The sequence below is a fragment of the Uranotaenia lowii genome, chromosome 3, assembly GCF_029784155.1.
Source record: "Uranotaenia lowii strain MFRU-FL chromosome 3, ASM2978415v1, whole genome shotgun sequence".
Classification (NCBI taxonomy): Eukaryota; Metazoa; Arthropoda; class Insecta; order Diptera; family Culicidae; genus Uranotaenia; species Uranotaenia lowii.
In genome coordinates, this window is record NC_073693.1 from 130,228,454 (window position 1) to 130,289,401 (window position 60,948).

The 60,948-nt window shown below is 38.8% G+C and overlaps 4 protein-coding genes and 5 long non-coding RNA genes across 12 annotated transcripts; 4 read left to right on the top strand and 5 right to left on the bottom strand.

Moving 5' to 3' along the window:
- The first annotated feature begins 14,123 nt into the window (after positions 1-14,123).
- On the top strand, positions 14,124-15,035 carry LOC129757257 (uncharacterized). The gene is made up of 3 exons (XR_008739660.1): positions 14,124-14,424; positions 14,490-14,600; positions 14,683-15,035. It is a non-coding gene; the product is annotated as an uncharacterized LOC129757257 (long non-coding RNA).
- Positions 15,036-17,555: 2,520 nt separating this feature from the next.
- Positions 17,556-18,490, top strand: LOC129757848 (uncharacterized). Its single transcript, XR_008739830.1, has 3 exons — positions 17,556-17,651; positions 17,728-17,904; positions 18,060-18,490. It is a non-coding gene; the product is annotated as an uncharacterized LOC129757848 (long non-coding RNA).
- A 2,042-nt stretch (positions 18,491-20,532) lies between these two features.
- LOC129756536 (uncharacterized) lies at positions 20,533-22,080 on the bottom strand. The gene is made up of 4 exons (XR_008739479.1): positions 21,930-22,080; positions 21,785-21,860; positions 21,649-21,727; positions 20,533-21,580 (listed from the first exon to the last, which is right to left on the bottom strand). It is a non-coding gene; the product is annotated as an uncharacterized LOC129756536 (long non-coding RNA).
- A 576-nt stretch (positions 22,081-22,656) lies between these two features.
- On the bottom strand, positions 22,657-23,355 carry LOC129757843 (uncharacterized). The gene is made up of 2 exons (XR_008739827.1): positions 23,037-23,355; positions 22,657-22,904 (listed from the first exon to the last, which is right to left on the bottom strand). It is a non-coding gene; the product is annotated as an uncharacterized LOC129757843 (long non-coding RNA).
- Positions 23,356-24,803: 1,448 nt separating this feature from the next.
- Positions 24,804-35,840, top strand: LOC129757079 (zinc finger protein 62-like). Its single transcript, XM_055754199.1, has 9 exons — positions 24,804-25,146; positions 30,505-30,573; positions 30,652-30,793; positions 31,337-31,990; positions 32,046-32,102; positions 32,160-32,573; positions 33,675-34,137; positions 34,214-34,638; positions 34,806-35,840. The coding sequence occupies exons 3-9, from the start codon at positions 30,665-30,667 to the stop codon at positions 35,754-35,756; spliced, it is 3,093 nt and encodes a 1,030-aa protein (XP_055610174.1). The 5' UTR covers positions 24,804-25,146; positions 30,505-30,573; positions 30,652-30,664; the 3' UTR covers positions 35,757-35,840.
- A 1,917-nt stretch (positions 35,841-37,757) lies between these two features.
- Positions 37,758-41,778, bottom strand: LOC129757032 (chromobox protein homolog 3-like). 4 transcript variants are annotated; one of them, XM_055754130.1, is made up of 4 exons: positions 41,578-41,778; positions 41,396-41,455; positions 39,206-39,294; positions 37,758-39,028 (listed from the first exon to the last, which is right to left on the bottom strand). In XM_055754130.1, the coding sequence occupies exons 3-4, from the start codon at positions 39,217-39,219 to the stop codon at positions 38,386-38,388; spliced, it is 657 nt and encodes a 218-aa protein (XP_055610105.1). In that variant the 5' UTR covers positions 39,220-39,294; positions 41,396-41,455; positions 41,578-41,778; the 3' UTR covers positions 37,758-38,385. The 4 variants fall into 4 exon arrangements, with proteins under 4 accessions (XP_055610105.1, XP_055610106.1, XP_055610107.1 ...); XM_055754131.1 differs by having other exon boundaries at positions 41,396-41,458; XM_055754132.1 differs by lacking the exon at positions 39,206-39,294.
- A 4,828-nt stretch (positions 41,779-46,606) lies between these two features.
- Positions 46,607-47,144, bottom strand: LOC129758598 (uncharacterized). The gene is made up of 2 exons (XR_008740023.1): positions 47,014-47,144; positions 46,607-46,922 (listed from the first exon to the last, which is right to left on the bottom strand). It is a non-coding gene; the product is annotated as an uncharacterized LOC129758598 (long non-coding RNA).
- A 2,420-nt stretch (positions 47,145-49,564) lies between these two features.
- Positions 49,565-51,665, top strand: LOC129754508 (transmembrane protein 115). The gene is made up of 4 exons (XM_055750621.1): positions 49,565-50,215; positions 50,283-50,358; positions 50,421-50,780; positions 50,844-51,665. Exons 1-4 carry the CDS (start codon positions 49,774-49,776, stop codon positions 51,235-51,237), a joined length of 1,272 nt encoding a protein of 423 aa, XP_055606596.1. The 5' UTR covers positions 49,565-49,773; the 3' UTR covers positions 51,238-51,665.
- Positions 51,666-53,075: 1,410 nt separating this feature from the next.
- LOC129751800 (sodium/hydrogen exchanger 8) lies at positions 53,076-56,215 on the bottom strand. Its single transcript, XM_055747526.1, has 3 exons — positions 54,845-56,215; positions 54,071-54,774; positions 53,076-53,961 (listed from the first exon to the last, which is right to left on the bottom strand). The coding sequence occupies exons 1-3, from the start codon at positions 55,956-55,958 to the stop codon at positions 53,707-53,709; spliced, it is 2,073 nt and encodes a 690-aa protein (XP_055603501.1). The 5' UTR covers positions 55,959-56,215; the 3' UTR covers positions 53,076-53,706.
- Positions 56,216-60,948: the final 4,733 nt, after the last annotated feature.

A 60,948-nucleotide genomic window follows, 5' to 3' on the forward strand; every position in this document is an offset into this window, starting at 1 on the left:
CTTCAGCCTCGATTCGGGTTACATTTGCAGGAACAGCCCTCCCTCATTACGTCTTGATTGACGGAATTTTAAGGCTTCCAGTACGCCTTTATGTGCCTCGCCCAATGCAATGCAAGAATTGCATCAAGTTGGGGCATACTGCTTCGCATTGCTGCAACAAGAAGCGATGCTTGCATTGTGGGGAGAATCATGGGGAAGGAGCATGCTCAGCAGTTGAGCAAAAATGCGTCTATTGCGGGGGCTCACCCCATGATATCTCCTCCTGCGAGGCATTTCAGGCAAGCTGGGATAAACAGAGGCGCTCTTTAAAAGAACGCTCCAAGCGTTCTTATGCCGCCATATTAAAGAGCGCCTCTCCACCGGTCCAACCTCAGACCTGTAACATTTTTTCTGTGCTGTCAGTTGACAATGAAGACACAGATACGGCTGATGAAGTTCAGCCAGTCTTCGTTGCAGGAGGCTCTCGGAAGCGAACAAAGGCGCCTTCTCCGAAAATACCAGCTAAAATAGCTACGGTTGTCTCTTCAAATAGAAACGAGAAAAAGTCGACTGCTGCTGAAAAGGAAAAACAAGTTCCTCCAGGTTTCCGCGGAAATGTACCACTGCAGAATAAACCAACAGCTGCGGGAGCTTCGCAAACCCAAACCCCAAACGTGATGCCAGAATCAACGACTCAGTCTGGGCTCTTTAAGTTGACTGACATTTTGAACGGATTTTTTTCGTGTTTTAATGTATCAGAACCCGTGAAAGACATTGTATTTGCAATGCTTCCTGTATTAAAGACATTTTTAAAGCAATTGATGCAAACTTGGCCCCTCCTTTCAGTGTTTGTATCTCTCGATGGCTAATTTACGCCGAGAGGTCGGAGATATCACTGTACTACAGTGGAATTGTCGTAGTCTTATTCCAAAATTGGATTCATTGAATTATTTACTTCATAAAACAAACTGTGATATCTTTGCATTGTCCGAAACTTGGCTATCTTCTCAATCTAACATCTCATTCCACAATTTTAATATTATCCGTCTGGATCGTGACGATTCTTATGGAGGGGTGCTTTTGGGGATCAATAAGTGCCACTCTTTTTATAGAATTCACCTTCCTTTATCAGGCGGAATTGAAGCTGTTGCATGTCATACAACAATAAGAGGTAAGGACTTATGTGTTGTCAGTTTGTACTGGCCTCAGAGAGTTGCAGTGGATCGAAATCACCTAGAGGACCTGTGCTCAGTGCTCCCTGAGCCAAGGTTGATCCTGGGTGACTTCAATTCACATGGAACTGTCTGGGGAGAACAAATTGACGATAGTCGTTCTACTCTTATCTATGACATTTGCGACAGTTTCAATTTAACAGTATTGAACACGGGTGAAAAAACACGGGTACCTAAACCTCCTGCAAGACAAAGTGCAATTGACCTCTCACTCTGCTCAAATTCACTATCATTTGATTGCCAGTGGAAGGTAGTCCATGATCCGAATGGTAGTGATCACTTACCTATCGAAATTACTATCACCAATGGGGTCAGCTCTTCGAACACAATAAATATGACATATGACCTTACAAGACACATCGACTGGAAAAAGTACTCGGACACAATTAAAACCGCCATCGACTCTATGCACGTTTTACCTCCTTTGGAGGAGTACCACTTTCTTTCTTGTCTGATACACGATAGTGCAGTTGACGCTCAAACAAAACCCATCCCAGAATCATCTATTCATCGAAGGCCTCCTAATCCATGGTGGGACCCTCAGTGTTCTAAGCTTTATAAGGACAAATCAACAGCATTTAAAGAATTTCGAAAACATGGAACTCTTGTCCATTTTGAAGCTTACGTTTCCCTTGAAAATCAGTTTAAAAAGTTAACCAAGGGGAAGAAAAAGGCGTATTGGAGGAATTTTGTTAGTGGGTTATCGCGTGAAACATCCTTAAGTACTTTGTGGAAAGTGGCACGAAGCATGCGTAATCGATCATCTACAAATGAAAGTGAGGAATATTCACATAGGTGGATATTTAAATTCGCACGGAAAGTCTGTCCAGATTCTACACCTGTGCAAAAAATAATCCGGAATGTGCCTCCTGATAGGTCTGATAGTGGTCTAGACTCAAGCTTTTCGATGGTCGAATTCTCACTTGCCCTCCTCTCTTGCAACAATTCAGCTCCGGGAATTGATGAAATCAAATTTAACTTGTTGAAAAACCTTCCGGATGCTGCAAAATTTCGCTTGTTAAATTTATTTAACCAATTCTTGGAGCATAACATTGTTCCCCAAGATTGGAGACAAGTGAGAGTCATTGCTATCCAAAAGCCCGGAAAACCAGCGTCTGATCCCAACTCTTACCGTCCAATAGCGATGTTGTCTTGTATACGCAAATTGATGGAGAAAATGATATTGTTTCGTTTGGACAAATGGGTAGAAACAAATGGTCTCCTTTCAGATACTCAATTTGGGTTTCGAAGGGGCAAAGGGACAAACGATTGCCTTGCTTTGCTGTCTTCAGAGATACAAATGGCGTACGCAAAACGTGAGCAAATGGCTTCAGTGTTTCTAGACATAAAGGGAGCTTTTGATGCAGTCTCAATAGAGGTTTTGTCAGACAAGTTGCACTCCCGGGGTCTGCCTCCTCTATTGAACAACATCTTATACAGCTTACTTTGTGAGAAACATTTGAACTTTGCTCACGGAGATTTTGCAGTTAGAAGAACATCTTACATGGGCCTCCCACAGGGTTCATGTTTGAGTCCACTTTTGTACAACTTTTATGTGAGTGACATCGACAGCTGCCTCTCTGAAGGCTGCACTCTAAGACAACTTGCAGATGACGGAGTAGTGTCTGTCACAGGATCTACTGAGTCTCATCTGCACAGGCCTTTACAAGATACTTTAGACAGATTGTATTCCTGGGCTTTGGGGCTTGGGATTGAGTTTTCCCCTCAGAAAACGGAAATGGTTGTTTTCTCTAAGAAACGTAGACCTGCTCAACCTAAGCTTCAACTTCTAGGCAGAACGATCACTCAATCGAGGAGTTTCAAGTATCTTGGGGTTTGGTTTGATTCCAAGTGTACCTGGAGAGCCCACATTGAGTATCTGAAAGGAAAATGCCAACAAAGAATCAATTTTCTCCGATCAATTACTGGCACCTGGTGGGGAGCCCATCCAGAAGATCTTATCAAATTGTATCGAACAACTATTCTATCCGTTATGGAATATGGTAGCTTCTGTTTCCAGTCAGCTGCCAAAACTCACCTCATCAAACTAGAGCGTATCCAATACCGTTGTCTCCGTATCGCTTTGGGCTGTATGCCCTCAACACACAACATGAGTCTTGAAGTTTTGGCAGGAATACTCCCTTTGAAAGATCGATTCAATTTACTATCACTTCGGTTCCTCATCAGGTGTGAGGTCATGAACCCATTGGTGATTGTAAATTTCGAAAGGTTACTTGAGCAAAATGTTCAAACCAGATTTATGTCTATATACCATATCCTCATGTCAATGCAGGTAAACCCTTCTTCGTATTCTCCAACTCGTGTTTGTAGCCCAGACTACGATCATTCTTCTGTCCAGTTTGATTTGTCTATGCAGCAGGAAATTCGTGGAATCCCGGATCCGCATCGTCCTCTTCTGATTCCAAGAATTTTCGAAGCTAAATATAGACACGTCGATGCTGATAAAATGTACTTTACCGATGGATCACTTATAGAGGAAACAACAGGATTTGGAGTGTTCAACGAAATATCCAGCGCATCTCACAGTCTCCAGTCACCATGCTCTGTATATGTTGCAGAGTTAGCAGCTATTCACTGGGCTTTGAATAGTATCGCCACACGTCCTATTGAACACTACTATATTATAACTGATAGTCTCAGCTCTGTTGAAGCAATCCGCTCTATAAAACCAGGAAAATTCACGCCGTACTTCCTCGAAATGATACGAGATATATTGACCACTCTATCAAGACGTTGCTTTTCTATCACCTTTATCTGGGTCCCCTCACATTGCTCAATAGCAGGCAATGAGAGGGCAGATTCCCTTGCAAAAGTGGGTGCGATGGAAGGCAACATTTACCAGCGTGAAATCGTATTCAACGAATTTTACTTCTTGGCTCGAAGAAACTCTCTTGTCAACTGGCAGCGTAGATGGGACGAGGATGAGTTGGGTCGGTGGTTCCACTCGATTATCCCAAAGGTAAGCCTTAAACCCTGGTTTAATAGATTGAACCTGACTCGGGATTTTATTCGTATATTTTCCCGTCTCATGTCCAATCATTATTCCATGAATGCGGTACTCTATCGTTTAAATATTGCTGGCAGCAATTTATGCGGATGTGGTCTAGGTTACCATGACATCGAGCATATTGTTTGGTCGTGTGAGGACCACCTATTCGCCAGAGCGAACTTTATAGATTCCCTTCGGGCCCGAGGAAAACCACCCGACGTTCCAGTGAGGGATGTATTAGGTATGATGGACTTGGACTATATGTTCGAGATATACCTTTTCCTAAAAGCTATCGATCTTCAACTATAATTCTCTTTATTTTCATATTTCCCTTTCTATCTTTCTTTTTCTTCAAAAAAAAAAAAAAGTGAACTAGATCTAAGTACACAATTGTAATCAAACAAAACGAGTTTGGCTCCTTAAAGCCTAAAGGTATGAGCCGTTTCAAATAAATAATTTACAAAAAAAAAAAAAAATCTAGCGTTATCATGATTATTCCACTCCTGTTTGTTGCGATTAAATTCATAGCTGTTTCGCTCCCTACTGTTATCACGTTCTCGACTCCTGCTTCGAACCCGATATCCGGAATTAGAATCACGACCACGACCCTCAAGACGACGATCATAGCCATCTCTTCGACCCAAACGATGTCTTATGGAAAGAATATTCGCAGACGCTAAACCGCTATTCTCGCTAATGATTTTAGCTCGCTGTCCAGCAAGTTCGCTGTTCACAATCATTCGTTCTACTGTTTCTAAGCTAATATCATCTTCCATCAAAATTTTATATTGTAATTCCTTTTCTCTCATCCCGAAAACTAACCGGTCACGAATAGCTTCGTCTTTAAATTCTTTAAAGTTGCAATTTTCAGCTAAGAGCTTTACTGCTGTAGGGTCTAGATAGGTGCTATACCTTTAATAGAACTTATGTCTTATCCCTTGCTTGTGAAGTGTCCTACCCCTGTACTGGAGGCGAGGAGGGGAGAGGTTTAGCGGATGGAAGAGAGCGCAGTTGATGCAAGTTTCTAGGTCGGAAGAATAAAGTTAATTCTGTGCTGTAAGTAAGTGTAAAATCCATTCTGTTGGTTCCGAAACATCCCCCACAATTTTGGCGACGAGGATTAACAATGGTAAGTGTGAATTCAGGCAAAATTATGGGTAATTGCTTGGAAAATTTAATTCACGATGCAAGGATGATTTGGACAAAATGGCGGAGACATGCATGGGTTTTCTGGAATGAGAGCATGTAGTGATAGAGACTGCACGACGAACTTGACGAAAGGGGGAGAGCAAGAAAAGAACAGTGCTCAATCGATGCTGCCGCTGAGGTGTCAATGGGAATGTATCCATTCGGAGAGCTATGTTGTGCGAGCTGTTAAATTGATAAACAAAGACGGATATGTTGTGTTTATTTTGAGATTGAGGTGCGTAAACCGGGAAGTGCTGATTTATTGAAACAAGGATAAATTGTTGTCGATTGCGTTTAACCAGTGAAGAAAATAGGAAAGTGGGTAAGCGATGGAATAAATTTTGCTGCTAAATAGAAAAAAAAAGAAAAAAATATGTGGGCATGTGCCTATAGCAGTTGTTATAGGAGCTGATCAGTGTGTTGATCAGGGGTCAACTGATGAGATGTACCTGTGGCTGTTTGCTACAGGAGGTGGTTAATTTTTTAGACCACGGGAGAAGTACACACCTTACACATAATGCCTGGAGGTTTAGTGAAGTTGAGTAGTTTGTGTCTATGGCAGTCGTTATAGACGGATTGCAGCCGTGTAGCGGAGTAGCAATCTGAGCAAATATCGTTGTTATGTGTTGAGCATTAGTTTGACCAGGGCAAGTGCCTATAGTAGTTGCTATAGGAGGTGATCAGTGCTATGATCACGGGATCGGTTACCGAGTTCTGGGTCGGAATATCAATAATTTGAGAAGGCTATTTTCTTTTATGTTGTGAAATAAATAATGACGAAAACTATATTGGATATTTTGTGTATTTATTCACAAATTGATTATTGTTACTATGAGTGGAAAATAAACACAAAATATTATGAAGTAAGTAACTGACAGAAATTTATGTAAACGTTCATTACAGGTAGATGATAGCCGGCCAGTGCAGCAATTTCGTTGCGATGATATTGAAAAACATCGTTTGTATAATGAATGGAGGATCTGGAAGGGCGCTTTAGAGTGCTATTTCGAAGCCTACGATATCGAGGATCAGAAGAAGAAACGAGCCAAGCTTCTTCACTTGGGAGGGCCTCAACTCCAACGTGTTTTTTATAACCTTCCGGGTCGTGAGAATTTTCCTCTGGTTTCGGTGGAAAAGCAATGGTATGACGTCGCTATCAATGCACTTGATGGATTTTTTCAACCGTGCCGGCAGGATTGTCTTGAACGTCACAAGTTAAGGCAAATGAAGCAAAAAGACGGGGAAAGATTCTCTGACTTTACGTTGCGATTACGGCAGCAAGCTTCAGATTGTGGCTTTGATAAGTATTCGATCGAGGTCAGAGATGTTTTAACAGAGATATTTCTTACGGATGCGATAATTGAGGGTTGTTCGTCTGTGGAATTACGCCGTCGCATCTTACAGCAAGATCGTTCACTTACAGAGATAGAATCTCTAGGTGTAGCTTTGGAGAGTATCGAAGTACAAGTGAGGGACTTAAACGGAAAGCCAAAGGAGAACTCTGTTGGACATCATGCGTACAAAATTACCGCTGCATCTGGCAAAGAACGCAATCCTAAGCCACGAGAAGTACAACACGATTTGAAGAAGTTTAACGAATTCTCCTACCCTCGGATCTACCGGTGCTATAACTGCGGCCGGCGCGACCACATCTCTACTGACAGGAGATGCCCAGCACGAAACATCGAGTGTCGTAGGTGTAAACTTTCTGGACATTATGAGTCTTGTTGCCGTTTGCGTAATTCGAAGAAGCCAATTCCGACAGAGAAAAATCTAATTCGTGCTGTAGAAGAGGAAACAAGCGTACACACTCAGTTAAATAAAGGACACTCAGAGCAGCCAGAGTCGAATAAAACTTACTATACATTCTATTCGGGGAGCAACACCAATGTTATCACGTGTGAAATTGGTGGTGTCGATGTGGATCTACTTGTTGATTCGGGATCGGATGCCAACCTTATTCCGGATTCAGAATGGGAACGGTTGAAACAAGCCAAGGTCGTCGTACGCAAATGTATCAAAGGTAGCTCCCGAATCCTCAAAGGCTATGCAAACGACTCGCCTTTGCCTATCATCGGAACATTTGTAGCAAATGTTAAAGCTGGAAATAGTTCGGTCGAGGCAGAGTTTTATGTCATCAAAGGAGGACAGCGGTCTTTACTCGGCGACAGTACTTCCAAACAGTTGGGACTCCTCAAGGTTGGATTGGATGCGTACCAGGTTTCGAGTGATACAAAACCATTCTCTAAGATCAAAGATATCCAAGTGCAAATCCATATGGATCCGACTGTAAAGCCAGTTTTCCAACCCATTCGGCGAATCCCAATACCGCTTGAAGAGGCCGTCAACCGGAAGTTGGAGCAGCTACTCGTTAAAGATATAATCGAGGTAAAGCAAGGGCCAGCATCTTGGGTGTCTCCTCTCGTTGTCGTCGGTAAGTCCAATGGAGAACCTAGGATTTGCCTGGACCTCCGTCGCGTCAATGAAGCGGTTCTTCGGGAGAGACACCCGATGCCCGTCGTCGACGAGTACCTTGCAAGGCTAGGAAGGGGAAAGTACTGGAGTAAGTTGGACATCAAGGAAGCATTTCTACAAGTCGAGCTAGCGGAAGAGTCACGTGACGTCACTGTTTTCATCACCAACAAAGGGCTATTTCGTTTCAAACGACTTCCCTTTGGCCTTGTCACCGCGCCGGAGCTGTTCCAGAAAGTGATGGACCAGATCTTAGCGGGTTGCGAAGGAACGTACTGGTACCTGGACGATGTTATCGTTGAAGGCAACGGGCGAGAGGAGCACGATACACGACTGAACGTGGTATGTTGAGCGATTAGAGATTTAGAAATAAATGATGTTTGTTTCTCTTGCACTATTTCATAATTTGTTTCAAAATAAAATTCTTGTTTATCGTATTACATTATTAATAGGTCCTAAAACGATTTGATGAGTTCAGAGTGGAATTAAATTGGGAGAAATGCGTATTTCGGGCTACCGAAATAGTATTCTTGGGTCATAAAATTACCGTTGAAGGCATTGCTCCTGCTGACAGCAAGGTGGACACCATTCGATCATTTCGGCGACCGGAAAATGAAGCAGAGGTTCGTAGCTTTTTAGGGCTAGCCAATTACCTCAACAAATTTATTCCAAATTTGGCAACATTGGATGAGCCACTTCGTCTATTGACTAAGAAAGACTCGAAGTTTGAATGGTCTGCGCATCATCAGAGCTCATTCGACAGTATCAAAGCTGCAATGACTGAGGTTCTATGTTTAGGGTTTTTCAATCAAAATCACAGAACGACAGTGATGGCGGACGCCAGTCCGACGGGTCTTGGGGCATTATTGCTTCAAACTGATGCGGAAGGGAACAGCCGAGTGGTTACTTGTGCTTCGAAGTCTCTTACTGACACGGAAAGACGGTATTGCCAAACAGAGAAGGAGGCCTTAGCAATAGTTTGGAGCGTAGAACGGTTTCAAGTATACTTATATGGCCGTCAATTTGATATTTTAACCGATTGTAAAGCGTTGGTTTACTTATTTACTGTGAGATCCCGACCATGCTCCAGAATAGAGCGTTGGGTTCTTCGACTCCAAGCCTTCGACTATTGGGTGACTCATATTTCGGGAGAGAAAAATCTAGCCGATGTCCTTTCACGGCTGAGTACCTTAACACTAGTTCCTTTTGATCCAAGGGAAGAACTTTTTATTAAACAAGTTGCCTTATCGGCTGCAACTTCCGCTGCTCTTCGATGGGAGGAAATTGTAGAAGCAACCAAGGAAGATCTGGAGCTCCAAGAAGTCCTAAAAGCTATTGACAACGGGTGTATTGACCAACTACCTCTATCGTTCCGGGTAATTTCCAATGAGCTGTGTCGGTTCGGAGATGTTCTACTGCGCACAGATAGAATTGTCATACCTAGTTCGTTGCGTGAGAGGGTTATCAAGATTGCTCATGAAGGACATTTGGGAGTCCGGACGATGAAGTCTCATCTTCGAGGTGCAGTTTGGTGGCCCAAAATGGATGTCGCGGTGGAGGCGTTTGTTAAGAAATGTCGCGGTTGTCTTTTAGTTTCAACTCCTGATCCTCCACAACCTATGGTTAGAAAGGAGATACCAAACGGGCCATGGGAAGATGTCGCGATAGATTTTCTTGGACCACTACCCAATGGGGAGACGTTGCTTGTAGTTGTAGATTACTACAGCCGATATGTAGAAGTCTGTGAAATGCAACAAATCACCACGAAGCATACAATCGAAGAGTTGATTAAAATCTTTAGTCGTTTTGGAGTGCCCCTTACCATTCGAGCTGACAATGGTCCACAGCTCAGCGGAAATTGTGAGGAATTTAAATCCTTCTGTGAGGAGTTTGGCATCAGGCTAGTTAATACCATTCCGTACTGGCCTCAACAAAATGGGGAAGTCGAGAGGCAGAATCGTTCTATCCTGAAAAGGATGAGAATTGCGCAAGAGCTGGGCCAAAACTGGAGGCAAGTTCTTTGTCAATATATGCTATCATATCACGCCGCATCCAACAACAGGTCGATCACCATCAGAATTACTGTTCGGTCGAAGAATACGCTCCAAGCTACCACAAATTCCGCTTATTTCTAACATGGATGAAGATATACGAGATCACGATAAATTACAAAAGGAAAAGGGAAGAGTCGCAGCTGATGCGAAGCGTCGAGCACGTGCAAGTGAGATAAAGGTTGGAGATCGTGTTTTGGTGAAGCGTATGCGCAAAGAGAATAAACTGAGTTCTACTTTCGCTCCCGAAGAATTTGTTGTGATCAGGAGGACAGGTGCAGATACAACAGTGCGTTCAATGGATGATGGAAAGGAATACCGACGGAATGTGGCTGACCTCAAGCGGATTGACCCGGAAGACGATCTCCAGCCTACACAACATGAACAATTAGCAGCAGAATCGCTACAGTCGGAGGAACCAAACAGTCAACAGCTACAAACATCAGCTGGTTCATCATCACCAGAAGAACAGCGCACGCGTACAAAGCGTGCACGAACAGAACCTGCTAAATTTATGGATTACGTTCCACATTAACAATAAATTCAAATAAAACTAAGGGGGGATTGTAGGGTCTAGATAGGTGCTATACCTTTAATAGAACTTATGTCTTATCCCTTGCTTGTGAAGTGTCCTACCCCTGTACTGGAGGCGAGGAGGGGAGAGGTTTAGCGGATGGAAGAGAGCGCAGTTGATGCAAGTTTCTAGGTCGGAAGAATAAAGTTAATTCTGTGCTGTAAGTAAGTGTAAAATCCATTCTGTTGGTTCCGAAACATCCCCCACAACTGCTAGAATGAAATTTTCACCCATTTCATCAACACCTTGATCTCGTTTGCTGAATTTGTATCTGTTCATAAGTGCAGGCTCTGTTTTATCGAAACGCGCTTTCAATTTTTTGATAATATCATCATAAGATAAATTTTCAACTTCCTGTTTTGGAAAGAGCAATTTAATCTCGTCGAATACTTCATCCCCACTTCTTCTTCTTCTTCTTCTTCTTCTAACACCAACATGGCCAATACTTGTATGCATCCTGGAAAATGATAAACTTGCGTTCCTCATTTTTCTTTTCAACATAGTATCTGATACATAGAACATGCATTGCAGATACTACTACGGCCAGGCCAACCATGAGATGTAAAACGCAAAAGATACAGGAACAAGGGAGGAATGAAGCGTGGAGTTCCCTACCAAACGCTTCATATGGTTATGTTAAATTTGATAATGTTCAGTTTGTAAAGTTGAAATCATAATGAAAAACAAAAAAATTAAATGGATTGATCTCACCCGAAACTTCCAGATTTCACGTCAATACCACAGGTAACCCAACCTTATTGCAGCCAACAGGATTTGTATGATGTTTTTTTCTTGCAGACATTTTGTTTATCACAATCGATATCACTGATAAAGCTTTCAGTTTGTCTCAGTTCTTCCTTTTCTATAGTTTTCACTGAACCTTTTGTTCCGTCAAACTTTAATTAAAATCCGTCGAATACTTCATCCCCACTTAGGGAAATAAACCATGATTGTTTTGTTTCAGCTGAAACCTTGTTGAGCTTACATAAAATTTCAAACCGTTCGACATAATTCGAAAACGGTCTACCAGGATGATAATGATCTAGTGATCCAATCATACCAGGTACAGACATGATTATTTGATCGGTTTCTACGAAACAAAATCAATAAAAATAATTTTAAAAAGTTTGGTTTTACTCACTGTTAACCAGCACAAACCTATCCGTTCGACGCAGCAACTAGCAGCAACAACCAGCAACTAGCAGCAACAACCAGCAAGGAATCAGCAATCAGCAGAAACGACTAGCAACAAGCAGCAGGTATCAGCAGTAGCAATCACAACCAGTAAGTCACCAGCAATCAACCGCAAAATAATTTTTTAGCACCACAGCAACCAACGGTCCAGTACTGCTCCCTACCTCCAAAAGATTCGATACAATTCAACGAATTGAAGCAGCGTCCAACTCAAGCCTTCTCGTTTCCGCCTGGTTTGCTCCAAAATACTACGAGTAAGAACCGACAGCTAACAGTTCCACACGTAAATAGTCTGCCCGATGTTGCCTTCACCGAAACTCGTAAAAAATGATGTTTTTGCTCACAACTCACCGCAGGTTGCAGAGGTGTCTCACAGCGCTCACCTAAACGATCAGTGTGATTTACGATCCACGACTAGTGTGTGTAATTGCCGAAGAAAGGAACTTATTCAATTATTCTACAAAATAGATTTCAAAAGAAAAGCTTTACTGTGGAATAAATAGAAAATGGTGATTTAAAACTATGCCAACAGCCACAAGGCAACTTTTTCACAATAGTTCCAATATTCAACAAAATTTGTAATCATCAAAACTTCTCGCAACGCAAGACATATGGAAATATTCGAATAACCAACTTTTAATCACCTTTAGGTACGTTGATCACACTATTCTCAAGCATACAAAGTACTTACTCAGGCCCACTCTGGAATTTCCACGAACCTTCCGTTTGAGCACTTAATTTTTCCTCGTCGCCACTGAAATATTCTATGAACTGGGTTATAATTATTCTAAGCACTCAACAAGTGCACAGTAGAAGGGGTTTAACAATATAATTCACTCAAGATAAAATTGAAATAAAACAGCTTTTAGTAGACTCCACATTTGCCCGTGGCTAAGATTCAACTGAACCTTTTTATTTTTAAACAGAGCGATCAACACTCTCTCTCATGCGTTAGAGTCAATCTTCGGACATTCGTATAAATCGTTTCATATAATTTCAGGATACTAAAGTCATTAGCTTTTATAAGGTTTACTTCTTCATTTATTTTTCTAAAGTTGAACCTGCTTTTTGGTTTCTTTGAGTTAATTGATTCAAACTTTATATGGATGATCAGATGATTGGAACCACCAATTGTTTGGTCCAGAACTTCCCAACTTGTCCCATTATATATTGCTGTTTTGCACAATGTTAGGTCGATAGCACTAGGTCTATGTCCCAAATTTGTGGGTCGATATGTTTTCGAGCCATCGTTTAATATTAGGTAATTCGAATTCAGAATGGTGTCATATAATAGTTTACCTTTGTTGTTGGTGTCTTCGCAGCCCCAATGCTCGTTGTGTGCATTGAAGTCTCCACCGATGATCACATTTTGCCAGTTTTTTGTTTCGTCCATTATTTTTTCGATTCCTTCGATGAGGTTAGCAATAGGTATGCGTGGATTAACATAGACCGAAATGACATAAAGGTCTAAACTTGGTATGTGTATTCCTAGTACTTCGAAAAAATTGCTCGTTGTTAATTTCAGTTGTATGAAGTTGTAGGTGTCTCTCAAATATATTCCTACGCCTCCTCCTATATCCGTATCACGAGGTTGCAGGATTTTATGGTAACCAGATATGTTTAAATTTTGTGTTCTGTTAGGTTGTACCCATATTTCCGAAAGTATGGCCACATCGTATTTGTTTTCGTGAAGTAAGTATGCTAATTTTATCTTATTTTTTGAAAGGCTTTGTACGTTATTCTGTATTATGTTGAATTTCATGAATTTCAGAAGAAGACTGATCTTCTATGCTGTATCCCAAAATTTTACCTAAAATGTTAATGGTTTTTATTAGAATTTCCATGCTATTTTCATCATTGTTCATCATCGCTGTTGTCAAGTTTTTATAGACTCCTTCAGCTGTTTTCCTTAAGTTTTCTTTTTGGTCAGTTAGTTGTTGAATTTTTTCATTCCATTTTTTGCGAAGTTCGACGTGTTTTTGTAAGGTGATCGATTCAGGTTCATTTATTTCGGAAGTAGCTTTCCGTCTCTTCCCACTGCGTATTGGTGCGTATTCTTCAGAATCAGTAGTTGGATCTGCTTCCAGTTGTTCGTCATGTTGTGTTTTATTTTGATGGCTTCCCTTGGTGGTCTGTCCTTTTCGTACTTCTTCTGTTATTTTGTCTAATTTAAATCGGGCCTCCGGATTTCTCCTAGATACATTGTTATTGTTGTTCTGTATCCCTCTTTTAGTTACATTTGAAAAACTCTCCTGTATTGTTTGGAACTCATTGGCATTTTCGAGGATACTACACTGAACCAAATCGGGCTATAAAATTCATTAAATTGTTTTAATAGCTTTTATTTTAGGAAGGTGGATTTAAAAGTACTAGAAAATCTAATGAATGCTATGATAAAATCCAATAGATTGTACAATTATTTTTTGGCTATTATGTACCTAGTATAAAGTAATGAAAAATCCAATAACTTTTATAAGTTTGTTCTGCAATACTACGCCAAATTGATTGTATATGAAAAGCTAATAAATTTCATAAATATGAATCGGTATAGTTTTTAGAAGGTGTGGTTTGCATTCAGAACAAATTATTTTCGGGTCAGGCTGTGAAATTTTAAAGAAAAACCGCTGTTCGTTAAAATTGTTCTATATTTGTTATGAGATCGGATTATATCATGATGGAAAATGGGAAAAGCACGAAATTTACGATTTTTGGATTGTGATACAGGTATGTAAGCAAAAGTTCTCATTATTTTTTCAATTATTAAAATGCTTCGTATCGCTTTCCAACAGGAACAAATGTATTTCGATGGTGTGAACGCCCCAACCTGATGAAACGAGGAAATGTTCTTCCGGAGGGAGCTTCACCTGAACTAAATGTTCAAGATTTTCGTAGAGCTTCAGGTAAGAATATTGAATATTTGTCTTTATAAATCATATTCAACCATGTTATTTAGTAGGAATATTTCTTTTATTTTTATTTAAGGTAATTAATTTCCGCTCTCGGAAGGCCCCTGAAACTCCAACCCAATTTCCCGGCTAGGGTGCATCAAGTGGCAATTTCAATCGGTAACGGTTGATTAGCAGCAGGTTCCACCATTTGAAAAAAGTAATGTCGACCACTTTCAGCTGGATGAGAAGTTTCAACCATATATATTTACAAACGTCAGCCAGTCCTACATAATTCATCAATAAAAACAATCTAAACTTTTATCACGATATATCATTTATACGAAATCCGAAGAAAAAAAACGAAAACATTTATTTCACTGCACTGAACTGTGAATGGAATCAAATTGACAAACTATTACATCCATTGGAGTTTCCAATAAATATAATCAGAACAAAAATCTATACATTTCAAGTTGTGAATACATTCGTAAAAAGTATTGGATTTTCCTTTAGTGCAAAATCACTAAAAAATCTGATAAAGCTTATAGCCAGATTTCGGTCAGTGTATAACCGTTTTGTGTAGGCGCCCGAATAGCAAAGACCGTGGTATTTAATATAACCGAACAATGATTTTCAATATAACAATAAACTTCATCGTTATTTCTCAATATTTATCAACTGCTTTTAATTTTGAAATCACCATTATTTTTGAAGTCACCGTGAAGTTTATCGTTGATTTATAATCTTTCATAGTTGTCGAAAACACCAGAAGCACAATGTCACAATAATTTTCTTGTGATTTTTATCGTTACTATCCCAAGTAACAATTTTAGTTTTATAAGAAACTGGAAGGGTACGTCAAGGCTTCGTTATAAAACAACGATAAGTTTTATAAACCCCATTAAAACATTTTTAAAACACCTATAAGAGTAAAAAGGCCCACCTACAGAAGGTTCTGAAGTTCCCGTCCTAAGTATCCTATACAACAATATAGACTCAAAAGGGTTTTGCTCAAGGCTGGTTTAAGATAATCAGATCGTTTTGCACTGAACAAAAAAATCGTGATTTTTTTTTTACCGAAAAAAGGTTTTGAAATTGCATTTTTTAAAATAAAATAATCTAATCGTTTTTTTTAACCAAGACTTAAAAATTACCTATAGTATGATTATTAGGTATAAACATTATAATCATTTCTCTCAGTTACGTTATGAATAAAGTTGTTGCGCTTTTAATTTTATCGATTACTTTTTCAAAAAACTGATGAATTAACCGCGCGCCCCTTAAATTTGAGAAATAGTAAGGTTTAAGCAATAAAATATCAAATACGAAATTATTCCAATTTATTTGAGCATCAGTATTTCCGTCCACTTTGTACGTATTTGATTTGATATTTTGTGCAAATTGCTTTGTTTCGACCAATTTATGGTTAATGACGCTGTAAACAATAATATTCAATGTTAAAATGCATTAAAATTTTCATTATTTGATCCCAAAATGGCGATTAATTTGAAAGGCCAAATGTTCTTGAAAATTGCCACTTTAGGAACAATTGATCTGTTGAACATCAATTTGGCCCGCTATAAAACCAAATGATCTTTTCACGGATCTTTCAAAGTGTCATTATTTCAGTGCAGCTGACAGTTCAAAACAAAAAACAAAAAAATCACTCGCGAGCTTTAAAGCGAAACAAAAAACTCGGTCATCGTTCCATCGGATGAATAAAATTTTCTCTCGCGCCCTGACCCGACTCGTTCTACGGTAAAAGTTCGCGGAAGTGAATTGTTGCGCCCGGGAATATAAAGTCAGGATGGGAGAACATCCTGACCCAGGAGTAGTTGAAGTTGTCCTGTGCACGGGTAGGACCCTAGCTGTATTCATCAAGATCAAGAACCGGATTTCATCAAACAGAACCATAAGCCATAACATCGACAGAAAATACCAAAACCCGGACGCCAGAGAGCAACAGAATGCATTTATATCGATTGGGACCCGAAATCAAACCGGCTGGGAGGAATTCTACTTCAGGAGTAGCTCCAGTTGGAAAAATCTACGGAAAACTGCTGAAGAATTTTTGAATATTCCGAATCAAAGAGTAGCTGCTGCAGGATGTAAATTAACGCGGAATTAAAAGTTTAACAGTAAAATAGTGATAAATAAAGAGAGATTCAAACAGTTATATAATAATTTAGTGTTTTATTTCTTCGCTAATAAAAAGAAATTTCTTCTTAAGGTAATGAAGGCTATGAAGTTTCCTGGGATTATGATACGAAGCAGAATAAAAAACATTTTTTAGTTTTTGATTATGTTTTTCGTGGAGGTTGAACAACTGATGGAGCTGTTTGAGGCGAAGTTCAACATTTCAGTAATTTTAAAGTACGGCTAGCTGGTGACTTTTTGGTGTCATTAAATCGTCTCAAATGTTTACCACCAAATGGAGTATTTAAATACTCCATTTGGTGGTAAACATTTGAGACGATGCCACACATACACATTTTGACATTTCGATGGGATTTGGACTGTCATTCTTTGTTGGTTTTCTAGAGAGGTTTTATAATTGCTTTGTAGTGCTCTACTAAACCAAAAAAATTAAAGGTTATAAAACATTCTTTGTTGTTGTTTTCTTCAAGGTTGGTTTTCTAGAGAGGTTTAATAATTGCTTTTTAGCGCTCTTCTAAACCAAAAAAATTAATGGTTATAAAACCAACACAAAATTTGACAGGAGTTCTATAAAAAGATTCTATAGTGGTTTTTAAGCTATCTTAAAGGGCAATCATATAGAGTTCCTAATAAATTACGTTACAAAGCAAACAATACTTTATAAATCCCTTATACAACAACTATTTTTTTTATAAAACCATTCAGAGTTTAAAATGTTGCTTGGGTATGTACTTTATGGTAAAATCAAAATCCAAACCAAAACGAACATTGGTAAACTTTTGCCTTTTCTACCTATTCTCAATTTATCGTGTAGAGATTTTGTTTTCGCAATGCGCGCCATTTCTGCAAAACAATTTTTCGGTGAATTCTTTATGCAGTCGAGAGGACCCTTAAATATCTGGGATGGTGAGTATCATTCAAAGTGATTATGTTTTTTCGAAACATTATTTTGCACATATGTAAATTAAATTTATTTTTCTAGGTGCTCTTCCACGGTTCCGGCAATTATCCTGAGATTACCCCCCGATCGGCGGTAGCGGCAGTGGGAAACAAGCTGCCGTCGGAAAGGTGCTTCAATATTCGAGGAGGGCTGGACTGGAAGATTTGTCCCAACTAGCGGTTGATATCGGGGACTCCGACAAGACCAGGAGCATCTGCTGTAAGTATTATTTTTCAAGTTTTTCTCATTGGAGCAAGCAAAAATGCTGCATAATTACTTAGATCCGTGCGAATTTTGCGTTATTTCGCTCGAATTCCATTTTTCTAACAGTTTCAATTTCCCCGTTTTATCCTATTCGTTTCCTATTTTCTTAGGTCTGGCGGATTTGGTATATGACGAGCGGTTTCCGATCCACCGTGTCGTCAATGAATATGGTCATCACGCACCAATGAGGTACACCACATTGATCACGCACCACTCGCAGCAGGTCGGTAGGAGCTGCTCTCGAGAAACCATCAGCTTCATCGAGGGCGCCGTCATGAGCGAGCTTAAGCCTCGGGAATTGGCAAATCTGAAAATCCGGGCTACAGCAGGTAGCCCGGATTCCAATAGTGGTTTTCTAAAATTGTGAAAAACAGTGTAAAAGTGAAAATTTGTGGAAAGAAAAACTTATGTGACAATAATAGTGTTTTAAAACATTAATAAAATGTGTTCTTTTGAATAGTTTTCTTCCTTTTTTGTTCAAGTGACTCGCAATAAAAATTAATCAGTTTGTTAAAGTTGTTCCTTGTTTTAGGGAATATTATTCTTCAATCATCGTACTTTGTGATAAACGCATGACAAGTTTATTAAAAGCACGACTAAAGATGAATAAAATTCCTTAAAACAAGAAGTAACTTTAACAAACTGATTAATTTTGATTAAATTTATTTGACTAATGAAATTAATATCATGCAAATATCGTGATTTTCATCTTTGTAGATACGATGAAAATACCATCAAAAACAGTAAATTTCAAGTTTCCCATTAGAAAAACTGGAAGCTGTAATAACCATGAACTAAATAGTTTTGTGTTTTCTAATGTATGGAAAAAAGTTGATTTTTTCATGGTTAAGTTGCTTAACAACCCCCTTTTTTCATGGTAATTTTTGCCAAAACAATGAATTTTATTGTCAAAAACGTTGAAGTTCACAGTGCATTCAAGGTTTCACAACCATTGTTCGGACGAAAAGAAAACCGGTTTTTGGAGCAATGCTCAAGCCGTAGCTCAAAAGATTTTTGTAGTGAAAACAACAATTTTTCCTCCACCTAAACTACTCGCGATACAAACAATTTGCTAATTTTAGATTAGCGCTTTTTGGGCAACAATGCACTGCGTTTGGAAAATTTCGACTAACTGAAAATTCTCTGTCCCCTCTCAACCGTCGATTCTGTCACTTTGACATATGCGGCGGAACTTCGCCGCGCTCACTGGTTCGGCGGCGTCGCTGTTCGGGCCATGGTTGCCAGCGGTGCCAACAACCATGATATATTTAGTGTCGACCATATAATACATGGTAGAGTGAAAATGAAATTCATGGTTTTTTCACCTTACTTTTCTATTCGGGCGTTCTTAGTTCTTGTTTTGCTTCGAAAAAGGTAAGGTTTTTTGTTGCCATTAATGTTTTTATTTTGAGTTGTTTGTCTATTGCTGGACATCCTTTAAAGTTGGCCTTGTGCGGACCTTTGCAATTTCCGCATTTCTCTTCGTTGTTGCATTCATCTTCGTGGGTTTCACCGCAATTAAGGCAACGCTTGCTTCCCTTGCAATGTTTTGCAAAATGTCCATATCGAAGACATTTCGCGCACATAACAGGCTTAGTGACATATGCTGTAACTCTTATATTAGCTGAAAAAACTTTTACATAATTAGGTAACTGGTTGCTTCGGAAAACGATTCCGATCCGATTAGACTTCACTTTTTTCTCATCTTTCCAACGATTCATCCGGAAAATCTCCTCTATTTCTTTTGTGGATTCTATTTCTCTTATGAGTTCTTCTTCGTCTAGATCTTCTGGTATTCCGCTGATTACTCCCTTGACTGTCACGAAGCTCTTCGGAATAAATGCCTTCAGTTGTTTTATTTTCAAGTTTTGGCAGGTTGTGAGTCGATTCGCTTCCTTCCATTCACTGAAATACACCAGCACTTTTGCTTTTCCGGTTTTTTTAATATCCAGTACGGATTTAGAAAAAGCATTTTGTTTGAGGATTTGGCCAACACTTATTTTGTTGATACCAATTTCTTCTTCTTTGTTTTGTTGTATTTTTTCCACCACTACTTTGTATGGCCCTTGGTCATTTGCGCACTAATTTGGGTTCTGCCGCCATCTTTAGAATTTTTTTCCTGTGAGTCTTTTCTCGAATGTCCCGGTGCCCCGCCACCGGATCCACCGGGGTCTTCCATTTTACTGTCACTACACTTCAATTCTCCTTTTTTTTTTGTAATATTATCACTTAACGAATATAGTAAATATCCTAAAGTTTAATTTCAATTCAGAGCTCAAAGAACGTGTCTACTCGTCACGCAAGATGGCCGAAAAGTCCATCTTGATCATTGGCAAAACTTAGTGTTTTACGAAAAATCAGAGCACCTGTCATCCCAGCCAGCCAGCCGTCAAATTTCGGCTGCGTTTCGCCCCCTTCTCCGCATCCAACCATCGCAGGGGGGTGACATCCCTATCCTTTGTCATTGATTTTGACAACCATCAAAATTACGGGCCCACGATTTTTGGGCCCATAACAAACCTGACATTTGTTACGGAAGTTGGCATACCGTAGGCAAAGCTACGAATAGTGATTCTCAAAAAATTTTAAATTTTAGTTTGCTTTATAATTTTGACAACATTTTACCCCACATTCCCCTATTACATTGCGATCAGATATTATTTGTCACTTACGGCATCCTCCATGAAAGCGCTGCAGCGCACTGTGTGGCCACGGTTCCGCTTCATCCTCTGTCCTGATGTGGGCAAACTTTCCTTCGCCGCCTTCGGTGCTAGTTTCGGATCTGCTGCCGTCTTCGTTCTGCCCAAGTGGCCGATGCCACAGATGGATAGCAGCCTGCGCTGCTGATGGATTCGCTGGCCAACGCAAATGCTGATGCTGTGGTGCAAACTGGAAAGCAGCTTGTGCTGCTGGAGCTGATGCGTCTGGGCACCACCGTCGTTGCGGCTAGCTGACCTGTTGAGTGAGCGCGGTTTACGCTTCCGTTGAATTTGTGCGGCCGACCAGGCCACGGATGCCACAGCTGACAGTGCGGCATGGAAAATCCTGCTGACGTAGTAACCGACCGGTAGCACATGAGCCACGAAATGATGGTCGAACCGAAAAGGCACAGTGGATGCTGATGTGGTGAGAAAATTCCTGCTGGAGCTGCTTTAAACCGACGACACCAATCACCTCGACCGATGCTGCTGCGGACGCAGCGGATTGCGAGCACCTCGGGGACCGATGTCCCAATTGATTCGATCGACGATGGGATCGAAAACGTGAAGCTGGCGCCGCAGGTGGCGATTTTCCTGCCGAAACCGCCTTAAATTGTGCTGCTGAAGCAGCGAAACGATCACAAATAGGACCGCTTACCGATGATGCAATTGCCGGTGCAGTGGGGACGAAACTGAAGATGATATGTGGCTGGTGGCCACCCTTGTGCTGCCACTGGTACAGCCAACTGCCTGCTGCGAAGCTGCCAATTCGCCCTGTGGACGATTCCACCGTCGTTTCTGCTGGTAGCCAGTTTTGGCCACCACCTTGGCCCTTTTGCCGTTCTTTTCCTTCGGAGGTTCTCTCCGCCGGAAGTCAATCGCCGGATGAGACGTGTGGTGATGAAACTGGGGTAGAAAGAAAAAAAGGGGCCCTGCGAATGCGGGACAATTTGGTCACTTCCTTTCCGGACCGGTATTTAACAATATTGAGGCTACTCACTTTGTAGACCCCTTTTTGCATGGGATTTTCCCCGATGGCAATCGTTCCGGGTGTGGCGGAGGGTTTCTTTTTGGATTCTCTATGAAAGGCGATTCCAATTAGTTTTTTGCTTTCCGTTTTGGAAGCAGGGACTTACCCTATCGGATCGGCGTCGGTCTTTGCTCGGCCGTTGGTGGACCTCGGAAAAGGAAAGTGATGTGTGCAGTGTGGATCTGCGGTAATAATTTTTGGTTAGGTTGGTGGTGTCTTATTGCCGCTGTTGGCACATAAATTTAACCTACCCACTCGTTACCAGTTCTGACGCTCTTTTGCGGATCGCGAGCTCTTTTTATTTTTCCACTCGAGGGTTCTTTATGCCCAATTCACGGCACACACGCGTTTTTTCCTGACAGCAAGCACGCTGTCTCACTACTTCCGTCCGATGCTAGCAAATTTTCTCCCGGAACTGGATCTGTCAGACGGGATTTTTTCTTTTTTCGTCCCTGTAGGAATTTGCCGTCTTCTGCTCGAATTCTGTCAAACCGTGCTGGTTTTTGCTCGATTTTTTTCCGATCAGGGATGAGATCGGTTTCTGTTGTACGCTTAATGTAACTTAGTTAAGGAATGGGTTTTATCAAAAATAATGTTGCCATTCGCTCATATCGTATCGAAAGTATCATGACTAACGCACGCAGAAAAATATATTTTAGAAATAATAAGATTTCGGTCGAAAATAATAAAAATTTTGGTTGGGAAAAAGCACAAATATAATTTTGGCCACAATGAATAAAAGTATCGTTTTGCTTTAAACTTATCGATTGATTCAAAATAAAATGCACCCTTTTTAAAAATGATTCAGGATTTATTTCAAAATAATAAAATTTTTGGGTGAAGATTACAACACAAATCTGGTTTAAAAACAAAATTGCGAGTTTGGAAACTATCTTTATTTTTTAATTTGAGATGAAACAAAGGTATTGTTTGTTCATATATGTATGTACTTGAATTTCGGATAAAAAGTTCAAATGCTTTTTGAAGATTTTAATTGTTTTTTTCCACAATCTTACAAATAACTAAATTTTATCACAATTGTTAGAGCCAGTTGCTTTATGGACCAAGTACTGACGGACGGTATATATAGCTACGCCCTGGTAGAGCCGAAGCTCGACGGCCAACACCTAGGCTAAGAACGCCAACCGGGAGCCTGCTATGACTCGACCGACTCCATCTCGTATGCATCGCTGAAAGGGTAGGCGGCACGCTTTGGGTCGAAGCATCTATAGAATAGAAATAGAATGAAAACATTGAATGATCAGAAAAATATTATTCCCCCGGCCCCCAGCTCAGAGAAATGATATTCCGCCAGCCGGTTTTTAGCAGTTTTCGAGCTAAGAAACTTTGTGACCTACCTTTAAAGCTGCTGGCCTGGACCCCGAAAAACATGCTAAGTTGGTTCCACCATCCGTATCCGTGCCGTTATCGCTTGGGCCTTCTCGATGGTTTTTCCCGCTGATGTTGTGATTCGAATGCATGGAAAACTTTTCAGCTTTTTTTTTTTCTTTTTTCGACTTTTCGTTTTTAAGTTACACGTTTATCGAATAAACCAAATACTGGTTTCAAAATAATCCAAATTTAAATTTTATGCAATAAAAAATAAGCGTATAAAAATAACAAAATTTTTCGATTATCTACATTCCAAATTATTGTGAAAGCTATTCAAAAATCTACTATTGAAATACTAAATAAAATAACAAAACGTTTTGTTGAAACCACTCCCCGTTCTTTTTCTGCGTGCGTATAGTAAAACTTATATGTAACACATTTTGCTGTCAAGGAACCGGACTAGATGTAAAAACTTAGAGAACACAACTAACACAACAATCATTCTGGTTCCTCATTGGTTGAAATTTTAACTTTTTCAACTTTGTACTGCTTGAGAGGAAAACACCGTAAACGTTTCTCCCGATGGATAGAAAAAAAAAGAAAAATCTAGAGTTAGTTTTGATTAAGTCGTATGAACCAATAGAAACAAAATCAAGCTTTTGACTAAAAACGATAGATAAACATGAATTCTATGTTAGGTAAAAACTTGGTTTCATTTGATCAATAAATTACTTCAAAAACATGATTTGAATTTAAGACGTATGTTGTCTTTCTCATTTTCGAGTGCAATTTGGTTTTAACGACGTTTTGCGCAGCACTGGATTGCCGTGATGCAAAAGGACGTTAAAAAAGGTTAAAAACATTTCGGCAAGTGCGGTTCATATAGGTCCTTTTGCATCTTCGCAGCAAATGTTTATGAAAATAGTAGAAAAGTAATTATTTAGAAGTAATTATTTAGAAGAGCATTGTTTGTGAGAGTGACTTAAGCCATTTTAATAGAACATGCAGCTAACTTAAATTGATTGCTTCGGGTGAGTAAAATTAGTGTTATATTTGATTGGTTGATACATGTATTACATTTCTATCCTACAACAGATGAATCCAGCATTAAATGTTTCCGCACTTGTTGATTGGTTAACGGAGTTAGGGCCCGTATCGTGAGAGTATCAACAAGAAGTGTACAGTTCAATTGAAACATTCCTGATGGACAGTCACGGGCAACAGCAATACAAGAAAATTTGAACAGACACTTCCTTCTATTATTTGAGTTCGAAATGCTTTGGACTTCATTGCATGCAACATACAGAACGGAACGAAACAGAATATCGAAGTTACGACCATATTCAAACAAGTTTTATGATAAAAACAACGATTTGCAAAACGACGTATGAGGAAGATAATCAATGCAATAAGACGTAAGAACATTTAAACCAGTAAGAACTTACTAATGCCTGTATCACATGTTCAAACATATTTGTCGTCTATTTTTTGCATAGGAAAACGAAATTCCGAACAATTCTGACAGATATTTTTTTAATGAGAATTTAAAAGCTGTTTCAAAACTTCCACACCGATTTTCTCGAAAGTCGTTGAGTAGCTAATGCGACCTAATCAAAACAAACTCTAGAAATATTCTTTTTTGCAAGAAGAACCAGATTGCCACCCCCTGAACCATCGTCTACTTTTTGCCAAAGTGAGACCACCATATCTAGATTCATCATGCTGTGTATGTCTTAACCAAGGCGGGTAAAGCTTCAGGTGTGTTCTTATACCAATGCACGGAATCGTCCATCTTGTGACAGGCAATCGTAATCGTATAGGCATGGTATACATACATGGTATATATACATGGTAGACGAACAATTCGCTGTCGTAAAACGCTCCGTCTCCACCTCCCACCAATGAGAAACTTTTGGTACCCCTTGCGGCCTTGCCTACTTTTCCTCAATATGCACCCACTCTACTAACCCACCCTGGTCTTAACCTGTCTTAACAAACACGCTTTTCTTTAGAGTGTAACCTGTAAGATTAATTTGTACCGGTTTTAGTGAAAAATTCTTTAATGTGTTTCAACTCCCCTTCAAAAAGTTCAAAATTTCGTTATATCGATAGTTTTCCAGAGTGAAATTTAATCTTATTTACGAATACAGAGTTTATTCCGTGGACGCGGGTAGGGGCTCATTTATATCTGCACCTCTATATAAATGAGTTTACCTTGTCGTATGAGAAACTTATATTCTGATAGTAAAATATCACAATGTAACTCTCATAAGTACCAACGGATCACTATACGAGCTTTAGTGAAACGGAAAACAACGGTGCTGGTTCCACGGCTTTAAACGAACGCCTACCCATTAGCTTGATGGTCCGATCAGCAATGATTGTTTGACCTGTTTTTATTCTACGTGATAAACCTTTTTAATGAAATTTTTTATTTCAGGACAATATAAGATTCTTTTCCTACAGAGACGGATTAGGTAGATGTTACCAATATGTTCAAGCACTTGAAAAGAAAAAGCGTAGGTAAATCGGTATCAAAATTTTACCTCTCAAGTAAGTTATTTTGTATTATTTTCTTGCTCTCCATCAAAATCGGCTTCATTTAATTAGAAGGCCCAGGTTATATGCAGATTATTAATTTTTCTTGCTAATGATGTTGTTCGTTTCAGATACACAGTAATACACATCGTAACATAAATACTCAGCCCACAGTGGCTATTATCTGTCTGTTACATCACACAACACAGTATAGCACATAGTAACAACAAACATCAGCCCACAGTGGCTATTATTTGTCTGTTACATTACACCACACAGTATAACACATTGTAACAACAAAACTCAGCCCACAGTGGCTATTATTTGTCTGTTACACTACACAACACAGCATTAGACATCGTAACAACAAACCTCAGCCCACAGTGGCTATTATTTGTCTGTTACATTACACAACACAGCATTAGACATCGTAACAACAAACCTCAGCCCACAGTGGCTATTATTTGTCTGTTACATTACACAACACAGCATTAGACATCGTAACAACAAACCTCAGCCCACAGTGGCTATTATTTGTCTGTTACATTACACAACACAGCATTAGACATCGTAACAACAACCTCAGCCCACAGAGGCTATTACTTGTATGTTACATTACACAACACAGCATTAGACATCGTAACAACAAACCTCAGCCCACAGTGGCTATTATTTGTCTGTTACATTACACAACACAGCATTAGACATCGTAACAACAAACCTCAGCCCACAGTGGCTATTATTTGTCTGTTACATTACACAACACAGTATAACACATCGTAACAACAAACCTCAGCCCGCAGTGGCTATTATTTGTCTGTTACATTACACAACACAGTATAACACATCGTAACAACAAACCTCAGCCCACAGTGGCTATTATTTGTCTGTTACATTACACAACACAGCATTAGACATCGTAACAACAAACCTCAGCCCACAGTGGCTATTATTTGTCTGTTACATTACACAACACAGCATTAGACATCGTAACAACAAACCTCAGCCCACAGTGGCTATTATTTGTCTGTTACATTACACAACACAGTATAACACATCGTAACAACAAACCTCAGCCCGCAGTGGCTATTATTTGTCTGTTACATTACACAACACAGTATAACACATCGTAACAACAAACCTCAGCCCACAGTGGCTATTATTTGTCTGTTACATTACACAACACAGCATTAGACATCGTAACAACAAACCTCAGCCCACAGTGGCTATTATTTGTCTGTTACATTACACAACACAGCATTAGACATCGTAACAACAAAACTCAGCCCACAGTGGCTATTATTTGTCTGTTACATTACACAACACAGCATTAGACATCGTAACAACAAACCTCAGCCCACAGTGGCTATTATTTGTCTGTTACATTACACAACACAGCATTAGACATCGTAACAACAAACCTCAGCCCACAGTGGCTATTATTTGTCTGTTACATTACACAACACAGTATAACACATCGTAACAACAAACCTCAGCCCACAGTGGCTATTATTTGTCTGTTACATTACACAACACAGCATTAGACATCGTAACAACAAAACTCAGCCCACAGTGGCTATTATTTGTCTGTTACATTACACAACACAGCATTAGACATCGTAACAACAAACCTCAGCCCACAGTGGCTATTATTTGTCTGTTACATTACACAACACAGTATAACACATCGTAACAACAAACCTCAGCTAACAGTGGCTATTATTTGTCTGTTACATTACACAACACAGCATTAGACATCGTAACAACAAAACTCAGCCCACAGTGGCTATTATTTGTCTGTTACACTACACAACACAGCATTAGACATCGTAACAACAAACCTCAGCCCACAGTGGCTATTATTTGTCTGTTACATTACACAACACAGTATAACACATCGTAACAACAAACCTCAGCCCACAGTGGCTATTATTTGTCTGTTACATTACACAACACAGCATTAGACATCGTAACAACAAACCTCAGCCCACAGTGGCTATTATTTGTCTGTTACATTACACAACACAGTATAACACATCGTAACAACAAACCTCAGCCCACAGTGGCTATTATTTGTCTGTTACATTACACAACACAGTGGCCCTTATTCTGCGCCGCGCGTGACGTGATGTTTGTCACCTCACCTCGGAGTCACCGTGAGATTTGTCACCTTATTCCCGTAGTCGATATGGGTAAAGTGACAGAGGTTCATTCTAGGTGAGTGGCCGAATGAACACATCTGTCGAAATGGTAGAATTTAGCTGGTGCTGTTTTGATTTTGCTTTCGCTTCGAATTTTCCAAATTAGTTTTTTGTGTAACGGTTTAGAATTTCGATTCGAAAATGGCCATCATCAGATGGTACGGTTACAGCAAGCTGCTTGAGGATGATAAACGGACGATTTGTGCGACGTAAGTAGAAATTTCGCTCATCAAAGCTGGGTTCGGATTTGGGTATTATTGCCGAAAAAACAAAATCAGATGCCGACGGCTCCGAATGGTGCCGGTTTATATATTTTCCCCAACCGAGGTTACCACCGTGGCATGCCGGAAATTATCGATCCGAACAGTTAGTTGATTGTGGCGTACTGATTCTTTACTAATGGATTTTATTGTTATTTTTTAGATTTGGAAAAGTGGTCGCAATCTTAGAACTGGACAAAAACTTACAACATGATTGCGCCATCTCCGAGGCTGCGCCCAAGAACCTAAGCACGGAAATATGCCGGAAAACATTGAAATTGCGGAACAGTTGAGGTGGAACAACATACGTAATTTTTGTTACATATGTCGAAAAAGGTTTCGAGGAAAAATGATACTAACGATAATAGTGAAAATAAACGGACTAATTACTAATATTTTATTTTTAAAGTGTTCGTGTTTTCACGTTTTCACATTTTGCAAAAATTTCAATAAATAAAAAAAAACCATACATATTGAAAACTATCATTCTTTATCATTTAATTAACTATTTAGAGCCTTTCATTTCCGTGTACATAAATTTTCTGTTAAATTTCTTTTTCGTCACCACTTGAAAAGGTACCGACAATCCTCATCGATTGCCGAATTAGTTCAGCGAATCTAGATTTATTCGTGAAAATTGTTTTTAAAATGGTCATACTTAAATGTTGTTGAACTTTTGGAGCCAAATTATTCCCTGTTTCTTAAATCTTTCATTGGATTTCTATCTCGTCGCGACCTGAAAAGGTACCGACAATTGTCACCTAAAATCGTCACCCGAATGCGACGATTCTCACCCACGGTGACTACGAGAATAGGATAAGAACTCACAAAGTTCATCCGAAGTGACAATCCTCACCTAAACCGACTGCTGGAATAGAGTGACTTGGCTGACTCTACTATCGTCACGTCACTCGAGGCGCAGAATAAGGGCCAGTATAACACATCGTAACAACAAACCTCAGCCCACAGTGGCTATTATTTGTCTGTTAGGGCGGTCCCAACGGTAGATGCAAAACACGGTTTTCGACCACGCTAAAACATTTCGGCTGGCACCGGTGTCGTATATTGCTGTTTTAGCACAGTTATCGATTTCGAAATTCCCAACAGTTATACGCCTTTGTTCCAAATTCATGCAAATTTGGAACAGGATTTCAAAATATACGACAGACCGATTTAGTTCACGGTGAGAAAATTTTAGCCAACAATGATTTCTTTCACACATGTTTGGGTAACATTGGGTGTAATAGTTTCTTTTTGAGATATTATTTGAATGTTTTTTTTTTTCGCTTCAACCAGCCTATACGTAACATAAATTGAGGAAAGATGTTTATAAAAACCATATCAAGTATAAATAATAGATGTCACATTATTCTCGATTTAATGTAATTAAATAAAAAGGTTTTCATTTGGGCTCGACGAATAAGTGAATCCAGTCAGCGTTTTAAAATTTGAAAAAAATAAACGAAAAGAAAATTTTAATACTTTTTCGATGAGGTAAAATAAATGTCTATTGTTTGTTCTATAATTTTTGTTTTATTTGAGATATTGAGAGATTTTTAGTTCGTATGGATTGCTCGGAGTTTTCGTCAATATCAGCATATTTTTCTGTATCCATACATAAATTTACAAATAGTGAAACAAGTTTTTGTCAAACAAAAATGTCGACAAATCAAAGGAAAATTTCCTTTGACTTTGGGATAAACATTTCTCATTTCCTTTATCAATGTCAGCAATAACTTGAAAAAAAAATTGCTTTTTCATTTCATTTTAACAAAACCTTATTCCATTGATTCAAAGCAATTTGATTGAATTAATTGAAGAATTGTTTCAATTGAGCTTTTTTCCTCGTTGTGTAGTCATGTTTGCTTTTAAATTAATGTAATCCTGGTAGAATAGTTGAAATCATTGTTCTGTGAAAAAGAATATTCGTAGAATTAATTTTAAGACAATTAATCGTGAAACTCAAAACTGATGCAATTTTTCTAATAAAATGGGTTTTTTCTTCTCAATTATTGAGTGTCTGCAATGAAAGTGTTTCAGTTTTAAATTTGCTCCTACACCGGTGGGGAGTGGGTGTTTTAGCCGATTCTAAAATTTCAAATTGTGCTTAAACTGGTATACTTAAAACCAATATTTACGCCTGAACCGTTGGGAGGGCCCTTACATTACACAACACAGTATAACACATTGTAACAACAAAACTCAGCCCACAGTTACATTACATTACACAACACAGCACTTCATATCACAAAAGCAATGAAAAGTAAACCCCTTTTGCTCGTAATACAGCTCTCTGACCTTCTAACCTATCAGGGAGCAACCAGTGTTCAATTGAGTGCCAGTGCTTAGTCCCTCTGGTGTATTACGGTCTCGTCCAACTCCTTCCCAATTCATGTACCTAGCTTTCCCCCGCGGTGAGAAGTTTTAGCCTCAAAAGGGCTCTGTGATTTCTCACAAGCTACCGCATAAAAAAAAAAAAAAAAAAAAAAAAAAAAATTTACGAATACAGAGTTTATTCAATAGCTCGGTAGCTTTCTTTGAGATCAACAAGCAGGAAGGATCTGGTAAGTTTAAAATTAGCATTAATATGAACGAAAATCTTTTCGATAACTATATTATTCGCAACATTTTTTTTCTTCCAGAAAAATAACAAACATGCTTCCTTGTTTGATTTGTCGAATCTCGGGAAGCGGTCTTCTGCTACCAGTGAATTATGTGACCAAAATTCATGATGCTCCAGTGCAGGTATTGATCGCAGCTGTGAGTGGGAAATCCTTTTGCTCGGTGAGTAATTAACTATTGTTTGTATGAGGGTGAATTGGTGAACAAACTGGAGTCTCGATTTGTCCATAAGCTCAAAATTATATGGGTGGTTTAGGTTTATAAGCAGATTTTTTCAAATTGAATCGGAGGAAATGATTTCTTTGGAACTTGCATTTCTGAAGAACATAATGATTTTATAAAGATTTGAACGCGCCGCACTGAATTTTACTCCAGAAGTCCGGACTTACTTTTGACAAAGAAATTTATTAAACGTTTGCCAAAGAAGATGTAATAGCATTCTTGCGAAAATATGTAGGCATCTTGTACGTTTTCTGAGCGAAGTATCCTCAATTTCGTTTCCCCCTACATGTTCATACTCAAATATATCTCAAAACCGGTATAATTCACATAACATCAACATCTTGCAGTATTCCAATTTATTTTCAATATTCAAGAGATGGTTTTCCTAAAAAGCTTTTTACAAAAGGACAAGTAGTTCAATTTTATGTTTCAAAACTAGAATAAACTATTTAAAAATATGATTTTTTTCCATCTCACAAACAGGATAAACTGGATAACGATCTACCATATAATTGTTGTAAAAGATGCATTAACCGCTTGGTGAAGGCCTTCACAATTCAGAAACAAATACGTAATCCTAAAGGATGGAAACCATTTTGTCCGCTGACGGAGAACCCGGACGAAGGCATTGATAAATGTCGCATTTGTGGAACGCTAGAGGCTTGCGAATTTATTTCTCTGGACTACAACCTGAACGACTGGAACATGGAATTCAGTTGTATGATGGCCAATTTTGCTCAAACAGATCCTCCTTCACAACACGAAGGCTGCAGTTGGCACATCTGCAACGTGTGTGCCGTAGATCTCAACGAAGCTTACGGGTTGAAAAAGCAACTTTCGGAGGCTATGGAAATTTTTCAGGAACAGATTGATAATCATCCCTGGCAGGGCATGGAAACTGACAAACGGAGCGAATCACCTCATTTGATTGTAGATTTAGAGGCTACATTAATTAGCGGTGATTTAGGATACATTTGCTCTGTTTGCTACCTAAAGATAGACATAAGTGCCCTTTCAGAGAAATGTGATGGTTGTTTGTTAAACTTCGGGAACTTTTCAGAAATTCAAAGGCAGACCCAGTTAAAGAAAGTTCGTAGAACAAAATGGACAAAATTGTTGGAGTTGAATGAATCAAAGGTAACAGTTTGAACAATGAAATAAATTTAAGTTAATTCTTATTGACGTTTCGTAGATGAAAGCCAGTGCGGAAAATAAAACACAGCTATTTGACGAAATGGATACCGTTTCGGTAAGTTCGTTTGATTATTCTATCAGAAAGATTCAAATGACAAATTTATTATTACAGCACAACTCGGAAGAAGTTTCAAAAGAAATACTCGTCCAATTAGAATCCGCTGGAAAGCCACAGCATTCACTGACCTATTACAAAGACTGTTATACACACGAATTGGCAACGGTGTACTTCTGCTGCATTTGCGCGAAACGGTTCCTTACTTCTGCATCCTTGCGAATGCATATGCACAAGAGCCATCGGAAAAAGCTGGACGAAAGTATCACTGACAAATGTCATTTCTGTACTGCACCGCTCCAAAATGGAACCACCAGTTGGAATCACGTTGTAAGAGAACAAACTGTGTACGCTTGCAAGACAGATAACTGTAATTTTATGGCACTAAGAGCATTCGATATGAACATGCACCTCTCAGATGGAGTACACAAAGGGATGCCAGCGGAGGAATCATTCGAGAACGTCGTAGAGGTAAACCTTCTTTTACCGTTATATGTGTTATATTTTTATGAACGTTTTTGAAAACATTGAATCTAACAAGCCATTTCGACAATATTAGTAGAGGTAAAGTATACCATTATCAAATAATCGAACCATTTTGGAACTTTCGTCTTACCTATTGCTCCAGCAAAAAAAGTTTTAAATATTGAAAAATATGACAAAGAATAACAACTTAGTTGATTCGATTTCATTTCCGCTCTTTCTAACCCAAAGTTAGGAAAAAAAACTCCCAGCACATGAAATCTTTATAAGTAAAATGCCTTAAAAAACCATTTCGGTATCGAATTTTGAATACGGCGAATGCGCCAAGACCTTTGCTTTGAGAAAAACGCATTCGAAGTTTCAGAAAATAAAATCAATTTCCTATTTAGCTGCGTACAATCATTTTCCTAAATAAGTCGCTAAAATGCTTTCAAATTGCTTTAATTTCATCACCCGATCGATCAATATAGCTTTCCGTACTAATTACTTCAAAAAATAAATAAATATAACTGTGGGCCCTTTTACCACAGACTGGTGCTCTCATTTTGTTCATTCGCCAAATTGGAGCGCCCTTTAAAATTGCAGAATGCCTATTCGCCTTTTGGATCACTCATTAAAGGAGCAATATTCAAGCAAATTTCGGCTTGAAAGTGGGTCCAAATGATCACAATAACACATTAGCACATTCAACGATCCTATAAATGCTGATTTGTGCTTCTCCTCGTCCTGGGAAAACAAATTTCAAAAACTTCAATGCCCTTTTTCCATCTGGAAATAACTATTGGCCCTTTTGTTCGCGACGAAATTTTGAGGGGAAATGGGCGAATGAACTGTGGGATTACACACTCATAAAAAAGCTATTCGCCTTATTTAAAAAATTAAATTCAACTTCACTAAAATAAGCAAAAATTAAAAGAAGATCATATTTTCTTATGTAAAATAAATAGTTTAACGCATTTATGTGATTATCTGGATTTGTTTACAGTTGGCGCTTTCGCCGTATTCAAAATTCGATACCGATTTGTAAATTTAAAAAAATGTTGAATCGATATCGGCAAATTTTCATCTCTATTTCTCTTTTTGCTACAGGAATATCGAACTGCGTCAACCAAAATATTCAAATGCTGCGTAACCAATTGTATTGATCGATTCTATAGGAAAAATGATCTCGAAATGCATTATACAATGAGCCATTTCCCGATCTTACCACGAGAAGGTATTTGGTGTAATTACTGTGGTAAGAACTTCAACACACTAGAGGAATTGAACGGACATAACGTTTGCATTACTTCGAGCTACGCCTGTGCATTGAAGTATTGCGCATTTAAAACAAACTCTGAAGAAATCATGCTTGCACATTTGAAAGAAAATGTTCACAGTTCGAAACTGAGCGGAAGCGATTACGACCCTAAATATTTCAGGGTGACAGGCGCACTTGACCTGTACACCGATGTTGTTTACCTTGAAGGTGAGCGATGCTGTGGATGTAATCGATTTTTTATGACCCAGGAAGAATTGACGCAGCATTGCGAAGATGTTCATAGATCAAAAGGTAAGTTAGCATGCATAACGTACGTTTATCTGGCAAGTTTTGCTTTTATTATAAAAACATTACTTTTAAACACTAGATCATGCTGAAATCGAATGCAAAATATGCTTCAAGCAATATCCTTCAATGAACTTGGTAGAAATGCATCGGTCGGCTGTTGCTGATCGAACTTATTACTATTGCCGAAAATGCACAACGCTCAAGCGGTCCTACCGTCTGGCGGTGGAACACATTCTGAAGACCCATGGTTTGGATACTGTCCAACCATTTACCAGCAACGAGCTCTACGAAGTTTATTCGGAAAACCGCTGGGTGTGCTGTAACTGTATGAACTGTTTTGATGATGAAACTCAGTTGAATGAGCACTGCCAGAGAATGCATACCAGCATTCGAGTGAAGAACAACGAATTAAGTTGCGACTTGTGTAAGAGGAGTTACGAGAACGAGGAAGCTTTGGTCAGACACAGAAAGTACTTCACCCAAGAACAAGCATACCGGTGTTCGGTGAGTTTCAATCGATCTTTCACTCTCCCTTTTTAGGAAAAGGGAATTAGGTATAGTAGTTGATGTTGCATTTTCTGTCAATCAGTTCTGTTAGGGATATTTTGTAATATAACGAACAACTAAAGCGTAAGGTCAAATGAAAACGTTTTTTCTTCCCTTTTTTACAGACCCCTTATTGCAAATTTAAAACGAAAGATCTTTTAGAAATACAACTGCACGTTAGCTCAGACGATCTGGATCCGGTGCATATCGATGAACTGCAGGTTTTCTTTGCGAAAAGCCGCAGACCCGGCCGTGCTCGCTGCTGCCTACGAACCTGTCAACAGCAATTTGATTCGTATGAAGATCTTTTGGAGCATGCTGGCGTAGAGCATAATAACATTCAACAGGCCAACATTATCACCTTGAATGCTGATGCGGCCGAACACTTTTGTTCCGTTTGCTTCAAAGGTTTCCTCAGTCATGGAAAGATGAAAAGACACGAAACGATCAGTCACGCGGTTCCGTGCCATAAATGCGGCCGTACATACCTAACGAAAACATTGGAGATGCATTTGTTTAGTTGTTCCATGAATGACATTAACGAAATGGTATGTGAAATATGCGCGAAAGTATTACCTAATGAAAAGCTGTTGCGATTACATCAGAAAGAGCATTCCGCTGTCCCTGTTTCTAGGAAACCTAAAGTGCCCTGTGAAGTTTGTGGCAAAAGTGTCGTTAAGTATGTTATGGAAAAACATATGAACCAGCATATGAATATACGACAGTTCGCTTGCAAACTTTGTCCGAAATCGTTTTACGATCCCATTGTGTTGAGAAATCATTTGACACAAACCCACTCGAACGAACGGAAATTCGCATGCCGCGAGGGCTGCGATATTAGGTACAAATACCCGGGTGATCGGGACAGGCACGAAAAAATCGTGCATCTTGGTGAAAAGCCCTGGGAATGCGAAGTATGCCAAAGTACGTTTATCAGAGAGCGTGATCTTCGGTTACACCAGCGTAAACATACCGGCTTACGCATGTATCCCTGTTTTAAATGCAATGAGAGCTTTGACGCGAAAGCACAACTGATGGATCATGTTTGTGCAGCTTCCGTGGAAAACTCAAGTTAGACTATTACATTACTTTGTGGTTTTATGTGTATGTTGTACGTAGAATGTATCAACTATAAGATGACTCAAGGTTTGAAGTTCAAAGCACTTTTTTTAATGATCACAGCCTTAACCAACAAGTCAGTTATTGAAGTCCTCGCCCATTTCCTCGTCAGAGGCATTCAAAAAACTAGCTCTGAGGCCTCGCATAGCAATACAGGAGACGATACATATACATTCATTCAAACCTCCCCCCATAAAGCGGGCCATACACTACACAAATGGCTTGTGCAAATTCGATGATTTTACGACGGTTGTTTGATTCAGTGCTCGCCCCCATACGATTAATACAAACATATTTCACGCGAACACAAACGATTGCTGGCGAAAACAGTAACAGCAACAACTAAAAACCATCTTCACTCCCGGCCGGGGCTGACTAAGTGGCCTGAAGTTTGTACGAACAGCATTATACACCATGCCAAAAAGGGTGGATTGTACAAAATATTTCGATTCCGACCGATTTTACTCAAACCGTTTGCGCGATCATCCAAACAGTGCCATACACGATGCAAATCGCATTCATAGCGACAAGACACGAATGCCGCAAAGATGGTAAATTGTCTCAAATCAACAAAAAAAAATCATAGCGACAGAATTTCATCGCATTTGCACAAATGTGGTGTAGTCTGTGACCCGCTTAAGACGGGCCATAGACCAAACCACATTTGTGCAAATGCTATAAAATTCGATGACATTCTGTTGCTGTGAAGACGATTTGCATCGTGTATGGCACTGTTTGAATGATCGCGCAAACGGTTTGAGCAAAATCGTTCGGAATCAAAATATTTTCAACCACCCTCTGTGGCATGGTGCTGTTTGTACAAACTTCAAGTCATTTACTCAGCCCCAGCCGGGATGGAGGTAGTTTTTTGTTGCTGCTGTTACTGTTTTCGCCAGCAATCGTCGTGGAATCGTCGAATTTTGTACTAATTTGATGTAATATGTAGCCCACCTAACAGTGAGAGCCATTCGTTTGGTTTTTCGGATCCGCTGCCTCGAATGTATGTTGCTTCGTGAAGCCGGGCCATGTTGTTGCATCATCGGTTTTGTCGTTTTCGCTGCCTCGCAAAGCAATCATTGCTTTCGAGTAAAGCGTTGAACGAGAGAAGGTTGTTCAATTCACACGCAACCAGATACATTACCAGATACCAGATACAATCATTGCATCAAGTAGACATTCACCGCCCAAAATCACCCTTTAATGAGTATTTAAAAAAAAAACTAAAATGTTTTCCCAAAAACACGGCGTCTATTCTGTGGTGGCATCATTGTTTGACCATTTCCCTGAAGAAAAAAAACGTCACTAAATTATGCTAACGATAGCCATAAATAAAACCGCTAACAGCCTCAAGAGGCTTGTTTGCATTTTGTCTGTTAACGCACTTTGTTAAAAATTGTACTAAATTTGCGGGAAAAACTTCACAAAATGCATTCTCTCAAGATCCCAAATATAGTTTTCAAAGCTCCTTACAAGAACAATACTGAAACGAACCGTTTCCGTCTTGTGAGAAGGTTTTTCCGTAAGAAAAACCTTGTTGAAACACCCCCAAGATTAGTTGATTATTTTGAAAAGCGTACTTTTTTCGCTTTCCACTATATTTGTTATTGGAAGTAGAGCAGTTTTGATATATACCTACTTATTGGAAATTTAACTGGGCGGTAGATGGTGACTTGATGGTACATAAGATGCAAAATGCTGTTTTTCAAGCAATTTTCATTAATTTCTGAACCAGTGACAACTGTTAAGCTATTCGACAAATTTATGCGTGAACTTGGTTCTTGGGTACTGGCACACTTCTTATCCTAAACGAGTTCAGAAACAGGAACTCAAATGTTCTTAAAACAGTGATTTATTTTTTTTATTTGAACATCGTATACAAAGAAATGACTTTTAATATTAAATGAATCAATAAACAGGTTTTCGGAATGCCTACGCCACAAATTCAAAGCTTGGACATCTTGACTAATTGTATGGTTTAGTAGATTTTATTTTTCTTCGAAATTTATCTTGTACAATTTTACATACATCTCCATTGTTACGTCGATGACAACTGAAGTAAATGTGGTTCGTTCCATGACGGGTACCCTAGGCCACCTAAGGTCAGAGCTGGGGCGCCTTTAGTGAAACTCGAAACAAAATACGTAACCTATTTGTTTGCATTTTTGTTTCGTCCGAAAGAGTGAGAAATTATTCATTCTGTTGTTGAGTGTTCTGGGCTATTTTGTACGAAATACTCAGATTCTTCGTATTCGCTTGATAAATTGAGTTTTGAAGATATAAGATATTTGAAAGTCCTGTTTTCAATCTGATCACTTAAATAGTATATTTGTTGTCCGTTTCCTTCTATTGATGTTATTTTATGCATGTCAAGTATCGAGAATAATCAGAAATGAAAGCAAGGTAAAGGAAACATACGTTCATGTCGCGCGTTGGCATCACTTAAAACAAAAAAAATCTTAACCTAAGTATATCCTCCGTAAGGATTATCATATCACTCTCGCATTTTGTTTTGCCATTGAGAGACGTAATATTGTTTAAACGTAGAAATATAGCATTATGGATATAGCTTGGACGAGGGTGTGTTGCCTATTCCGTCGAATCGGGGGACTGCCAGATGAGACGTTCCTCGTAAAAGTCTATGACAAGCTGGGGACAATGTTTACGTGCTTCCTTGGACGAAACGAGCTGGGCCTTGTCCTTGTCCTTCCATTGGATTAAAAATAGCAGTTCGTTATTTGCTTCGGTAGCACCAAGAATTTTCTCCGGAATGTAGCCTTTTTCGAATCCATTCATTCCATCGTCGCTGGCCGCGGCATCATCGGCGACGGCAGCACTTCCACCGGATTTCGATTTGTTCGACTTAGTGGAAGCACTATCGTCCTTGTCGTCATCAGAGCCATCATCATCGGAATCGGCCCGTTTCTTAGAACTTCCACTGCCGGAAGGTTTGCCCGATTTCTTCTTCTCTTTCTCTTTTTCCTTTTCTTTCGGAGCCTCCTTCTTAGCTACTACCCGGGTGTCCTCGAAGGCTTTGATCAGCTCAGGGCACTCCAAATTTTCCTTCGGTTCCCAGGTGTTGGCCGATGAGTCGTAGCCCTTCCATTTAAGCAGATATTCTATTTTACCTTTGCGTTCCCGCCGATCAACAATTTTCTCAACGACGTACTCCTCCTCGCTCGATTCGCTGTCTGATGAGGGTTTGTTATCCTTGGCTTTTCCCATTTTAGTCCTGGAAAAAAGTAACATCGATATTCAACGAACAGTAAAACAACAGTGTCATATTATGATAAACACACTCTGTCACGAATATTTATGTGTTGTTAAACAAATTTATTTGATTTAATGTTGTACCACAACCAGATGAAATGATTCGTATCCTAACCAGTTACTAATCTAGATATCTTACTGTGGAGGAGTCATTTTCTCATAACTTTTCAGACAACCTTCTGGTCAATCAATCGAAGCACCGCTTATTGGAACGTCTTTGTAGGGTACCTTTCCAGGAGTCAAATAAAAGAAAATTGATATTTTTAAACTGCAGCAAACCTGTTTACCTAGTTGTTTTCAAAAAATTAATACGAACTATCTGAATATTCAAAAAAAATCTACATTGGTTCAACGAAACATTTTTTTTTTTTTCATTTAACTAATCAGCCAGTTTTACAAAATTGTTGAAACGGCACGAAACGTGAGAAGACTTGAAAGATCAAGATCGTCTTTTCGATTGGTTTGGTTAGACGCACATTGGAAGTGACACGGGAATCACTGAAGCCAGGCAAAGACAATGTTTTAAGTTTTTTTTTTTTTTTTTTTAAGTTACGAACTTCGCAGAAAAGGGCTAATTATCGTGCTTATTAGGCCGAAACAAATTTTGGTATTAAGGCTATAGCTGCGCGTTCGAACCTTCATGAAATATTGTCCTTCGCGCGGCGGACGGGACTAAGGGATCACCCCTAGTTTTCACATAAACCTAGGAGGCCCCAGTAGACCTAGGCCGCTTCCGGGTGGATCGGCGGCCAGATTGGGGAGCCTCGGCGGTCTTGGCCGCCCCATCCCCTGCATCCTCGATGTTTGCGGCAACAACGCCGCAAAATGTATGCAAGTTTAATTAAATAGTCACCACACGATAAGTTGAAATTATGTCAAATTACTTTTACTCCCGTTCCTAAAATAGTTCAAGATGTTCCCCCACAAATAATATTTAAATTTCAATTTATAAACAATCGTTGTATTGCTATTTGAAACTCAAGTTCGAAGAGGTTTCAGGAATGATTTGAGATTTAATCAAAAATCATCTACAAATAAAATAAAATTTGAAAATTTTTCAAAAATGCCATTAATTTTATCTATTTTGAAGGCCACCGGAACCGATAGTTTTACGGGTCTTAGTTTAAGGTAAGAATAGTGTAAGCTGTTATCGTCGCAGTGGTTCAACTGTTACCCTTTGGGGAAAAGGAAGGGTATTTTCTTTAGGTTATGGTTTCGGGATCTACTGTATGGTTTTGCCTTTCTTACAGAATGCATTCCCTCTGAAATATATGATTATTTATACAATGAAACACATCTTACCTGTCGGCAACTTATGAGATTCGAACCCAAAAGTTTTTCTTGCCGATACCGGGAATCGAACCCAGTACACCTGGGTTACCAGACTCGCGCCAGCCTATCCACTAGACCACATCAGCGCTTTGAGTTATACAGACCCCGTTCGTTTTTGGCAACATGCCCGAACATTTTGTGTTGCCAAAATCGAATGTTGCCAAAATCGAACGGTTTTTATTTTGATTTTTTTTTCTCCAATTTCAACAAAATAACTCTTTTTATTATCATTAACGTTATTTTAAGTCAATTTCCGACCATTTTTGAAATTTTTAAAGTTTTTTTTCTCATATTTTTGATGCATTTTGCACTATTTTTGTTTTGTTGATAATCTTAGTTTTTTTTGTTATTTTTGCTGTTTTTGTCATTCTTCATCATTTTTAAGTTGATTTCGTCATTTTTAGTCTTTTGTTTGCATTTGTTTTTGATTTTTTTTTTAATTTTTCATATTTTTGTAATTTTTGAGTACTTTATAATTTTTTAAAAAACTTTTGTTTTTGTTGTTGTATTCTATCACCATTTCTGAACGTAAAAACGGTTTTTTGGTATTTGTCCAAATTATGTTGGTCCTGTTATAGAGGAAATTAAAAGGTAATGTCGCTTCTAAAAACCGTTCGATTTTGGCACATGTGCCAAAATCGGATGTTGCCAAAATCGAATGTTGCCAAAATCGAATGTTGCCAAAAACGAACGGGGTCTGTATTTCAATCATTGCATAAACAAAATACAAATATGTTAACTCCAAAAATGCGTATGTATTCGATACATTTAAATTATTTCGAATGAATAACTCACAATGTTGAAAAAAAAAACTTGGAAACCTCCAAATTTCTGAGTTGGTATTTTGTTCAATGTATTGGAAATGAAGCTTTTTTTGTTGTTAGGTTCTGTATCTTTTGGTTTGTTGTATTATTTTCTTTGAAATAATTATCATTTCATCCTTGAGAGCATAATGAGTTCTTGTGTAAACAATTAAAAAAAAAAACACATAATTTACCTTGATTTCTAGTTATGGATCCTGCCGAAGCAAAGCAGGCGCAAGTAATTCGTCAGATATCTGCTGGAAATAATAAAGGAGTAAAAACCATCCTTGAGAAAAAGAAGAAAACCGATGCCATTTGCAGTCTCCGTCAGAAAGCCGCTCGCGAAAATTCTTCAATTCGTCAGCCGAAAACGTACCTTTCAAATCGAAAACTCACTGGAAAATATATCCCCCACCGCGAACAGAGAATGTTCTTCCAAATGACACTGGTTTCACCGGAAATAAGTAACTAGTTTAGGGGAATTTTTCCACGAAAAAGTCCTTCCGCTTTTCGATCACGAGCCAAAAATGCGCGATGGCTTCCTTTCGGTGCGGCGGGATCGTCTCGTTCACAGAAAGAGCAAATTTCTGACAGTTCTTGGCGATGATTTCTCTTTTCTCTCGCCGAATTTTCTAAAACTGGTATAACATAGAATCTGGGTTGCCAGGTGTCCTGAAAAGTTTGTAAAACACAGACTTTTGACCAATCGCCCAGACACTGCTCAGACACAGCCCAAGCAACCAGAATTCCCTTAAAAAGGTTCCACAGAAGCTTAATCAGCTCTCGTTTGTGTCTGAAGGGAATGCTAATCAGCCCAAAATTTAAGTTCTTAAAGCTACTTTCAAGTTCGTTTAGGTGGCTGAAGAGAACGCTATTCAGCTTCTAAGAGAATGTCAAGAAACTTCTACGCGCCGAAAAAAAATCCGATTGACAGATTGTTCTGACAATCAGATGTCAGATTGCTAGGTTGCCGGTCTATCATGGTCTATCTCATTGGTTTTAATTATATTGTTTTGATTACAAAATCTGCTTACACGCCTAGGGAATTGAACCGCTGCTCTCTAGATTGCGATGAAACTCACCAGCCTCTCGACCAATCCAGCAATAGATCATTGCCATTGTAATAATTAGTATTTAAACTCAATATCATTTGAGATGATTGAATAGGTTGGTCAATAGTTTGTTCCTTATGTCGTTTGAAGGACTTTCAGTACACAATATGAATAATAACAATAATTCGCATCATCAAAAATTTATTCGAATATCTTAAAATTTATAAGAAAAATTCGAAAAAATCTTGAATTCCTTTGGTAAATATCAGTACAGATATAAACAAAACAAATACCATGACAAGAAATTGACAGCCATTTTTGACATGTCGCTTAGAATTCCCATATAGGTTCTTTAAAACACCTTCAAGTATCTTAATGGTGCGTTTTAGGATGTTACGCGAACGTTATCGACCTTCTTGAAAGACATTGTTGACATGTCGCTTAGTATTCCCATATAGGTTCTTCAAAACACCTTCAAGTATCTTAATGGTACGTTTTAGAATGTTACGCGAACGTTATCGACCTTCTTGAAAGTAGTTCTATTGAATGCGCTTAGAAGTTCCGTTATCGATAGTTTATCCTTTCAAAGGGCGATAGAAGTTTCTGAGTAACTTTTACGCGACAAGAGTCACCTGAAGTTCCCGTAAAACATTTTTTCAGCCAAATGTGAACTTCGGAGTTCGGAGTTAAGTAAAAACGCGACTTTTGGTTGCTTGGGAGGTCGCATCGCCTTGTTTGGTACCCAAATTGTGGGACACAGACATACACATACTTTTTTTTCAAAATGCCCTGAGGGACGGCAACTGGTTCTTCTAGCGAGCAAGAATTTTGTTCTTCTTTTCTATACCTTTATGACGTTTTCCTCTAAAAGCAGTGCAGAGTTGAAAAAGTCAAAATTTCAAGCAATGAAGAACCAGAATGATTGTTCTGTTAGAGCACCTGTATCCGTGGTCCAAACAGCCGGTTTAGACCCAAATTCCGACCAGCAACAGCACTGGTGATCTATTATACCAGTTTCAACCCAACTTTTTTTAGAGCTGGTATAAGGATTGATCCAAAACTGATGAGATTTGGATCCAATTTGACGCAGTTCTAAACCGTTTGACAGATAATGGAATACGAGTGCAGTTGCCAGTTTTTTCATTGGATCGGATCTTATTTCTTTGGTTCAATTCTTGTATGAATTAGACCCAAGAATAGACCACGAATAAAGATGCTCTTAGTGTGCTATCATAATCATACTGCCCCTACTCGCATAACAGTCCCATATTGTTAGCGTTTCCTATCCATATGGGACTGTTAGAGCAAACGCACCAATAAGTGAGTATACGCGGCCCGGTTTTGCTCATTTCAGCGGACCGGTTTTGGGATACACACTCTTTCGTGCACCGGGCGGTAGCATAATTATTTTTAAATTTAGCATTGCACTGAAAAAACTTTTGAGGAAAATCTAAATTTAAATTAATACGTACCGAGTAAATTTTCGGAGTCGTCAGTTTTTTGCTGAAATTTCGATGAATGTTGGTCTTAAAAGGGCCTGGGGGTGTTGGCAGTTATTTGACGGGATAGCTGCTATCCGTATCGTGAAGTCAAAGTCTACACCCTGGTTGAACATGCCATACAGAAGCAGCAAGGCCAAGCAGCTTCGAACACCTGTAACTTGCGGTTGCTCAGCGGGTGGGTGGTTTTTACTGGTGGGTGGAATTGGGTGAAATGAGTGGGACTCAGGGTCGGACTTTCTACGGTTGTCACTTGCAGGGCTACTTTCTCCCTTGAGAAACTCAGATAGAGATGTCCAAAAGGCGGGATGGCAAACCAGTGTTACACATGCGAGTGGTACCTCGCATGTTACCAACCGTTGCCGGATGCGTAAATTAGAAAAGATCTTGTAACATCTCAGAGGGAGGCATGGGATGACGGAGATTAAGTCGGTACAACTCAAAATGTGGTAGTAAATCCAATTAAATAGACACTAAAACAGGGCGACTAACGTGTTACAAATCATGATGAGCTTATTTATTAGTTTAACAGGCCTAAATACGAGACGTCACTCTATTATTATGAATACTTGCGGTTTTGTTGTTATGGGTATAAACTTTTCAATGCTCCGAATTTCTCGCATTTTTTTCTCAGAGGGGCAGCAACCTCGGCGGATTTGTACATGTTTCGGCGTCCCGAAACAGTGTCCAAATCTGGCTGACACAAGCGATGTTCCGCACGATGGTTATGGACTGAATTGAGGTTAAGTCCTCCTTAGGATATTCTGGTCGTTAATCCTTGTGATGGCTGTTTGCTTTTGGCCACACTCGCTACCCAATGAGGTCGATCAGGAGCTTGAACGGAGAAACAAAAGAAAAAGGCCCTTTGGACCTAAGCAGAGGAGTTACTACTCTGTGACGTCATACCGCATGTTTACAATAATTTTTCACATTATATAAATATATACATTTTTAGAACTTTTACCTTTTTCTTTACAAACTGGTTTTAATATGTTTTTGATGTTTCTGTTGTTGTAACGTTTTTCGATTTGTTGCTGTGTTAATAAGTTTACTTAGTACTTTTCCGCATGTTTTAAAAATCATAACCTATAAATTTTACCTTTGATTTTACAGAACAATTGAATGTCCGTATACTTTTTGGTTTTAAGCACTTTTAACGATAGGTTTAGCTGTTTAGTGTAGAAAAAACATATTTTAGTTTAGCTTTTTCACAAATACCGCATGTCATTTTCAAACGTACTATTTTCCGTTACAGCTTTTTAAATCACTTTTAACTTTCCGTTAATTATCGATTTCGTGATAGATTTTAACTTGTGAACGTCTCTTTTGTTTTCGCTTTTAACCTGTAATTTTAGTAAATCATATTTAATATTCATTACACCACTTTTTAAAAATACTTTTCTTTTTTCAACATTACTTTAGATTTTTACACACGGCGCGCACTTCATGCCTCTAAGACGTTCACGAACGGAAAGACCCTTCGTGGGCTAGGCCAATATCTAAGCAAGCTCTACAAATTCATCCGGCCGTCGCACTAACAAAAACGTCAGAAACTTTATTGGACGGGTGCGACGTTCATTGGGTGATAACACTTCCTCGCATTAACAAAGGAGTGTTCATCCGACGCCCATGGACACCTCCCGCGAGAGAAGTGTGGCTGCGTACAAATGGGAGTAGGAGGTAAAATGGGAGGAATCCTCTGAGAACCTTTGGTTGAGTGGCGAGTGTTGACATTTGTCAATCAGGGTTGTAGTCGGATTAAGTAGTGTGTCAAAGACACATTTCTGAGAATGTAACGAACGGTTACACACCAGCAATCGGGTCCGATGACGGATGCAGCAAGAACTTCCGAGCAGGATGTTTGCTTCGCTTGGCCTCGTCATCATATCTATAGGACACCGCTTTCAACCGGTGGTGGTTGTAAAGCGTTGAGTTTCCCTTACGGTGTTTCCAATTCCGTTTCACCCGTTTGCTGGATTATGATTAAAAACTTATTGAATTGTACACTCAGAAAAATACTATTATGTATGCCATAAGATTCTCTTATGAAGTGGCGCCATAAGAAAAATTAATGAAATTCATAAGTATAGTCTTATGACGCGAATGAATTCTGAAGATGAACGCCTACTTCAATGAGAGGTTGTTGCTTTTCATAAGAGATTCTTATGGAAACAGTAAATCACTTTCTAATAAGAAAAATTCTCGATATTTCATGCTGAAAACATTTACTTTATTGTTTGCCAAATTCGTTTAAAATTAAATCCTTCACTGTCACCATCAGCAGCGCATCAACAGACGGCTCCATCAAAGTTTTTTTTCGCCGCATCTTAATCCTCGACCTTTCGTTTTTTGCCGATCAGCTTGCTGAAAAGTAAACAAATAATGTATTATAGTTTACTAATATATTCAACGTTCACACCAAAAACATCAAATCGAACTTACCATTCCGGAGATAACAATAACATTTAACATTGAAGGAAAACTATAATAACTATGAACTGGCGATTGCTTCGTACTGTTAGATGATGAAAAAAACTGATACTATGAATGAATGTGTTCATCATTTTTTCACAATGCCGTTTCTTCTATTTTTCATAAGAACATCGTATGAAAATTGAAAGAATTTCATAAGACTCTTATGAAAAATTAGTTTGGACGCAAAAAAGTGGTTCATAAGATGTATCTGATGAAATTTATAATAAGATTTCCTCTGAGTGTAGGACGACTTGATTGAATAAAATAAGTTCAGATAAGAATATATTTTCGAATAAAGCTCGATTTTGCTTTCAAAACGCCGGGCACTTATATTTCCTAACAAATGGACCCGAAAAACAAAATTCAACAAACCAAACAATTCAACTAAAATTCAACTTTATTTGTTTATTATATTTATATTAAAATTATACTTTTCTAAAAAATCTTCAACTTTTTCTATCCAACGTGCTGATTGAAATAATTGCTGCTCCGAAAAACTGGGTCCCATTAGTTGCAAACTTATTGAGAGACCTCGTTTCAAAGCCGAATCGGTAGGGACAGTACTGGAATGCTACCCATATTGGCCGGTTGGATACAAAAATCCTGCACAGCGCACTGGTCTCGATTATTATTACTCCAAGAAACTCCGAGTGACCATTTTTGGTCACAAATTACGATGCTTCAAGTTTGTTTATCTGAAATTGAGTGAGAAAGGAAAAAATGTTATCAAAATTCATAGGTAGAAAAAAATCAAAAACAGTATAAAATACAAAATAAATAACTCACCATCAGAACCAGCATTTACACTTTCTCGTTCAATTCCTGGAAAACCCCGAAAAAATGTAACGAAATTGCGAATTTAACTGGTTATTACAAAAAAATCCATCCACAATTTTAATCTGATACAATTTTTTTCTTAAAACAAATATCAACAAACATCTACACGCTGCGACATCTTTTGTTTAATTCTGCTCAAAACGGTAGAATTTTTTCAGTGCATGTTTGCTCTCGCCCCTTTCTAGTGAGCAAATTTGGTGATTTTGTCGGTCCCGACGGCATCGGCCCTATTTTGCTTACCTTCATACTAACCCCCGGTGCGGTATGGAAGTGATTAAACTCGTGAGCATTTTCACTTTGCTCGCAATTGCTGCGGATGCCCTTATGCGAGTAGGGGCAGCATACTTCTCTAGCATTTGACATTTAGGTCGGGTCCTTGATAGCAAATATAATAATAGTAGGAATATTCCTCACTCCCCAGAAACTTGAAGGACACATGAAATGCGCCTCCATGTGAGGAAAGTTCTTACGAACATGAATAAATGCTATCGAGAAGAACTAAGTTGCCTTAGACTAAATTTCGAAAGCTCCTGGCGAAAACTGTTAAGCTCACTATCACCAAAACTTTGTGTCCCGACCCGACAATTATACTAAATACAACACAAGTATATCAATGTTTTTTCATAATATCTTTCATGATAAGTAAGTTGACTTCGTTAATAAATTTTATACTCAAAATACGATTTTGATTCATCGGTTCAACATGTTTTGGAGTTTTCGAAAAATCAGATGTCCTAAATGAAAAGTATTAAAAGGAGCTAATTCTACACGAAGAATTTTTTCCTTTACCAATTTATTAATTTTAGAGAAATGTTGATTTCCATTTATCAAACGTGCTCCAGATAATAATGATATCTAATAATAATAATAATGATGATGTGGTCATCAATAAATCTCAAATAATATTGTACAGTACATTTTTAGATCAATTATCTTAGTAAATTGTTGCCTTCTTATGATTTCTTTTATGAAATATTCAGTATTGTTCAAAAAGTGAAATTTCCATCAATGATTGTTTCAATTCAAATGGCATTAGAATCTCAAATTGTAGATTTATTAGCATATTCCGTCAGTCGGGACCTTTTTCCATTCGGCAGAAAACAACACAAATTGAGAACCATAGCAACATACTTTGCTACACGAAGAAAAGTTGGAGTAGGCGGAAATTCCTATGTTGAAAATAAAACATAAACAAAATTTTCTGCGTGGTTATAGTAGGTAATGCAAGTTCAAACACGAACTTTTGTAGTTAAGACGCGAACCCACGGTTGATGGAAAGAATGTTCAGAGTTTCCTCAGTACCTCAATGCTTGAAATTTCCTTCTAGTAAGAACTTTCTCCAGGAGGTGGTGCTGATATACATGTCCTTGCTGAAGTATATGAAGCATGCTGAGAGTTACCAATGTTGATTATAATATGTTTGTTGATAGTCAAATGTCAGGCTTGTTTGGGGCCTAAAAATGTTGGACCTCAAACATTGATGGTTGTGAAATTCAATGACAAAGATATAGGGATAACAACCCCCTGGTTTAAATCTCTAAGGTTGATGTCATGCTGATGCTACAAGCATCGCTTTGCGTTCTAAGAGCATCTGTATTCGTGGTCATTCTTGGGTCTAATTTATACAAGAATTGAACCAAAGAAATTAGATCCGATCCAATTAAAAAACTGGCAACTGCACTCGTGTTCCATTAACTGTCAAACGGTTTAGAACTGCGTCAAATTGGATCCTAATCTCATCAGTTTTGGATCAATCCTTATACCAGCTCTAAAAAAAGTTGAGTTGAAACTGGTATAATGGATCACCAGTGCGGTTGCTCGGGTCGGAATTTGGGTCTAAACCGGCTGTTTGGACCACGAATACAGATGCTCTAAGTTCCAAAAAAAAAGCAATGCAACGCATTGGTATGTCATGCCGGCGCGCCATGTCGCTTTGAAATTCACTACAAATCATCACTTCTCTACATCTGATAATGCTTGGAATAGTCTCCTTTTTTTCGGGAGCCATTAAACACTCATCAAATCATGACCCGGATTGCAAGAATGCCGAAATTGGAACCGACAAAATTCCTTGTTTTTTGCCGGAACTAAGAATTCTTGAAATTTTCTCGCCGATTAAGATATTTTTTGATTTATTATCACAAGTTCGGACGGATCTTCGAACTATTGTGATTAAAACCCGGAATCACTGCTTCAAACCGAGAAAAAACAATATTCCCATTGGTTTTCCTATTTGTCGCGCTACAAAATACCCTGGCATCAGCATTGTCGCGCTTTCCAAAGCGCTCAGCATGAAAAGTCTGCGCTTTTTCCATGGAGATCAAATGAGAGCAGGTATATCGTGTGAACGTGTTGTGTTGCTTGTAGCCTCAGCATGACATCAACCCGACTGTTTGGAGTATACGCAGTTGCGCAGATAATGAAAAAAAAAATCTTGGCATCGCTGCTTGAAACCCCATTGAAAAAAAAACTATACATGGGATTGAGGTTAGCTCTCCGAAACTTTTTTTTATCATCGCATGTCAGATTGTTCCAAAAAATATTATTTTCTTAATCCACAGCCAATAAACAGAAAAATTCAGTCCTGGCCAAAGAAAAACCTCTATAAACCCAGAGTTTTTGTGTTGCAGGACATTGTCCATAGATAAAGCCTAACTCCATGTGAAGCGATTCGGTTCTAGGGTAAACGGAAACACGACCACCTTACAAATGGCCAGTGGAAGCAACAACGCATTGTATCTGCGTCAGCAATTCTCAGCTCTACTGGGCAACACATCCCCATCGATTAAGTTTATCTGTATCTCGACGCTGATCGGATATGGGCTGTCGTTTGCTGATCGGGCCGTGACGATACTCAGCGTTACGCCCGGATATCTGATGCCGCCGACGTTTTGGATCTGGACCATCTTTACGTTCTGTTTCATCGAGCTACACTTCTGGGAAGTGATGGTCGATCTGATTACTGTCGGGCTATGTGGGAAGCTAATTGAACCATCCTGGGGACAGATGGAGATGCTGCAGTACTTTGCCATTACCAACACCGGTGTGGCTATTCTGACCAGTTTCTATTACCTGTTCTATTCGATGATTACCAAAGACACAGAACTGCTGTTTAACGTACACATCCATGGGCTGGCGGGAATGAATGCTGGTGAGTATTACTGGTGGATCTTGTTGAATCTGAACATAAAAACATTACCGTCACCACTTAATTTCAGCCGTCAGTGTCGCTGTGACACAAATTATGCCTGATCATTTGATTGCACGAACTCCACTTGGTAAATTTTCAAATAGGTAAAAACGGGTATTTATTCCAAACATGGTAAAATAAAATTAACATAGTGCGTTTGTTCCAGAAACGTACCTCTCACAGTTGTAATCGCATCTATTATTATGTGGGCCTGTGGCCTATTGGATGGCACCTATCCGGCCATGTTCGCTTCGGGCATGTACGTATCGTGGGTTTACTTGCGTTTTTACCAGCGTCACTCGAACGGCACTCGGGGTGATAGTGCTGAAAACTTTCGCTTTGCAAGTTTTTTCCCTAACGTTCTTCAGCCATTTGTCAATCTGGTTGCAAACCCGGTGTACCAAGGTTGCTTGCGGATCGGGATGGTTAAAAGGCTCTCACCTGCACAAAGCAGTGCTTCCTCGTTACAGTCAGTAAGCGTTCATTCACTGGTCGGGGTCGACCCTCACGATATGGAACGGAGAAGGTTGGTGTTCGAAAGCCGCTCGTGTGCTACAAACTTTTATCAATGCTTTCTTTCATTTTTCAGACAAATCGCCCTGAAAGCTCTCAGTGAACGGTTATCTAAGACAACTGATTCTAGTCGTCAGAATACGTTACCTAAATCATTTCCACAAACCGGTCGACATCATCACGGGCATCACCATGGTCATCACCATCATCATCACAGTGGAGGATTTGGGGGTGGTGGTCCACTACCTTTTCCGATGACAATGGACCGTCCGGCAATTCCGCTTCCTCCTCCGCCGTCCAAATCTTCCCTGAAGGCTCCACCTTCCGTGGCTTCAAAAAGCGTTTCCCAGGATTCGGCAAATACGAACGCAGCGACTAGCACAAGCAGTACCGATTTGATAAGTTTGGATCCTCCTGGTCAACAGTCATTAAATACTTCAATCACGACGACAACAACGAGTAACCCTTGAATTTCTGCCATTGGCCGTGGATCGGCTAAGCTTTGATTGACGAACCAGAGGATATAGCCATTTCTATAGCAGATCTGGGTTTTGTTAATTGTGGGGGGCGAGAATTTCAGCATCGGGACGGAAACTTAGCCAAGCATTTGTAAGTGTAAAATGCATAACTATTTAAATGAAACAAAAAAAAAAAACTTACAGAGACGCAGTTTGAAGGGAAATGCAAAATTTTTGAAATGTAGATGGAAACAAATGCTTTAACAAATAACAAATTTACTATTAGGGTATGCGCTCTCCCCTTTCTGTTTTCATTTTTGTAGTTTTAATTGTGATGATAAGGTAACTGAAGCAAGTGGAAAATGAAAATGTAAATTATGAATACTGCATTGTAGGATGCATTATTGAATAGTTCTAATAAATCGTACCTATGGAGTTAACTGTCTGTATGTATGTATGTGGTTTCCCCATAGATAGCAAGGTCCTGCCTATGTCCATGTGGCTTTGCCTTCGAATTGCTTCTAGGGCTTCCACGATCGATGGTTCGCCGAGGGAAGGCATCCAAATCTTCAGAGACCTACTACAATGGTTGGCAATCCACTCCGCTTGCAAAAGTCTCTTCAGATTAACACCAGATGCATTCCCTCTGAAATATAAAGTAAGTATATGTAAGTATATATGAATATTTAGTGGAGACACATCCTACCTGTCGATCGGATTCGAACCCAAAAGTTTGTCTTGCCGGTACCGGAAATCTATCGAACCCAGTACGCCTGGCATACTATAGCGCTTCGTATCTATGGAATTATTCATTTAATTAAAAAAAAAATCTAAGCTAAATACTCTCACCGATCAATGTGTGGTTTTGGTACAGCAACGTATCTATCACATATGGACGTTATTAACGTTTTCAACATGTTGAGGATCGAATGATTATTTAAAGATCATTCTTCAAGCCTAATGAGAACGTTTTCATCCAGAGGCCTAGATGATCCCAAAATTACCTGTTAAGTTTGATCATGAATCATTTTAAGCCATCAGCCAAGCCATGAATCATTTTAAGCCATCAGAGTTGTTGGAGTCTTCGATAATCGATTAACTCCTTTAAAACGAAATTAATTAGTTTGGTTTGAATTGATATTCTGCCAGAGTGCCCCAAATTTCCCAAAAAGCAAACCTTGATTTGCATGCAAGCTTCCATAAAATACCTATAGTTGAAACATTTCGTGAGTTGGAAAGCTGGAAAGATTTCAACTGCACTCAAAAGAAAAGCATAGTAAAACTACTAAATTCGTGGCTTAAACGGTTTAAATGAACAACACGTAACCATATTTTTGAGTCAAATATGATGCCTGCGGAAATATTTTCCAGTAATAACAATTTCCATTAAATTTTAAATATTTCCGCGGCAAATTAACATTTTATCAAAAATCTGGGAAGTCGATTTTATGAATTTGAGAACAGTTTCGTACATGTAACTGGCATAAAAAATAATTTTTATGGAAAAACTGAAGGGTGCAGTACAAGGCTAGCTATTTTTCTAACAACTGCGTCATCATTCTGACTAAAGAGACTACATACATGTTTACTGTAGGCTCGTTAATTCTGACATGGCTGAATCGGGAATTTGACACACGGTAACACCTCCTATAAACTTGCTCTTTACTTCACAGATTTCCATAAGAATGACAGCTATTCGGAGTGAAAACTCGTCAATCGCCAATTGATATGTTTTTTTTTTAAATAAATATTACTAAACTTTTCGAAAAAGTTGACGTCGCTCGCTTGAAGTGTTTTCTCTCTGAAAACATGGATCAACAATTGATGCGGACATTATTCAAAGAATATGATTTTATGCTTTTAACATTATTTATTAGGTACGACAAATAGATGAGAGCTTTTTTCAACAGCAAGACTAATGTTTGTTTCGATCATGAACAGCACGATGCGGGAAAAATTTAATGAAGTCATATACATTTATTTTGATAAACCGTTTAATAACCAACTGTATTCATAAACCATTTGTGCGGATAGGAATGATGCAAACTGCTTAGCCTGTCTCATACACAACATAAAATAAATAGGGTAAGAAATTTTTCAATTTACGTTTATAACACATTTTACTGATGATTCGACTAGCTTTGATATATGTAACCTTTACTTAATATTACGCTTATGTATATCATTGTTTAAATATACATGAATTAAAACAAACCTTTACCGGTTACGTATCGAGACTTGTATCTAACAAGCCATATTTGCAGTGGATACCTAGTATAATACAAGCATACTATTCTTTTACTCACAGCAGGATTATTTTAAGCGGAAATCGTTTTTGGCTTTGGTTTTCATAATATTAATTCCTTCCTCATCTTTTGATACTCGACTCGTAAACTTACATTTTTACAGAAAAACTTCCATTCCCACATCCAGCGATGTGTTGCACAATGAAGACGCAGTGTCGCTGTCCTTCCGGGACAATCAGGACCGGGGGCGTTTGGGATTGGTCACACCTTGACCCTGATGCTTTGTTCTGCCACCCGTGGATGGCCCCATATTACCACCACCACCGTTATCCACTAGAATGTTGGTCGAGCGCTCCGATGTGGCAATCGAGACAACGTCTTCATCCCCGCCATCTTCATCTTCCTCATCCAGGTCGTCTGGAGAAATCCTTATCGCCTGGTACCACTTGTTGGTGAGGTCTGCCATTTGACTTTTGCAGTCGTGTAGTTCCTGCAATAGAAACATTTTAAGAAAATATTATAAAGAACCGTTTTTTCGTGGTTATGGAGTTTCTGATTGAAAGAAATAATTTTCTCTCGATTTTGTTTTAATGAATTACCTGATGGGTGAATCTCCTGGTGAAAAACGGTGTGAAAAATTTGCGATCCAACCGGGCAAACCCAACCAATTTTGACTGCGTAAAGCTAACTTCTTCTTCTTCCGTTAGTTCGGATAAATGTTCCGAGTCGATAGCCTGACCCCATTCGCGCGTTTTACTGAGCGACAGAGCTTTTTCTTTCTTTTTCTTACCCAAACGACTAGCCCGTAAGCTAGTGCGGCGCGTTTTCTTCCCTCCAGCTAAAAATTTCATCAGTGGCATTGTGGAACCACCAAAGAAAAGGGTAGTGAAAAGCACAATTATCAGCGTGGTCGTAATGACCACGTGTCGGGTTTCTTCGCTGGAAAATTGTAGATGTAAGGAGAGCGCGTACGAGATTGCACCCCGCAGACCTGAGAACCACATGATGAAGGCCATCTTGTTGGTTATCTTGTGCTCTCGGAATCGATTCACCAACCATGCTAGGGGAAAAATATTACAGGCCCGTCCGATCAAGCACAGTACAATAGCCCAAATAACGAACGACAGCTCGCAGCGGTGCTTGAAATTGAAAATGGCCAATCCGAGATAGGCGAAAACACATGTCTCCGCAATAAAGGCTAGCGTTCGCATCGTTTGTTGCATGGTAATTTGAGTTACCGTCGAAAGATTGAAGTGAGTATAATGAGACATAACAATGCCGCAGAACAGGATGGCCATAATACCTGAAAGAAAAATGCACTAATTAGTTTATTCTGCTATCTTACATCACAGCGTATCGGTCAATTCACTTACCAGATAAGTGTATACCCTCTGCCAGCACATATGGTGCATAGGTGAAGACCAGCATCAATCCAAACTCCAGCGACGGATGCTTTCTAAGATCCACATGCTTTAGAAGCAAAGCACTCATAAGCGCAAAAACCACTCCTATACCGGCCGATGCGAAAAACATCATACAGAATGTGTTGAGAACCGAAAATATGGATTCTCCGGTGCCCTCCGTTCCTGATCCGGAAACCATAGGCATTACCGTTGTCGTCAAAACAATAGATATAGCGTCGTTCAGGATACTTTCTCCAAACACCAACATGTTGAGGATGGGATCGACATCGAGAGCATGGAAAATGGCTACAGTTGCCACTGGATCAACTGCCGAAATAAGTGACCCGAAGGCAAAAGATTCTACAAAGTTTAACCGGTAGGCAACTTCCGCCAGGCCCAAAAAATAAACGCCACTCCCGATGACGAGAGCCGAGATAGTTGTTCCGATAATGGCGAAAACAAGAATAGAACCGATGTTTTGGAAAAAGTTTCCCTTGTGCAAATTGTAGCCAGATTCGAATATAATCGGCGGAAGGAGCACCAGGAAGAATGCCGTTGGCGAAAATACTTCCTCCCGTTCCCAGTTAATACTTTTTATGGAGGAATTGTTAATAATTAATCCAATCAAAGCGCCAAGAAATACGACAACGATGCTTTCGGGCAGATACTGGAATCCAGTTTGCAGCATCATGTGGATCAGCAGAATTCCAAGGGCAATCACACACAGCACAAAAAAGATCGACATCGAGCTGTAATGCTCCTGTTCGACTGCATTTTTTTCCGGAGACATTGTTGTGGTGGCATTTTTGCCCGATGTATCAACTAGTTCCTTTTTCTGCTGCTGAGTTTGTTGGTCATTTACAGCTGTTGATACTGTTCCGTTCGAATCCGGAGGTTTAGTAGAGGCCACGGAAATTCCATTACTGGAGGCGTTATTCACACTGGTTATTTGCACTGTTTGGGACACAGCTCCCGGTGGCTGGACATCCGATGCGACATTGTAGAAGGTGGTGAAGAGAAATATACATACCAGAAGAAAATAGATAATTCCCGATTTCATCGTGGCATTGAAACTGTTAGTCATAACTTTTTATATTTTTGTTGAGCTTTTTCTAGCGAAGGAGAAAGGGAATGTTCCTTCTAGCCTTGACGGGTGCGGTTTGGCATATTACTTATAACGAATCTAGCTTTCTGTTGAACTAATTTTTCCGGTTAATCGAAATCACTGAACTATAGCGTTAAGTTATTTATCCACTCAAAAAAACACGAAACAGATTGGACATCCATTCCACCGATTCACGCAGAATTGCCCGCGCGTCAGAAAAATATGGTTCTCGCGGTTTGTTTTGGTTGAAAAAAGTATAACACTTGGAGAGGGTGGTCGACCAAAGATGACGACTCGACATCTAAAACTTGTATAAATAGGACAAACCTAGAGTTTGTTTTGATTAGGTCGTATGAACCAATATGAACAAATTTAAGTTATTAACTGAAAATGATTGATAAAGTTGTATTCTATGTTTGGTAAAAACTTGGTACCATTTCATCAATGAATAAGGGGCCGTTCAGATACCACGTGGACAGAAAAATGAGATTTTTGACCCCCTCCTCCCCCTCCGTGGACAAGCGTGGACATTTGGCAAACCCCTACCCCCCTCCCCGGCTGTCCAGGTGGACAGATTTGAAAAAGTTTTTATTTTAAATACCTATTATTTGACAGTTAGAAAACACAACTTTTTGCCTTTTTGTTTTAGAAATAGCAGATTTTGTAAAATCGCATAAGAATTTCCTGATATAAAAAAATTAAGAAATTTAAATTTCTTAATTATCATATTTATCACTTGCTTTCAAGTAGCTTCTTATTGTTCAAACTTGAACTGGAAAGGTATGCCATTTTAAGATTTTGACACCTTTAGAAAAAAAATTTTGAATGAAAGAATGTCCACGTGGACATGACCCAAACTCCTACCCCCCTCTCCGTGGACTAGCGTGGACATTTCCATACCCCCCTCCCCCCCCTAAGTTGTCCACGTGGTATGTGAACGGCCCCTAACTTTACCAAAATGATTTGAATTTAGGACGTATGATGCACGGAAAATAAAAAAAAGGTAAAATTCACCTTTTTGCGAGGTGTTTTTTTTCCACCCCTCTTTCGAGGTAAATTTTACCTTTTTTTCATTCACCTAGCTAGCTTTCTTATTTTTGAGTGTTATTTGGTTTTTGCGTCATTTAGCTCTGCCGTGCATTGCCGTGCTGCAAAACGACGTAAAATAAAAAAAATCGGCGGGGTGGTTCTACGACGTTATGCATCGTAGCGAAAAGTGCTTCTGTAAAGGTGCATTTACAGTTCTTTCGAACGTGAAAATGAAAAAACTTATATTCTTCAAAAACTCGACTATGCTGCGTTTCATGGCTGCGAAACTAGGTGGAATAGATGCGGAATGGTTGAACGATTATTTTTGAACTGATTTCCTTGTTCAAAGCCCTTTAATCTTAACTTTATTTCAATTCCCCCGATTTTCACTGCGGAATATTTTTTCCGCGTTCACTGACATTCCGCTCGAAGTGTAAACGCACTGAGCGAACGTGAAAACGGAAAACGAACAAGAGTGGTGAATATAAATTCCGCGTTCATTTTCACGTCCGAATGGCAATGTGCATTCTGAAAAAATTTCACCGATGACGAAAAAATTTTTGCTTCATAAAAAATTAGTTTTTTTTAATTTGTAAGCACATTTGAAGGCAATTAAAGGCTTAAAATACTACGAGTTTGAAATGAAACGCATACGATATTTTTTTTTTAACTTTAAAACCCGCTTGGGCATCATTTAATTGCACCTGTTGGAAGAGTTTCTCGACGAATAAATGTACCTGTTGGAAGAGCTTCTCAACGAATAAATGTAAATGAAGATCATCGAATGGCCAGATTCCATTGAAATATAAAAAATAGATTCCGCTTTGTTCAAATGTGTGTTTCAGAAAAGGTATGGAAATAATTATGAAAATTTATGAAATCATTCAAAAATAATGTGTTTTAAGGAGAACTGAAAAGCAGAAAAATTAACAAACAAAAGAGTACTGATGCATTTTAATTAAATAAAAACCTTTTCAATTGTTTCACTAATTAAAAGTAATTTTGAAATTTTTGTTTGTCAATTTTTAATCAAGAACAAAAAATGGCTATCTTGTAGAAGTTATATTCATAACGTCAATTTTTGTTTTATAAGAAACTGGAAGGGTACTTCATAACTTTCCTTATAAAACAACGTTTAGTTATATAAACCCCATTAAAACGTCTTTAAAACACTTACAAGTGTAAAAAGGACCACCTACAGGAGGTTCTGGAGAACACATTACAAGTACCTTATACAACCAGCATTTGTGAAGAGCTGATGGTAGCTGTCAAATTTCAGTTCGAGGTTTTTTTTTATTTCTTGACAGCGGTTTTGAAATTAAATTGAATAAGGTATTTCCCGACTTGTCAACCGAACAGCTGATTTCTCATGTTTACAATTTTCGGCATCTGGTGGTAGGGTAAAAATAACAACAACACTACGCATGTTCAATGCCCGGATAGTAACGAAACCAAATTCGCGTTGCAATATTAATGGTTATGCAAAATTCTCAATTTTTTAAACTACCTAAAATTAAATAATTTTAGACATGAAATACTTTGAAGGTGATGTTGATGATTTGTTTATCTTACGGCGTGTTCGTAAATTGATTTTTTTCTATCGAAGTGATTCTTTTATCAATGCTGGCGTTCGTAAATTAAACAAACTGTATGCAACAGCATTGGAAGGTGATTTGATTTACCAAACAAATCGATGCATCACCAAAAAAAATCAGTTTACGAACGCGCCGTTACTAAATAACATAATTGCTCGCGTGAGCTTTCATTACGTCGAATGAAACAGAAACACCGAACCGAGAAAAACGCTTCGGAATTTTGAAATGTGTTTTTTAAATCCTATTTTTATTCCTTCGCCGATAACCCTTCAAAAAATACGCAATATCCGGGGAAACTAATTGTGTCAGATATTCCGCATTATGAATTTATTTTTTTTGCAATTTTTAGAGCTATTTTTCAATCATATAGGAACATACGACATATTCAAACATAAATCGTTCATACGTCTGAACACATTCGTCGTTTGGAGGGGAAATTTGTTTCATTCGTCTCTTTTCTTTCGTCCTTTGATTCGTTCAACTTGCACTTACGCCCAAATGTTTCTGATGCAAATACTATGGGAAATTTTCAATTTTCTCGGCGTAGTGGCTGTTTAATAAGTGAGATATCTAGTGTAGCGATAAATTGGTGAGTAAATGCATAATGAAAAGTGTGAATCGAGTGTGATATCGGTCAAACCAGCTCGCTGCTGCTTATCAGCTTTCTGTTGCCGATCAGCTGGAGGGGAAATTTGTATCATTCGTCCTTTGATTCGTTCAACTTGCACTTACGCCCAAATGTTTCTGAGGCAATTACCGGTAAATTTTCTCGGCATAGTGAATATTAAATAAGTGAGTTATCGAGTGTAGCGGTAAATTTATTAGTGAATGCGTAATAAAAGTGTGAATCGGGTGATTGGGTGACTAACAGCAGCAGGCTGCTACCGATCAGCCTGCTGCCGATCAGCCTGCTGCCGATCAGCCTGCTGCTGTTAGTTGTTAGGTTTGCTGCTACTGCTGCTGTTCGGTTTCTTTTCCTTGCAGCATTATTTTACAGCGTTCGAAAGCCTTGATTATCGATTTAAGAAGCCTGAAAACAAGAATCTGAAATAATATTTGATAGGTTGATATTCTGATTACCTCTACACTTGTTTGCTCATGGAATCCATAGCGAATGTGCTAGGTTTTTCTTCCTCTGCACATTCACCGTTTGGAAGAAGGGACGTAAGCAACATTGAAATGGGCAAGCAAGGTTTTGTTTCATTCGTCATTTTGAAAGTCTTAAATTTTATACATTAAAAGGGTTTAAATTGATTGTTTTATCAAACGCATAGGTAGATAATATTATAATGAAGCTTTTTTAGTGAACATCTCAGTTTTTCAAATTTTGTTTCATTCGACGTAATGAAAGCTCACGCGAGATTGGTTGTTGAAAACAACACAAATTCAGCTATTTTCCATTATTTTGCCAATGGATAACTTTAATAGATAGCAGCACTGTTGCACTGTTTTATTGTTCACAAATTTTATTTGAGATTGTTTTTGTTGATTCAGTGAAACTCCAGAATTATTTTTAATCATGAGTGGCGAGTTGGAAAATAAAAAAGTGAAAATTTACTGCGTTGTTCCTGGTTGCTGTTCCAAGTACCCGCGAAAGGATATGGAAAATATCGCTTTCTTTCGGTGTCCAAATATCAACCGATATAAATCTGCACATTTGCGATATTTGGCGCAAGTGCGAAAAAATAGCTGGTGTAGAGCTGTTTCTAAAAAGTATCGGAAAAATGCCCGGATTTGTTCAAAACATTTTGTTTCAGGTATTTATGTGACAAAATACATCGTGACATACTATATGATTAAATATTAATTGATTTTTTTCAGGAAAACCCGCGAATATCCTGCATAAGACTGATATCGATTGGGTACCATCGCTGCATAAATCGCATCCAAATTATGAAACAGTAATGAAGACTATATGCCCACGTTCGAAGTAACCGTGATTTATTGTAGACTATTTGTTTATTCTTCATAAAAACGGTAAATAAATTAAGAGGAAGCATGACCGAGATGGTTAAAATCCTCTATAAATAAACAAAAATAGAATAGAATAGGTAAATAAATTAAAATATTTAATTTGAAACATAAGTTTCTTTTGAAGAATTCATTGAACAGTGTTAATCTCCCAAGTTCAAAATGGCGAGCAGCAGGTTTTAATTTTTTTCAAAACAAAAACAAAAAGCTACCCTACACTGAACCAAATCTGGAAATAAAATCTACTAGGTCATTCCAATAATTTTTAAAGTTAATCGCTCATATACAAAGTAATGATTTATCCTGTACAAGTTATTGGAAAATTCAATAGATTCTGCAAGTGTATTTTATCGAAGAAAAACATACTAAAAAGT

Excerpts from the sequence above, each read along its gene's own strand:
- LOC129754508 (XM_055750621.1), top strand. The coding sequence starts at position 49,774 with ATGGCCAGTGGAAGCAACAACGCATTGTATCTGCGTCAGCAATTCTCA. Across the intron at positions 50,216-50,282 it reads GCTGGCGGGAATGAATGCTG|CCGTCAGTGTCGCTGTGACA; the intron begins GTGAGTATTACT and ends ACTTAATTTCAG. Across the intron at positions 50,359-50,420 it reads CTTGGTAAATTTTCAAATAG|AAACGTACCTCTCACAGTTG; the intron begins GTAAAAACGGGT and ends CGTTTGTTCCAG.
- LOC129757079 (XM_055754199.1), top strand. The coding sequence starts at position 30,665 with ATGCTTCCTTGTTTGATTTGTCGAATCTCGGGAAGCGGTCTTCTGCTA. Across the intron at positions 32,103-32,159 it reads ACGAAATGGATACCGTTTCG|CACAACTCGGAAGAAGTTTC; the intron begins GTAAGTTCGTTT and ends TTATTATTACAG. Across the intron at positions 34,138-34,213 it reads AGATGTTCATAGATCAAAAG|ATCATGCTGAAATCGAATGC; the intron begins GTAAGTTAGCAT and ends TTTAAACACTAG.
- LOC129751800 (XM_055747526.1), bottom strand. The coding sequence starts at position 55,958 with ATGACTAACAGTTTCAATGCCACGATGAAATCGGGAATTATCTATTTT. Across the intron at positions 54,775-54,844 it reads AGAGGGTATACACTTATCTG|GTATTATGGCCATCCTGTTC; the intron begins GTAAGTGAATTG and ends TTTTTCTTTCAG. Across the intron at positions 53,962-54,070 it reads CCAGGAGATTCACCCATCAG|GAACTACACGACTGCAAAAG; the intron begins GTAATTCATTAA and ends TTTCTATTGCAG.